This window comes from Glycine max, chromosome 18, assembly GCF_000004515.6.
Source record: "Glycine max cultivar Williams 82 chromosome 18, Glycine_max_v4.0, whole genome shotgun sequence".
Taxonomy (NCBI): domain Eukaryota; kingdom Viridiplantae; phylum Streptophyta; class Magnoliopsida; order Fabales; family Fabaceae; genus Glycine; species Glycine max.
In genome coordinates, this window is record NC_038254.2 from 52,005,169 (window position 1) to 52,076,835 (window position 71,667).

At 30.9% G+C, this 71,667-nt stretch overlaps 7 protein-coding genes across 12 annotated transcripts; 6 read left to right on the plus strand and 1 right to left on the minus strand.

Moving 5' to 3' along the window:
* The first annotated feature begins 286 nt into the window (after nt 1-286).
* Nucleotides 287-3,953, plus strand: LOC100791781 (UDP-galactose/UDP-glucose transporter 2). Its single transcript, XM_003552317.5, has 7 exons — nt 287-926; nt 1,376-1,404; nt 1,507-1,708; nt 2,026-2,268; nt 2,558-2,659; nt 2,756-2,863; nt 3,522-3,953. Exons 1-7 carry the CDS (start codon nt 801-803, stop codon nt 3,786-3,788), a joined length of 1,077 nt encoding a protein of 358 aa, XP_003552365.1. The 5' UTR covers nt 287-800; the 3' UTR covers nt 3,789-3,953.
* Nucleotides 3,954-8,842: 4,889 nt separating this feature from the next.
* Nucleotides 8,843-11,631, plus strand: LOC100776858 (vacuolar iron transporter 1). Its single transcript, XM_003551608.5, has 3 exons — nt 8,843-9,124; nt 10,314-10,525; nt 11,093-11,631. The coding sequence occupies exons 1-3, from the start codon at nt 8,920-8,922 to the stop codon at nt 11,474-11,476; spliced, it is 801 nt and encodes a 266-aa protein (XP_003551656.1). The 5' UTR covers nt 8,843-8,919; the 3' UTR covers nt 11,477-11,631.
* A 1,904-nt stretch (nt 11,632-13,535) lies between these two features.
* Nucleotides 13,536-20,596, minus strand: LOC100777394 (uncharacterized). The gene is made up of 16 exons (XM_006602710.4): nt 20,469-20,596; nt 20,261-20,351; nt 19,775-19,949; nt 19,580-19,685; nt 18,965-19,047; nt 18,464-18,490; nt 18,270-18,382; nt 18,014-18,127; nt 17,219-17,299; nt 16,956-17,020; nt 16,441-16,497; nt 15,936-16,007; nt 15,549-15,797; nt 14,720-14,835; nt 14,356-14,469; nt 13,536-13,851 (listed from the first exon to the last, which is right to left on the minus strand). The coding sequence occupies exons 1-16, from the start codon at nt 20,517-20,519 to the stop codon at nt 13,686-13,688; spliced, it is 1,680 nt and encodes a 559-aa protein (XP_006602773.1). The 5' UTR covers nt 20,520-20,596; the 3' UTR covers nt 13,536-13,685.
* A 3,472-nt stretch (nt 20,597-24,068) lies between these two features.
* On the plus strand, nt 24,069-31,484 carry LOC100793175 (SPX and EXS domain-containing protein 1). Its single transcript, XM_003552320.4, has 13 exons — nt 24,069-24,454; nt 25,823-25,929; nt 26,589-26,627; nt 26,829-26,921; nt 27,021-27,137; nt 27,986-28,081; nt 28,421-28,534; nt 28,806-28,859; nt 29,080-29,127; nt 29,714-29,864; nt 30,067-30,232; nt 30,590-30,659; nt 30,738-31,484. The coding sequence occupies exons 2-13, from the start codon at nt 25,864-25,866 to the stop codon at nt 30,984-30,986; spliced, it is 1,263 nt and encodes a 420-aa protein (XP_003552368.1). The 5' UTR covers nt 24,069-24,454; nt 25,823-25,863; the 3' UTR covers nt 30,987-31,484.
* A 135-nt stretch (nt 31,485-31,619) lies between these two features.
* LOC100777919 (pentatricopeptide repeat-containing protein At1g62910) lies at nt 31,620-38,173 on the plus strand. Of its 2 annotated transcripts, XM_006602711.4 has the most exons (3): nt 31,620-33,989; nt 36,388-36,471; nt 37,911-38,173. In XM_006602711.4, exon 1 carries the CDS (start codon nt 32,333-32,335, stop codon nt 33,908-33,910), a length of 1,578 nt encoding a protein of 525 aa, XP_006602774.1. In that variant the 5' UTR covers nt 31,620-32,332; the 3' UTR covers nt 33,911-33,989; nt 36,388-36,471; nt 37,911-38,173. The 2 variants fall into 2 exon arrangements, with proteins under 2 accessions (XP_006602774.1, XP_003551657.1); XM_003551609.5 differs by lacking the exons at nt 36,388-36,471; nt 37,911-38,173 and adding an exon at nt 34,494-34,630.
* Nucleotides 38,174-42,428: 4,255 nt separating this feature from the next.
* On the plus strand, nt 42,429-43,092 carry LOC100306578 (uncharacterized). The gene has a single exon (NM_001250080.3). The coding sequence runs from the start codon at nt 42,514-42,516 to the stop codon at nt 42,844-42,846; it is 333 nt and encodes a 110-aa protein (NP_001237009.2). The 5' UTR covers nt 42,429-42,513; the 3' UTR covers nt 42,847-43,092.
* A 7,619-nt stretch (nt 43,093-50,711) lies between these two features.
* LOC100793709 (SPX domain-containing membrane protein At4g22990) lies at nt 50,712-64,943 on the plus strand. Of its 5 annotated transcripts, XM_041012126.1 has the most exons (14): nt 50,721-50,819; nt 50,941-51,047; nt 56,222-56,330; nt 56,908-56,984; nt 58,016-58,136; nt 58,457-58,768; nt 58,940-59,053; nt 59,332-59,608; nt 59,711-59,786; nt 60,853-61,154; nt 62,244-62,416; nt 63,222-63,412; nt 63,876-64,009; nt 64,462-64,943. In XM_041012126.1, exons 4-14 carry the CDS (start codon nt 56,932-56,934, stop codon nt 64,698-64,700), a joined length of 1,992 nt encoding a protein of 663 aa, XP_040868060.1. In that variant the 5' UTR covers nt 50,721-50,819; nt 50,941-51,047; nt 56,222-56,330; nt 56,908-56,931; the 3' UTR covers nt 64,701-64,943. The 5 variants fall into 5 exon arrangements, with proteins under 5 accessions (XP_006602776.1, XP_040868060.1, XP_006602777.1 ...); XM_006602713.3 differs by having other exon boundaries at nt 50,712-50,819; nt 56,214-56,330; nt 59,332-59,786; XM_006602714.3 differs by having other exon boundaries at nt 59,332-59,786.
* Nucleotides 64,944-71,667: the final 6,724 nt, after the last annotated feature.

The following is a 71,667-nucleotide window of genomic DNA, read 5'->3' on the forward strand; positions in this document are numbered from 1 at the left end:
TTAAATCTTCTAGTAAAAAATTATCATCATTCCTAATTTGGTGTATCTGAGTGGAACACCCCAAAATGAACAATAACTAGGAGTTAGTACATTGGTAATGGAGCACTGCACTTTTGACGTTAAAGCAAAACTGAAATAAAAGGTTCCACCAAAAATCATTCCAATATAGGTCCCTACTCCCTATAGTCTTATATGTTACAATAAAAACAATAGTATAGTATTATAATAAAACGAGGAGCATGAAGAAAGGGATATATGCATGTAGCCCACATGACATAACTGCCCTTTAGCCATAGCTTGGTCTTCTCCTTGTGCCACAGTTTAATACACCACCTTAGTCCTTTCCCATAAGAGCGTCCATGAAAAAATGAAAATATTTTTAATCTCTTTTTCTCTCTCCTTATTTATTGAATTCAATTCCGCACCTTTGCGTAGAATCAACATTACATTAACTCATATACATAAGAGACAGTTGAGAATGAGACTGTGTGAATGAATGAACACAACACAAGTACTTACAGACATACATACTCTCTCAATTTCTCTCTCTTCTTACTTTTTCTCTCCAAACCTTACATGCACAAAGTTGTGTACCCATGGAATTTGCTTGCTTAGACTAATCAACCAAGTTTTGCATTTTGTGTAACCAAAACTCTATCTCTTTATTTTTTTTCTTCTGGGGTTGGCAAAGTCAGCATGCAAGAGCAAGATTTCTAGGCTGGTTGATGGTTTGAGTTCCAAAAAATTGAACTTTTTGTTGAATTGAAATTTGGGTTGGTGAAAGGGGTGTTGATGAACAGATGAAGAACGAAGAGCAGGCTCGTAGTTTGTTTGGAATTTCACTCTCTGACAGACCCAGATGGCAGCAATTCCTCATTTGTTCATCAGGGTTCTTCTTTGGATATCTTGTTAACGGCATCTGTGAGGTATGTATGCTTTGTTCTCTCTTGATTTTCTTGAATTCTTGAATTCTTGAGTTTAATGTTTGTGGTTTCACAGTTTCTGCAAATGGGTTGCAGAAATAAGGGCTATGCTTGAGGAGAAATAAAAAAAAAAACAAATTTGGGTTTTGTTGTTGTTTGTGTTTGTGCGTTAAATGGGTTTTGGTTTGTTTTGTTTGATTTGGTAGATATTTTTTTTAATTTTCTTCTCTTTCATAATCAATAGCCTAAAGTTTTTTTTTTTTTTTTTTGAGGAAAATGGTTTCTCAAAAGTCCCAAGATTTGTCTGCCTTTTGTTATTCTTTCTGGATGTCTTGTTGGGGACTTTTGGCTTCAATCTTTGTTTCTTTTTTCTTTTCTTTTATTTTATTGTTATTGTACTGTGAATAATTTACTATTAATAATAATGTTTTTTCATTGACCTGATTTTGCAGGAATATGTGTATAACAGGCTCCATTTCAGGTGAATTTCATCACCTTGGTACTATTTCATTTATCACCGTTTTGCAGCTTTGAATGGGGGATCTAACAGTGAATTTGGTGGTTTTGTTTTTTCTTGTTTCAGCTATGGTTGGTACTTCACATTTGTTCAAGGGTTTGTGTACCTGTTTCTGATTTACCTCCAAGGCTTCACAAGCAAGCAAATGGTGAATCCATGGAAAACTTATGTGAAACTCTCTGCTGTGCTTATGGGTTCTCATGGCCTAACAAAGGGGTCATTGGCTTTTCTCAACTACCCTGCACAAATCATGTTCAAATCCACAAAGGTAAGTGACAAAAGCACATGGAAAACACAAAAAATAAAGCCATCATATCATTACTTTACCCATTTTTGAAGGAAACATGTTTGTATAAGCTAAAGTTGAAACGCCATGAATGCGTTTTTATCTTATTAAGTTAGTTATAAAGGGAATATCAAATTGTCGTATTTATATGCTTTCATCATTGTTGAATTGATGACGCTTATAGTTCAATGGCTCCAATTCTATCCTGATTTTTTGCCCCTAAAACTGTGTCACCATGTTGAAGCTAACTGATTCATTGAACATTGTAATGTAACTGAACCATTTTTTTTGTGCAATAGGTTCTTCCAGTGATGATAATGGGTGCCTTCATACCGGGTCTGAGAAGGAAGTATCCACTGCATGAATATATATCTGCAATACTTCTTGTAGTTGGCTTGATCCTGTTCACACTAGCAGATGCACAGACATCACCAAATTTCAGTATGATTGGTGTTATTATGATTTCTGGAGCATTGGTCATGGATTCTTTCCTGGGAAATCTTCAAGAAGCAATATTTACCATGAACCCTGAGACCACACAGGTGATTTTCATCTCTTTCTAACCCTCTTTGTGCCTTTTAAGGTGTACTATATCCCTTTTGATATCAAATATGTGATTTAGGCCATTTTTCATAAATTTCTCTTGAGCACTATGAAATGGATTTTATAAAAGTTGAAGAGAAGTTTAACTTGTGAGAGAAGTTTAATTCATTTTATCTTTTTATTTTCTTATAAATAATTAATGAGAAATTTATCTGAAAAGGGCCTTAAACAATTATAGTATATTAGTAGCCATATAAAGTTTCTAATACTTTTTCATGGTTAACACAGATGGAGATGCTCTTTTGCTCTACTGTGGTGGGTTTGCCTTTCTTAATCCCACCCATGCTTTTCACAGGAGAATTATTCAAAGCATGGACTTCATGTTCACAGGTAATGTTGGAATAAACTTAGCCCCTATTCCACGCTCTATTATTATTACTACATTTATGATTTCTTAATAGAATCACCTTTTTCTTGTCCTTGCAGCATCCCTATGTGTATGGCGTGTTGGTCTTTGAGGCAATGGCCACATTTATAGGCCAAGTTTCTGTCCTCTCCCTCATTGCTATCTTTGGTGCTGCCACCACAGCCATGGTAATTTGCTTTCTCATGATTTTAGTACCTGGTCATGTCAGTTTGGACCATTTTACAGCGCCTAACATTAATAAGTCCCATGTGAAAAAACAACCACCATGCGCCATGCCGTCATACTCTTAAATGCCATTGAATGACCAAACGTTTAGTCTTTCTATAGTACTAAAAATTTGAATTGAAAATTGAACAAACATAATGAAAAAAAAAATCAGTAATATATTTTTTGACATGATTGTATATGAAAATAATAGGTGGAGTTCTTGTGAGTCTCACTAAATATCTAAGATCCCAACCAAGGGAGTCTAGCTCAATTAGTTGGTGTGTATGAGTTGTTGTAATTTCTTTGGATAAAAAGAAATATCTAGAATCTAGATATTTAGTGAGACTCACCTATTATTTTTATCTAATCCATCCATTTTGTCACCCCTGATCTAGATCCCACTACCAGAGTAAGATTAATAAGAGTTACATGAATTTCAACTAATTAAGTGTTAGAGAGTACATTGTTATCAACATGTTGAGATGCAATGGAAATCAAAACTCATAACAATATTTTCACTCACCCTAATATTCAAGTTAATAATTCATTGGTGACATGAATATAAAAAATAACCTGCATATATGTGATCCTAAATTACCTCATTGAATTTTGTCACAGATAACAACGGCAAGAAAGGCAGTGACATTGCTATTGTCATACTTGATATTTACAAAACCATTAACAGAACAGCATGGGAGTGGACTACTCCTCATAGCTATGGGGATCACATTGAAGATGCTGCCTGATAGCAAATTCACTAGCACCAAGACCAAGAGGGTCTTAACCTCTTCTGCAAGGAACATTGGTGCAAAATCTACTAATGATGAAGAGTTGGGGACTCTGCCAAATTCTGGAGAAAATGATGAAAGGAGGCCTTTGGTCTAGCTTATTAATAATGTGTTCTCAATGCAATTTTTATTTTTGAAGTCATTATTTTATAAAATTCATGCTTTCTTTGTCGTTTTCGTATCACGTTAAAGGAAAAAGGAAATAATTTGATGTTCAATTAGCATTTTATATTATTTTTTAATGGAAGGCCATAGATTTAAATTTGTTTACTGTAAAAGCGCATTTTGTAGTTTCTTTCTTCTCTTTTATTTTTTTCTTCCACTCAAGCGATTCAACTAAAACTTAATGACACAATACAAGGCTTTTTTTCAACACATTTATTTTTCCTTAAATGCTTCAACTCATTTCATCCAAACTAAACTTAAAATTAAGACAATTAATTATACGCCTTAAAGAACGGTACAACTAAACATAAAATTAATATTTTAAAAACTGTGTTTTGTTTGTTAGTTTGCATAAGAGATGTGTTGTTGAAGGTCAAACGGTGGCCATGTGGTGATGAATAATCATGGAAGCGTGTCAATCAATACCTTCAAACAGTGAGAGAATTGTAATCATTGGCTACGTGTTTGTGCAATCGCATGCATAGTAAAACACACCAATTTCAAGTTTTCTAAGCTGAATGAGTCACTATCAAAACTGAAAAAGTGAAAAGAACAGTAATTAAAACAAGTTAACACTATGCACCAAATGGTTCCAAAAATAAAAATAATAAATAAATAAAACTGAAGATAGGTGAGAGAGGTGGCACAACCACAAGGCTCCTCCAGACAGTGGTGGAGGACGGTGGACTAAGGAAGAGTAAGAGAGCAGGACATTTCAGCAAGACCTATGTTCTTGGATAGGAGAATGGATGACCACCATATTTCAGTTAGTGTTTATATTTGAGTTAGTTTTTAAATATTTTTACTGGTTGAAAAATTTATTTGATTATTTAATAAATAATTTTTTTTATAATTTCTGAATAATTTTTTATGTTTTTGAGAATTATTGAAGTAATGTTTTATAAAATGTCAGTCTCTAATTTTTAATTTTTATTTTTAATATATTTATCTATTTATTTTTTTTAAATAAATTATAATTTTATTATTTTTATGTTATGTTATATTTTTTAATTATTTCAACAACTACTTTTATAAAATACTTATAATTTAATAAGTTAATTTTTAAACTTGTATTCATTAGTTAATTTTTTTATTTCTAGTTAACTTTTTTTTTAATCTAATTTTGCTGAATAAAACCATAATTTTTATATTGCTTGATATCATCATCATCGGATTTTTTTGTCTTTTCCTCCACCTTTTCTACTGATAGCACTAACTCCTCATGTAAGTATATGAGTCAAATTGTTTTTATTTGTGCAGTGTAATTAGGAATAATTGAGCATAAAAGACCTCTATGTTGAAGTTCTGGAGGAAAAAGGGATTTATAGTTCTATATATGATTTTGCATGTACTTGCAACTTTTTCCCTTTTCACCACTAATTTGTAGGGATTTGTAGTGCTACTAAGATTGTGTGTGTATATATATATATATATGATAGGTACTTGTAGCTTCTCCTTTTCGCAACAGATTACATTATGTGGTTTGAATTTTAAGACTTCCATGTTACAAGGAACATTTGTTGTGTGGCTAAGGTTCTTATCACTATCACTATATTTGTATTTGTCAATCATGTTTGCCTCAAGAAATACTGATACTGATTGTCAAGCCTAGTGGCAGATGTAATATCATTGGAGTTTGTTGGGGAGTTTGTATCTGAGCAGGATGTGATCATTGAGAAAACAGAGTTAGTCAAACACTATCAAGCTCTTGGGATGGACTACAATTAATGATGCAACCATGGTATGTACAAGAAAAAACATTACATTCGGAATATGATTAGAGTTTAACATACATTATTTTTCTTCTCAGCTAGAGTTTTTTAACATACATGTACTGTGGGAAAACAGTCACTTTAGTTTGGTAGGCACAATCACATTGGTTTTTGAAACTAAAAGAAATGTGGAATAAGTCTTTTGAGATATCAAATAAGTTTTTAAATTTAATTATTTATTATTATTTTAATCACTAAATATGTTAATATTATTACTTTAATCACATTTTTTTTTAATATTGGAAGAATGTAATTGTCGATTTACACTTTTAGAGACTTTTTTTTTCGATTCAAGAACTAATATGATGATACCTATCAATTTAGGAACCAAATTATCATTTATTTCATATACACTAAATGTGAACTTTTATACTATCTGCCAATAAAAAATTATGGTTAATATAACTTTTAACATGCATATTATAAAAGTAAATTTATCATACGTGGGATAAAGACTCTTAGTATTATCAGCACATTTATTATTTATTAATACAATTAGTGGGAGAAGTTTGGAGCAAAACTTTATTAGACTTAAGAGTTTTTATTTAAATATTCATTTATTTAGCCAAATTGCTTCTAAGTTTTAAACTTGACTGAATTTTGTTACTTGGAGCAAGGTTGTGAACATTTTCACAAAGTACGATGACATCTAGGTGAATCAGAGAATGGTAGCAGACAAGGGAATGCTGCCAGCAGACCAAGAACAGACCTTTGAATCCTTCATGTTCTTTGGCTCAACTACTTTGCTCTCTTTCATCATCTTCATACCATTCACTGACAATGACTCTGTCAAGTTTCTCAGTGCTTGCCTTCTTTCTGCACCTTACCTTGCTCTTCTTGGGCTGCCAAAGGCAAGAATTGATGGCCAAAGCATCATCTTCTCTGTGGCTGTGATCACACTTTTCAGTGGCTGGCCAAAACAATCTTATTGAAAAATAGTAGCAGCACATTTCTTAACATGATTTTATATTAAAATAATCGGTGAAATTCATGTGAATCTCACTAAATACCTAAATCTCAAAGCTCGGTTGGCTGAATCATGTGCACGTGCTATTGTGAACTTCATGATATCTCAGTTTGATTTTTAGGATAAAAAGAAATATCTAGATCCCACTACCTGATTAGTAAGATTTACATGAATTTTAACTAATTAAGTGGTGTTAGAGAATGAATTATCATCAACATGTTGTTGAGATGAAATGAAAATCAAAACTCTCAACAATGTTTCCACTCAACCCTATAATCTAAGTCAATAATTCATTGGTGACATGAATGTAAAAAATAACCCGCATATATAATGGACGATGGAAAATTCAATTTTTTAATCATATAATTTTTTTATCATTAAATATTAATTTTTTATTTTAATCGCATAATAATGTGGTGCTAACTTACCTTATTGAATTTGTCACAGTCAACAACGGGAAAAAAGGTAGTGGCATTGCTATTGTCATACGTGATATTTACAAAATTAACAGAAGTTGCAGAACAGCATGTGATAAGTGGAGCACTACTCATAGCTATCGGGAATACATTGAAGATGTTGCTTGATAACATATTCACTAGCACCAAGACCAAGAGGGTCTTAGCCTCTTCTACCACCAGGGGCAATGGTGCAAAATCTACTGTGTGATGAAGAGTTGGGGACTCTGCCAAGTTATGCAGAAAATTATGAAAGGAGGCCTTTGGTCTAGTTTAATATGTGTTCACAATGTATTTATTTTATTTTATTTTATATTATATAGACCACAGGTCTTCGAGTATTTTTTAAGTTAATATTAATAAAAAGTATAAATGCTTAAAGTATTTGATAAACATAAGATTTAATTGTATTTATCTTTAATTTTAAATTTTTGGTAAATTTTATCACTAACTATCTTTTATCATTTATTAATTAATAAGAGTAAAAGTTAGGAGTAAAAATAATAAAATTAGGAATAAAATTTATCAAAAAATAAGTTCAATAAATAATTATAAAAAATAAGTAAGTTGGGGAGGAAGGGTTAAAATGGACAATCATATTTGAAGTAAAATAATGGAAGATAAAATTCATAAGTTTTTTAAAAAGTAACGAATAAAATTGGTCAAATTAATTTATTAAAATTAAATTTCTCAAAAAATAAAAAATTGGTTGTAAAATATGCAATTAAACTTATAGATAAATGATGGAAAAAATTAGATGCTTCGTAGAGATTAAAAAATTGAAAAAAAATTATAAAAAGAACTGTTAATTTTTTTAGATGGTGTCTTATATTAAGGAGTAATAACTGTTTCATATATTTATAATCAGATGATAGTAAAAAAAAATATTATCAATTTAATAAAATTGAATTGTTATGTATTTTGTAAGAATTTACTCATTTCCATGTAAATGTATTATATTTATTTCTTCATTCTATGAATATGAATCGGCAAAAATATTTCAAAATGAACGTCAGAAATTAATTTTTAGATACATTTTTCAAACTTAAAATGAACATAAAAAATATTATTTATTCATTTTAAAATTCTCGAGACTCCCTTAATCAAATTATACACGGCTAATAACATATACATTTTTAAAAAAATTAAGTGAAAAATTTTATGGTGCTCTTTAACCTCAAAAATTAATATGTAATTGTGTGAAAAACATATTAAGATCAATAAAAATGGTTTGATAATTTTTTTTCTATTTTACCTTCATGTAACTTACAATACATTTTGGTAAATAACTAAATATATTTATGTTTTTTTTTAAACTTGAAATTGTAGACTTTAATTTGTAATTTAGAATTAATTTTAATTGGTAATGAAAATTAGTATTGTGAACAAATTTTCAATATGTATTATCTGTATATAAATTTTATTTAATAAGATTTGTCTCCTAAATAAAAAAAATTAATTATTAAGAAAATTATGCATTAATTTGAGATTCTATTCTTATTCAAGTCAAACTTTTACAATCATAAGTTTATACTTATAACCAAATAACAAGTTTGTGTTTAATTTGTTAGTTTGTATAAGAAGAGAAATGTTGTTGAAGGTCAAACGGTGGCCATGTGGTGATGAATCATCATGAAAACGTGTCAATCAATGCTCCTATTACAGTGAAAAAAGAACTGCACTCATTGGCTACGTGTTTGTGAAATTGCATGCACAGTGACACACCAATTTGAAGTTTCCTTAGCTGAATGAGTCACTGTTGTCAAAACTGAAAAGGGAAAAGAACAGTAATTAAAACAATTTAATTACCACTATAACACCACCCAAGTTCCAAAAATAATAAACAATAAAAATAAGTGTTAAGTGTAAATGGGTGAGAGAGGTGGCAGCAGTGGTGGCACCACCACAAGGCTCCTCCAGACAGCTGCGGAGGACGGTGGAGAGAGGAAGAGTGAGAGACCAAAGGAGCCTTGGAAAGGAGAGTATGTGAAGAGCATGGTTTTTGCAGGGCTTGATGCCATTATCACTTGCTTTTCTCTCATTTCCTCCATCTCTGCTAGCACTAGTTCCTCTGGTATGTATATGTGCCATTCTGTTTCTTTTTTTATTTTATTTAATCAAATATAATTAGGATTTTTTATATTGTGGCAAATGAATATTTTGCAATTTTTTTCTATTGTATCATTGTAACTAATAAGACTTCTGGTTTTTATATTGTGGAGACTGAATATCATTGTAACCATGGGCCTAGTCCGGAATTTAGTTACAATCATGTTTTTAACTCGCACTTAAAATTCTTTACCCCCTCTTTGAAAGTGTGTTTTGCATGAATCAAATTCAAATCTTACTTCACAAGTTGTTTTTTTCTTTCTTCCTGTGTATTGTCAACTGATATTTACTTTCCTCACTCACAAGTTTAGAAGGCATTGTCAATTGAATCACACTCATTACAATGTTTGTCATTCCCTTTTTTTAACTCTATATATCCTCTCTTAAAGTTATAAATAGTCGAAGTATTTTTTCTTGAATAAAAACATGCATGTTTGTGTTAACTTATAAGTATTAATTCATAGTGGTCCTGTGATTTTTAATGTGTCATTACAATAACAAATATTTTTAATGTTTTTTTTTCTATTTTTGACTGCTTAAAATTAATCTTTAAGGGTTGATATTTAATGAAATCAATGAATTTGTTTGCTTTTTAAATATCTCGAATCTAAATTTGTTCATAATCAATTTGTTTGGTTTTTGCTTGAAAATTCATCACATTCTAATGTAATTAGTACACCATACAGTCATAAATGCTCTAAATTCTTGATTACCCCTTCTTCGTTCTCTCTCTAAATTTCATTTTCACGAAGTTCTTTTATACAAATGTCAGCTGTGTTCCCTTGTTAGATAGTTGAGCATAAAAGACCTCTATGTTTAAGTTCTCGAGGAAATTGCATGTACTTGCACCTTTTGCCTTTTTCACCACTAATTTGTAGTGCTAAGATTGTATGATAGGTACTTGTAGCTTGTCCTTTTCGCAACAAATTACATTATGTGATTTGAATTTTTAAGACTTTAGGCTTTCCAATTATATGGAGCATATGTTATGTGGCTAAGGTTCTTATCACTATCACTATGTTTGTATTTGTCAAACCATGTTTGTCTGAAATAGTGATACTGATTGTCATGCCATTGATACAAACATAGAATACTTTTATATGGAGGTGTAAATGTTATTTTAACTTACATGCTACACTTTGAATTAATGTTAGTGCATGTGCTGGTTCTTGGGGTCTCAAACCTAGTGGCAGATGCAATATCAATGGGGTTTGGGGACTTTGTGTCTGCTAGCTCTGAGCAGGATGTGATCATTGAGGAAAGGAGAGTGACAGAATGGGATGTCATTAACCAAAGGGACAAAGAGCAAACAGAGTTGGTCAAACACTATCAAAATCTAGGGATGGACTACAATGATGCAACCATGGTTTGTATGAGAAAAGCATACCATTTGGTTTGGAATAAAATTAGAGTTTAACATAGATGAACTATGAGTAAAAAGTCACTTTAGTAGAATCTCAAAGTGGTAGGCTGTCACATTAGTTTAAGGAAAATGCTAAATAAGTGCTTGGGATATCAAATAAGTCTCTTATTTTAACTGCTTAATGTCATTTTAGTCTTTTTTTTTATAAAAAAAAAATTGGATTAATGTGATTGTTGATTTACACTTTGAGGGATTTTTTTTCTTTTTTAAATTTCAGGAACTAATGTATAAATTTGGGAACCAAATTACCATCTACTGTAAATGTAAACTTTATCAGAAATTGTGACTATTAATGTACTCAATATACTTATCATAATGATAAAAGACTTTTACACTATCAGTATATTTATTATTTATATTCATATAATTAAATGATTAGTGAGAGAAATTTGTAGCAAAACTTTACTAGACTCAAAAGTTATTTTTTTTATCTAACTATAAATTTATTTGGCCTATAGCTAAACTGATTCTAAGTTCCAAACTTAACTGAAATTTGTTACTTGGTGCAAGGTTGTGAACATATTCACAAAGTACAATGACATTCTAGTGGATCAAAGAATGGTAGCAGACAAGGGAATGCTGCCAGCAGACCAAGAAGTGAAGCCCTGGAGGAATGGCCTTGTGACCTTTGCATCCTTCATGCTCTTTGGCTCAACTCCTTTGCTCTCTTTCATCATCCTCATACCATTCACTGACAATGACTCTGTCAAGTTTCTCAGTGCTTGCATTGTTTCTGCACTTGCCCTTGCTCTTCTTGGGGTGGCAAAGGCAAGGATTGCTGGCCAAAACATCATGCTCTCTGCGGCTGTCACACTTCTCTGTGGTGCCATAGCTGCAGCTTCGGCTTATTTAGTGGGATGGTTGCTTAAGCTTATGGCAGGACTAGAGAGTTGATAAAGCTAGAGTTGAATTTAATGGATCTCAGAACACTTTTTGGATAAATGTAGCTGATTTAAACCATTACCAGCCTAATATACTGATTAAAAAAACCAGCCTAATATTTATATTTTTGGTAGCTTATGAATGCACTTAAACTTGGTATTTGTTCATAGCTGTTGCTAATTTTTCTGAATATCCTACCTTGCTTAGGCAATATTTTTAGTTGAATTTTATGTTTTATTTTATCGAAAATGTTAGTTTTGTTAACAAAATTATTTTATGTATGTGTCCATAATTCCATATACGATTCTATATCTAGCAAACCAGATAATGTTTTATTCGATTCTCTTTTAAGATATATAAATTTAATACAATATATTTTTTTTACCTATTAATTATGTTCAAAATTTTGTATGTTAATTATTTTAATTTTCAATTTCTTATATTTTGAAATAGTTATTTGTTTCTTTTAATTTTACACTCATAATCAATTATTTTAAAATTAAATTCATATATTAAATTAAGTCATATCCTTTTTAAAAGCAACTTAATCCTTTTATTATATTTTTTCTGTTAGTTTAAGATTTTGAACTTATTTTTTCAATTAATTATAAAATTTTCATAGTTTTAAATATTTTAAAAATTTTACATGACTTAATTATAAATAGTCTTCTCAAATATATTTTTTATTAACTTACTTTTAAAACTCAACTCAAATTTCAAAATATGCATGATTGTACATTTGTACGGCACAAACCTTATTTCATTTATCATAAGATACCTTTCATAATTTCATTATCGAAGTGCCAAAAAATACTTGTTAGCTAAAAAAATATTGTACCAAAAAATACCTTTCATTATCAATTTAATGGCAAACACCCACCCGTCAGATACATTGAAGGCTTAATTAAGTACAGATGTCTTTTGGGTTTGGGACAAGACAGAGAAAACCAGAGTCGTGCATCACACAATGAGAACTTACAAACTTCTATATTCATTTGGTTTTTATCTTTGCTCATTTTTACGTTTTAGGCTTTTTATTTAAAAATTAGATGTTTTAGTTTTTATACATGCATTTTTAATTTCAGTCTTTATATTTAAAATTATACGTTTTAGTCTCTATATGAGTCTCTAAATGTATTTTAAATTTTGCTTTGATTTTTTTTCATTAAAGTATGTTTTGATTTTGTTAACACTACCATAAAATAAAAATCGGTACCATAAAGTATAAAGCCACTAAGAAAATATTCTAGCAAGCTATTAAATTATCAGAAAATGTCTCTTTAGCATCAAATTTCTGGCAATTTTTACTTAACGTAGTTGTGACACGATTGACAGCAAACAAAATTAAAACTACATGTGTAGAGATTAAAACGTTAGTTTTTTAGGTATAGGAATCGAAATAAAAAAAATGTTACAAATATAAAGAATGAATAATTAAACTTTCTTTATCAAGATCATCAAAGTATAAATTTTTTATATAAGAACTTTTTTATATACAATTAAATCCTGATGAGTATGGTTTAAAAAAATTAATTACTGTCAAATTACGTAGATAACTTAGTAATATGTTTCTTTTAGCTGATTACATTTTTTTATTGCTCAAGCAGTGAGGGTCCGCAGTTACGCATTTCTAAATTTATTACTTTTAAATCGAGTTAAAAAAATGAAGAAATAATTAACAAAATTCAAATAAATTACGTTTCCTAGCTTGGTGTAAAGCATATCATATTTCATAAAAATAAAACCCCACTTCTAATTTTTAAGGACATACCGTGATACCTAACCAAATATAGGATGTAAGAATAACACGTCCCATAATGTTTTCAGCCTCTTCTTTCCACATGAAGAATTGGAGCTATACAACACGTCCAATAATTATGTAAGTTGATGAAAATTACTAAGGTGTAGAACAAAAATGAAAGCAATTCTTGAATGAAATTATGAAAAGTGTTTACAATAGGCATAATTAATGAATACAGTGTTTGCCATTATTTTAATGTATCTAAGTTTTTAATTAATTGTTCTCATAAGGCACTTAGCTTATGCAAGAACTGCTCAAAATGAAGACGAGTGAACTTATAGGCACTTGGATTTTAAGTGCACAAATGAAAGAGATATGACTTAAAGATCTCTAGTAAGAAATAACTACGACTCAAACCAATACCAAAATACTAATGGTTAAAGATCAAGGAACAAGAAGAGGACTAAACAATGTGATTAGTTAACAAGGAAAAGTGAACTCTTCTTCATTCAGAGATAACTGCAAAGCATGTTCTGCTTCTTTCAAGAATAAACGAGTTAGCTGCTTCTGGCCACGCCTATATACTATAGCAGACCACTTGTTTCTAGTCATCAACTTTGGCTCCTCTGAGTCATTTTCCTTTGGGCTGAAGTTTTTGGGAAAAGAACAAAATCTATTAGAACATAGAAGCAATATTTCCACACTTAAAATGAAAATGTGGTAGTACAATGTTAGAGGATGAAAAGGTGTTAGTACAATGTTGGAGATTGAAAATTACGAATCACCTTAGTTTAGAATCATTATTATCAGATTTCTAATTATTATGTTGTGAAGAGCAAAATACAAGGGAGAAAATGAATTGTAGATAAACAGTCACTTCATACTCAACAAAACCAGGTTTGTATGTAACCGCAAGTGTTAAACATATAATTTCAATGGAAGAATACATGCAACTCGTCAAATATTTGTTGGTTGATAGTTTTAGATTTTAGTATGATCTTTGAAAATCCATTAAACATAATTAACAAGAAATAAATGATGGACTTCTCAGTCCAGGTAATTGTACCCTTGAAAAAATATAGGTATCAGAGTAATCCCTAATAATTTAAGGTATATGAATAACACTATAGTAAAGTAAGCTAGTTTCTACCTTAAATTGCTCAGGCATTGTTTGCTATCTTCATGGCTATCAATAATAAGGGCTTTCTTGAGCAAATCAAGGTCATTTTCCTCTGTTCCAGAACTCTCTTCAAGATCCATCATCCTTGAATGCAGTGAAATCAGTTAGGCATTGCACGTAAGATATATCAATGTTGGTGTTCTAGTATCCGCATGTCCTTATTCACTCAAAAAATGAAATGATGAATTGAATATAAAAAAGAGATTCAAAAATCATTTGCAGAAATCAAGTTGCAATCACACGCATGTAGATTAGGAGTCAGGAAAATAATATTTCAGATTATAGTTAACATGATCCTATCAACAGTTGTGGTTATGTAATTCCTGGCACTCACTTCACACGAAGAAGATCGACAAGCAATTGTAAAGCTCCAGAATCACCACAGACCTCCCACACTGCTGATTGGACATCTGTATCTGATAGTTGTCTCTCCCTTTCAGGTCCAGCAAGCTTCATACAAACATGAACATAAACAATGCAAATGAATATAATGCTTATCACTTACCTTCAGGATTCTAAACTTCTGGCTAAATGTAATAAATTCACCTCATTTTATCACAGCTTAAAATCAGCCAACAATCAAAGGAAAATGGTAGGAAGGACTTGTAATTGACCTTTAATTCACTAGTACTAACTATGGTTATATAAGTAAATGGTTTCCAAAATAAATAAAAGCAAAAAATGAAAGTTATTAATGCATTAATGACGTTTTGTTGAAAATTATAAAATAATTAATAAAACATGTAAATTGTATTTGATCTTGAAAATGCATTGCATTACAATGGATTGGTTCAGTATTTGATAATTGTCATCAATAACACAGTTATATTGACACGTGTTCAACATTGACTTATACAGTCAGTTGTTTTCATTTATTATTCTGTCTGAATATTACCTAGTTGTAAGCAAATTAACTGTAGGTAAAGCAAGTTTTGTTTTGTCTTTCAAAGTTAAGAGGTTGTCGTTGTTCCCACGATGGAAAGCACGGAATCACATGTCAGATAGATTAATTCACCTTTAATAGTTAACTAATAGAAGGGGTAGGAAATGTGGAAAATTTGACAGAAAAACGAACCAAAGAAAGAGAAAATACTGTTTCGGTGACAAAGGCAGGAGCTAATAGTCTATCATTCCAAGGGAAATATGAAAAGTAAAAACTGAACCTCTTCCAGCATTGAGGAAACCTTGAAAAGCTCATCTTCTTGCATGGCTATGGTTCTCAAAGTAGTCATAAATTTCTCAGGAAACACCAGCTTGTTTACATAAGATGGCATCTTGCGCTGACCACTCCAACTATAGTTGCAAACTTGGTCAGCTTTGGACTTGTTATTTTCTTCACCGTTTTGGGTGTTTAACGGAAAAAATCCATTATCCAGTGAAGTTTTGGGTAAAAGACATCTCAATTCAGCCTTCTGCAAACATAACACAGAAACAGAAAGTGTAATTACAGAAGGTGGAAATTTTAGAACAATAAGGTGTAAGGTTAGCCAAAAAAATCATATTCTACTAGTTCTAAAAATGGCAAAGATGTAGATAAATTACTAGCTTACCTGCACTTCAAGAAGCTGGTTTTTGGACTCAGAGAAGGAAATTGTATTAATTGCTTCTGCTGGATAGTGGACCTGGAGGACTCAACAACAATGATAAGTTAGTAAGCCATGTCTATATCTGTAACAACTGTGATCACGTGAATCACACGGACCATGATAGAGAATATAAATGAAAAGGCAGAAGCCATAGACAAAATTAAGTAGGTGTTGTCACGGTATGAAATGAGATTATAATTGCAAAACTATCAGGGCAATTATCGCAAGAAATTAATAAACAGCAGGTAGATATTACTAAATATTTTTAGTAAACTCTCCCACAAATTCAAGCTGCCACACAGCAACAAATAAGGTGGGTGGTAGCCATAATTATAAAGATGAACACAATAAAGCTTCTTGAAAGTAGAAACTGAATTATGCTAAGAAGAAAAATTAAGATGGGGAATAACATGTTGAAGAATAAAGAGAAATTTTACTCGGTGCACAAGGTCCAAGTATAAGCCTTTACCATGAGATAGTCATCAGTGTTATCATCAATAACAAAACCATACAGATACAGAAGTTCCTGCACCAAGTGAAAAAATAAGGAAAGAATTATTAGTACTTGAAATAAGCTTCAAAGTAACTTATACATCCACCTTCAACTGAATAGTGGATCCACTCTGTCTCATGTATTTTGTAAAATTTATATGCATCTATATATTCATAAGCACAAGCGAACTCAAATAAGTTAAAGGGCCAAATCTACAGTGCAATGCATTGTTGCAGTTTATTGACAAGACAATTATGTATCTGGTTCAATTAAACCTTTTGCAGTTAAATTGAATAAACTGCTAACGAGACATTGCACCAGTGTTGGCCACATGAAAAATCTCCCCCTTGCAGGCCTCTCTGCTTGCAGCTTAAAAGATTGATGCTTAAAATGAAAGGTAAAAATAAAACAGAAAAGTAAACTAGAATAAAAAATAAATAAACTAAGAAAATGGTTTCATTTATTTTAAACAATGGAAAAATATAAAGTACCTCATTTCCCTTGTTTCCATAACTAATGTAGATTTCTTGATCAATCTGCAAGGGACTTTGAGCAGCTTTGCAATCAAGAAAACAATAGAATTAATGGGAAACAGTTTCATGACATATCACATTATGAAACTATTTAGATGGAGAGAAAAAAAAAATACATTAGAAATTTGAAAGAAACTACTACAACTGCAGAGGTAGATATGAGAAAAACACTTTTTTGAATGTTAACAAAGACACTGAAGAGTCACAAAAAAGAATGTTACCAGAGATAAGATACATGGAGAAAGGAACTCCTGATGCTAAACCAGTTCCATCAACTTCCCATGTTGCTATTGGCTTCAGATCTGATTGGCCATGTAATCAAGGAAAATCACATTAGACATTTGATAAATCTAGCATATAAGACATGAAGATAACTCATCCTGGCACAAAGCTAGGAATACATGTTTATGGATACAAATAGTTCATTTATCTTTATATTTATCAAAACAATAATAGATATTTGCTATCTTCCCATTAGCAAACTTTCCATCAGGATCCATTACTTACTGTATATAACTATATATGATACCCTTATCACTACAAAAAGAAGAGGAACACCAATTATTTAGAAACCATTTGCTTAATGCTTAAATTACATGCAAAGGAAAATAGCCTTTTAAAGTATACAAAAATCAAGACAAACAGCAAGGCTCTGTATTCTAACTGACATATATATAAAGGTAATATATGTCCTATCAACAAACTATGCAGAAATTTATCAATATCTATTATGCTTTTTTCACGCATAAGTGTTGAGAAAGCATGTGGCCATAATCAAGGATTGATTATGTCAACAAGGATTGATATTTAAGCAGTTTGATCATAGAGAATTTCATTTTTTTATATCATGTCAAGAAATTAATTGAATAAAATTTATAAGCTGCTAGGTGAAGGTCTAAGAATGGGTTTCATATCAGTTTTTTTTTTAAAGGGGATCAATCAAAATACAATCAATGAAGAAATGAAAAGGAAAGTACAGGGGAAGTGAAATATCAAGGGTTAAAGCAACAATTTACCATGGTTACAAAAGTCAATGCCAGGGACAAGACCTTCAACCCAAACAGTGTCTCCTGTCATTGGGTTACATGTCCCTTCTTTGGTCAGATTGTCAGATTGCTCAATCTGGCTTCCTGCAATAAACTTCCCTATTTTAATACCATTTTAACCTCTTAAATTCAGAGAGAAAGTAAATGATGACCTCTTGATTGGACACACAACAAAAGAGAGAGTTTTATAGGAAATTAATGAGAGAAAAATAAAAGATGGACCCACTTTTTTCATCAGCTTCTGGATCGCAAATGTCTTGAGCATCTTGCATTTCTGGAAATACATAAGAATGAGGCATTGGAATGTTCAAAGCACGACTCCAAAATACTGAATTTGCCCTAGCAAGAAGGCAAGACTACTATCAACCTCCAAGGATTTTAGTTGAACCAATAAAAATTTACCAGAGGTAAACTACATACCAAAGGAAATCTTCAAAGCACACCTCACTGAAAAAACAGATCAGACAGAAGAGAAGCAATATAAATATATATTTTAAATTTAGCTAACAAGTAAAAATGGCTGTTTGAAGATAGTTGAGAAGGTAACTCAGAAGAGAAGCAATGCAAATATGTATTTTAAACAGATGGTTTACATCTAAATGAAATGTCTTGAATGGAACTTATTAGGAAAAGCAGATGCACATTTAACATGGTATAAATATCCACATTTAATTCTTAATGCCATAATGGTTTTCATATGAGGTGAAGTAGTGAACTAGTAACTAGTAAATTATAATTTCACTAGTGTGGGATAGGACTCAATCCCAAAATCAAAATAACGTTATTGATGTATATCCTGCATTAATTAGCCCAAAATATAAGACATCCAAATTTCAACAGGAGTCAAACTACGTCAATTATGAATTGACCACTTCAAAACATAAACTAATCCATAAAAATACAATTTTACCCAACACATACATCTCTGAATTTCCATCAAGAGTCAAAAGTTTCTTCACTATATCCTTCACTTTAGATTCATACAAAGAAAGCAGGCTTTTCTTCTGCAAGATAAGACAGTTATAAAATATACTGTTAAATAAGGAGGCCAGAAGTTAATACCAGATTTGACATTTGACATCTGGTTCTATCTCAAACACTATAAAACAAACTAAACATGTTCACCTGGAAGGTCAAATCACACAAAAAGAAAATCTAGATATCTGTTATATCACGGAATATGGAGATCACATTAGAAAATTAGGTTTGACTTCTAGGCAATTTTCATATGGATCTAGTGCATGCTCCCTCAATGCCATTCAAGTATTTAGTATTTAGCGAGAAAATATACTGCAAACAACTAATTCAAGTTGACCATTACTACTAAAAAAACATAGATGAGAACTTCAGAACAGAGCAGTCACGTGAACAAATGAACTACTTTTTGAAATTCTGGGAAACAAATACACACAAGCCAACATAGGGATAACCAGTATTTTTTTTCCATCATGCTATGTCTTTAAATTAGCAAGAAAAGCACAATTGTAATTAAACTGGTAAATGGTATAAGAAAAAATAGTCACATAACAAAATAACCTGCAATTCAGTTGCACGATATAATGTTGTTCCTCTTAGCTCTTGAAGTTCATCATCACTAAACCAAAGTGGATTTCCAAAAGTGGTTGGTAGCATATCAAGGTACCTGATTTATTTTTAACCACTCCATAATTGGAACTCACAACACAATCTGAAATCTGAATCCCAAAGTAAAACACAATCAACCATACATACGGCTTCCATAGAGAATTTTTACGCAAACGCTCCACAGTCAGTAACAGCATCATTAATAACCTGTCGTCTACATCTCCTTCTTCAAACATTGCTCTACATGCTGGTCCTAGAAGAGGATCTTGCAACACCCTCATTGGAGTAATTGCTAAATCTAGTGGAACAACCAACATAACCCCTGTTTTACAAAGAAAACAAAATTACTTTCTCTCGTTTCAGTGGTCAAGGCACACAACTATTATAACCATTCACATAACAACACTTAGCATCTCAAAAAAATTATGTTTCTGAAGATGCCCATCTTTTTAAGCTTCAAAAGCAAGACCAGTATTTTCAATTTCAATATTCTAAGGTATTAACAAAAGGGCATTAGCAAAAACTCACACACTTTCCAATAGCAAACAATAAGAATGTCAGTTATAGTGTGATACTCTAACAAATAACAAGCAATAACACCAACTCCTACAACTCTATCCATATTGATATTACCATCACAAACATCTTTATCAGAAAAGATGCCAAACCCTCGTTTGGAACCACACCACTTGATCTTGCAACCTCGTAGCTCCACCCCATTTGCCTGAATTCAAGACCAAATCAAAATTCAAAACTTGGCAAAAGACGCCATTGAATATTCACCATAAAAGCCTAATATATGTTGCCCTTTGGCTTCAAATTATTAAGCATGTTAACGAACCTGTAGCCACTGCATGAAAGTTTCGAGCTTTGCTTCTTCTGGGCTCGCCATAGCTACTACTACCAACTCAGCTTTTGGTTTGCGCCTACTATGATACGAGTGGGAGTGAAGGTTGAAACTTGCAAGGCTTTAATTAATTATTGATTAATTTTTTAGTTTTTGAACATATCTAATTATCTATGAGATCAAAATTGGTTTATGAAAAATTTTAATTGTAATTTAAAAAAAAATGAAAATTCACCTTAGCTATATATTTTCATTTAATAATATATTATGAAAAAATTATACATTAAATAGTAGTTATGATTATGGATTTTATTTTAGTAAAAATATTTATTGTTATTTAAAAAAAACATATTGGCTTAATTTTACTTTTGAACAATTGCATTGGTTGGATCTATATATATATATGTGGAAAGGATGTAATTCTATTTTTATTTTGATCTTCTCATTTTCAATTGCACTAGTTGAATCCATTTTTTTTTCTTGTGAGTTGAATCCTTTCGCTCATCTAAAATTTAATATAAGAATAACATTGGTGAGTTATACTCACTTAACCTGAGTTAGAGACACTTTTTAATGTTCAAATTTATTTAAATTGATCAATTATTTAATTTTATTAAGTCATAAATTTATCATAAGAAAAAAAATTAAAATTTTCACCTCAAAATTTTGGTAATGATTATTGTATTGATAAATTTAATATTTTTTACATTAAATTAAATATATTGCAATTCTTAAAAATGAACTTTTATACCGGGAGTAGACATAACTTTCTTTCTTATGTCTTCTTCCTTGGGGTTTTCTTTCTTTGTGATTCACTATTGGAAGTTCAAAGGGTGGGATACTTGCAAAGATACTATAATATTCAAGTAAGGTCTTAGTTGAGAACAATAAATAAGAGTATTAAATGAGCATGAACATTTGTCTTACCTTAAGATTCTCATAATTGTTTATATATACTTTAGTGGGCCCCAGATTCATGGGCCCTAGTATTTTGTTATCTCAGGCAATGTGCTCTTAATCATTATTAGTGGTTTAAGGCAACCTCTAATGATTGTTGTAGGACAATCTTGGTAATTTGTTAGATAAGTGATGAGAACTACTCAAGTGTTCGATTAGACTGAATACCTAAGTACTTATAAATTTTACCTTTTGTGACAAAGTAATTAGAGTACTTGAGCATGTAGATAGGCCCAATATTTGAGTACTTATAAAGGTCACCTTTGTAAGAAAAAATTATTATAAGAGTGCTCGAGTATTCAACTAGGCCAAATACCTAAATACTTATAAAGGTCACCTTTTGTGCTAAGATGATGAGAGCACTCAGTGTTTGGTTAGGGCAAATACTTAAGTACTTGTAAGGGTCACCTTTTGTTATAAGGTGGTGAGAGTACTTAAGTATTTGATTAAGCCAAATTAATACCAAATACTTATAGGAAGAGCACCATTAGTGATAATGTGGTGATAGTACTAAGTATTTGCCTATAGGAAAACCACCTTGGGTGGTAAGATGGTGATAGTACTTAGGTACTTGGACAGGTTAAGTATTCGAGCACTATTAGAAAGATCTCTTCTAATGATAAAGTAGTGACAAATGCTTCTAATGATAAAGGGTAAGGATATTCTTAGGTATTGGATTTGATCGGACACTCATACGATATCACTTCTATTTGTTGCTTTAGTCATGATCTTCTCTAACTTAATCATGATCTCTCAAATCCCTACTAGGAAAAATCAATAAACAAGATAGGAAAAAGATTTGACTTGACTTCCACTCTTTAACATGCATAGAAAATAAAATAAAATATGAAATAAGGAGTGAAATACTATTTATATGAAAACATAGAAAAGTTAGAATTATAATTTAAACAAAGTCATAAATTTAATTTTAAACAAAATTAAGAATATAATACCTAAGAATATAAAATATAATTTAAACCAAGTCAAAAAGATAATTTAATCGAAGCCAATTAAGGTACTAAACACAATAATAAAGGTAACAAGTGAAATAGTTAATGTCTTAATAATAATTTAGTTATAATTTATCCTTCTAATCCTATATGAGTTTAATTGAATTATAAATTATTAATTATAATCCATATTTAATAAATATTAAGCATATGCATTTCTTAATAATGCAAGTTAACTTTTTTTTTTTAAAGAAATAATGCAAGTTAACTTGTGGCAACAATTTATGAGTACGCAAGTCAACTTAAAATATTATGCATATTTAAAGTCAATGCAAGTTAACTTGGAGCAACATTTGATGTGCTGAGAGAATTTATTGGTGAACAATATTAAGTATTTTTTTTAAAGGTGGAACCATAACCATATTGGGAGTGAATCTTACAGTAATGTATTAATCATATAGTATTGTGATGTATTGGTTCACTTAAGTTTTCTTTTAGTGGTTCAATTTATAATCAGTCATGTTTAATTTCCTTCTAACCAATTTACTAATGTACTGAGTTATTGTTCTCAAATAGATCCATATAGCCATATCATTTCATGATATAACCCTATCCAAACCCTTAAAAACATAAATTTGATATGTTATTAACAACTATTTGTCATAATTAACTCGCAAATTTGACAATTGTTTTATTAAAATGGTTTAACAAAATGTAACAACAACACAACCATTATATTTGTGTTATTAGATCCTCATGCAACCATTATATATACTTTTTACATAGAAAGGACACGGGAGAAAATGAGGCTAAGCACAAAATGCTTTAAACACAACCATTACAAGTGTGACATGACCAATAACTACGTTTATAGGAAAATACATTGATCAATGATCACTAAAATGAATTTAACAAAATAGGCACAATTGATGGAAGTTAACAATAGGTACTACATTATACTACCACTTAATTTTATAACACTTAAACTAAATTTTCTTAAGCAATCAACAAACCTAAATAGAAGTATATGACATCTCACTTTTACCTCCAATATAATGTTTGGAGAAAAAGCTTTAAAATGGGAGAAAGAAGAAGTTGTTAGGGTTTGAAAAATAAGCTCTCAAGTGAGAGGAAGAATAAGCCCAATGAAAACTCCATCCCCAATCCCATATTTAATAACCTCAATTTGAAACATTGCACAAAAGAAAATTAGTAAAGAATAAATTTACATGTCATATACACTTTAGTGCTACTTGCCATCCTACATAAATGTCACGTAGATTGCAAGTGAGGGAGAAAAAAACACGTCTTCCTATTTTGATAAATTTTAGCGGATAAATTGATAAAAAATCTAATTATCACAAAAAATAATAATTAAAACTCGATTAACACAATGAAAAAATGAGAGATTAAAATTATATCATCTTAACATTTGAAAAATAAAAATAATTAAAAAAACATTAATTATTAGAACCAACTCTTTGTTTTTATGATAATATGATAAGAACAAGAATAATGTAAGATGGTGTATATTTTGTCTACATGCCGCAACAAATACATTGAAAAGTAGAAGACAATTAGGCTGAATTAGTACATTATGTGGACTTTTCTTTTTGAATTTTCCAATGTCATAACAACCCATAAAAGTGTTAATTTTCATTTTCAAAAATAATAATTATCAAATCAATAGGCTAATTTGTCCAAATCTATATGCATCTTTTTCTTTGTATTCCATTTTCACCCAAAGAGAAGAGTGATAATAATATGATCACATGACAGTAATCATTCTTCCAAATGAATCTACCGCGAACCAATTGCTCTCTTTTTCTGCCGTGGAAACCATAATAATTCAGAAATTGCGTTGGATTTCGTAGCAGCGAGACAGAGTGGCGGGTAAAACAACAACACTGCCACTGCAACGGTTTTTTTTTATTTCCACCAAATCTCCTTGCCAACAATGCAAGTAAGCCAGGTGCTTTGAGATTGACGCAACATCATCATCATCATTCTCTTCTGTTATGTTTCCCATAATTCTGCTCTCAGATCTGAGTCACTCGCTGACCGCAACAACTGGTAATTTAATTGATCTGATTCAGTTTCGGTTTTTTGTTTTTTTGCTTCGCCTCAGATGCTGATTGTTGGAATTTCCGGGGATGTTGGGCTCTTTGAATGATGGGTATTGGGTATTTCTCAAGTTTTGATTTTGATGGCTTCTGTTATGTGGGGTTTTGGCCTTGACTCTGTTTTTGTTGTTTTTAAACTTTGTGATGTGATGTGGTTTGTTAAAGCTGTGTTTGTTTGGGTTTGAAATTTGTTGGGGAATTGGAATTGAAAATGGATTTGGTCCTGTTGCCGTGCATGTCAATTGCGTGACCTTTTATTGTTATAATTTTGATGTGAGGAAGGTTGAGATTTATTGAAGGATTGGATATGCTTGTCCTGTGGTGCACGCCGAATTTATTAGCTTTTTATGTGGGGGCGTTGGATTTAGCATTTATAATGCGGGGGTGGTAGCTGAATACCCTTATTTCTGTATGTTCCAGCATATGAAAACCTCAGCTTAACTGTCCAAAATTGATAACAATTAGGAGTTTCTGGTTGGATAGAAGTATTAATGATATAAATTTTATGATTTCTGTTAATCATTAGAATGTTAAGGACCCTAGAGCCCATGCTTTATGCAGAAAAGTTAAGCTTACCACCTTTGCAAATTGTGACAGACAAAGGCCATTGCTATGTTTTTGAACATAATTTAGCAGTAGAAGTTTATGTACAGTAAATTGTTATATGATTATGATATAAATGGAGATTTCATGCCTGCCATGTGTTAATGTGTGCCAGGATTTACAGTGGAGTAGGTTACATTTTGACAATGACATGCGTTGGTGCTAATGATCTATAAGCAAGAAGTTATTGAACTTTTGAAGAAAATATTAAGCAATTTAGACTGAAATCTGAAAACAATATAGATGAAGAACTTTAGCAATGATTATTCATTATCAAGTTCAATAGAGCTTTGAAAGCTAGATGCATGTGGTGGACTATGGTGTGAAATTCACTTGTATTGTGGAAGATGATAAGTTCTAGCCCATGTTTTTTCTTTTTTTATTTGCTTAATAATGTAATCTGTGGGAGCTTTGGTGCCATGGTTGGAGTTGTCATCATGTGACATGAAGGGGTCACAGGTTTGATTTGTGCCAAGACCTTTATTCCTGATAAAAAAAAAGGACCCATGCAGTGGGTCTGATCCTTCCTTAGAACCCAGTAATGGTGGGAGCTTTATAGCACTAAGCTGTGCTTTAATAATGTTCTTTACAATATCATAGAGAAAAGGAAAAATTATTTGTGTTTAGCTACCCCTTTCATTGTCCCCAAGATGTTGTGCTTTTGTTTTATTCTCACACACTCATTTTGGCTAATTATTTTCATTTTGTTCTGCAGAATCACACTGATAGGTCCTATAATACAATAATACTAATACAATGAAGAATATAATTTCACCTGTGCAAAGTGCTATGCCATCTCCAACATTTCTGTGGAGGTTCAAGGTCTGTATATCTTACACAATTTGCATACATTTGGTTCTAGATACCACTCTCTTTGGGGGGATTTCTTTTTCTGATTTGCAGAGGGCCTGGAAGGTCTTTTTATCTGGAGTGTTTTTTTTTAATGCTTCTTAGGTTTGAAAGGAAGCTGATAAAATGTTATGTTGATACTGTTCACGGAAGCTCACAAGAAAATTAAAATAAGAATGAAGTGGGAAAAAAACGAAACACACCCCTTTATGATAGCTATGACATTGCTAGCAACTTTCTATATATTTATTTGGTTTCTGTTAATATTATACCTGCTTGGATATCTCAAAGTTCTGCCCTATATGCTTTCTCCTCTTCACTCTGCAATTTATTTATTATGCTTGTACTCATAGATATATACAAGCTTTCATTATGATTTCTGAATGTGGAAACCTTGCTGCAGTATGTTTTGTCTGTAAACTTGTACCTTATTGCAATGTTTGTGTTATTCTAATGTTCCTTGGTAATGTTAGACGAATTCAATTTTAAAAATATATAAAGAAATTCTCTTCTGCGGACTGGAATTTTATATTTGTGGAAGTCTCTGTCAATCTAATTGTATTCCTACTATAATTGGATATCTTTCTTTAATTTCTGTTTTTACACTATATATGTATGTTTTTTTTTCCCAGGTGACACTCTTTCTTATATGGGGCCTTACTTGCTGCAAGGTCAGAACCTGTCTTTTTATGATATATATATATATATATATATATATATATATATATATATATATATATATATATATATATATATATATATATATATATATACTCGTTCACTGATGCCAATGAGCATCTCTGGTGAACATCTCTTATAATTTCCTTACCTATTCCACTCCTAATATTTGCTTTTTCCCGGTCTTACATCAGATTGGTTGGGATTCTGTCATGAGAATGGATGCAAATTTGCGAGATCTGTTTTTATACGAGGTGTTTTTGTATTACAACCCTCTCCTTCTTGTGGTGAGTTGGGGTTTAATTCTTCCATATATGTTGTACATTGAGCACAATTTTTATGGAACTTTACTTGATGGTTTTTGTTGTTACTTTATTGTTATACAGACTATGATGGTTTGGCTTTGGGGAGCAAATTTGTGGGTATTTCTACAATCAACTGTAAGCTATGCCAAGGTTTTTGATCTTGATCAAAACCACCTTAGTCACAAAGAGACATGGAAGGTAGTCAGGTTTTTTGCTTTGCCTTCTTTTTTGAGAAAACATTATTCAATGCAAAGTGGAAAGCTGTTTGACTTTTTTTTTCTTGATTCTTGATTTTGAAAATCAATATTTCAACCATGGATTTGCCTGTATCTGGTGCTTTGAAAATATTGGTAATCAAAGTAATAAATGCTTAGGCACTCAAAAACAAATTATGCCTTTGTATGGGTCGTAACAGTTTAGAAAATATAAAATAGAGAATTTGTGGAGGGACAGTAGAAGGCTAGTCAAAGGCAGAGAGGGGAAGAGAAAGAGACTGTAGGTAGAAAGTTTAAACACAATTTGCTCCTAGCCTACAATTGAATTCATACTAAGTGGCAAGTGATTGTCTCCATTCCAAATCAATAATATTCCATTAACATTGTAGACACTCTAGAATCAGCTGTCAACTAGCCTAACACATCAGCAATCAGCAAACCCCAACAAGATGGTGCACCGGCATCTCATGCCAACCTTACTAATATTTAAATGAAAAATACTGCTGCCTAGACCTTTTAGTAAAGACAACTGCAAGTTAATCTTCAGAGTTTACATAGGGTTTGCAAAGTATTCCTTTATTCAGTTTCTCTTATAAATACCTGTTAATCTCTATCTGCTTTGTTATATTTTATTGTACTGATTATAGAAGCCTTGTCACAATAAAGATAGACATATAGTTCAACCTCCAGTCTTTGTTTTTGCATCAACTTTAAATTTTTGTTACAGTAAAGGATTTGGAAGATGTGTCAATAGCATGGATTGATGCTGCTGCTACTATATAGACCCATTATGAATGTTTATATTAACTTCAACTCTAATGTTATTTTCAGTGTAGCACTTGGATGACAATCATTGTCCCTACTAGCATGACTGCTTACCTCTATCTCTATTCTCATGGGGAAGTATCTTTGGCTGCATCTCAACCAGTTTAGTATCTGCTCTATTCTTTCCTTGTAGCTTTCTCTCTCCTCTCCTCCAGTTGAATGTAACTGCTTTGAGTATGATAGTTATTGGCTTGCGTTGATATACATTGTTTTTCATTATATTAAATTAAACATACATGGATTTGTCATTTTTTGTGTTGGTGTGGAGGGGCCTCTTGGTTATGATTTCATGTGGAAGCTGATGTCTTATTTTTTTTTAAGAAGTCTAGAAGTTACTCTTCCTGTATGCCAGGAAATGGATTGCTTCCTCTTATCCTTTTTTATGAGAATCATTTGTCTGCCATTTGTGCCTGATTATCTGACATTCGTATGATATTGCAGGTGCTTCTCTACATTCTTGTTGCAGTAATTTTGATCTTTCCCTTTGATATTTTCTATTTGTCCTCTCGGTACTTCTTTTTGAGGACATTATTTCGGATAGCTTTCCCTTTTCAGGTAAGATTCTTCATTCTCATGCCTGATATGGAATTTTGAGTGTTCATTTGCATTGGTTCCTTTTAGAAAGCACCCGAAACATCCAATATTTTTTGTTTTTAGTTTATTGATGTGAATTTACAAATCTGATAGCAACTAGTTTGATTCAGCGGTTTTGATGTTTTTGGTTGTTAATTTTAATAGTTTCTATAAGTTAGTTGATTTTCTCATTCATGAAATTTATAAAGCTTATAATTTTGTCTTACAAATAATGGTTCTTTTCTTTGTACAGCCAATTACATTTCCCGACTTTTTCTTGGCTGATATTTTAACCTCCATGGCAAAGGTAAAATAATAGCCTAATATAACATATTTCTTGGTGCAATCTTCTATTTTCATGATAAACATCAATTCCTGAGTGCTTAGCTATATCTCAATTACCACAATACCAATTTGATTATTTACTGGAAAAATAAGCCTTGTTGCTGTGATCTTTACAATGTTTTTTAACGTTAATAATCAATTCCTTTTTCTAGTTGTGGCTCCTAATTGTGCATTGCATACAGGTGTTTTCAGATTTGGAACGTTCAGTTTGCAGAATGGTAAACAGACAGGTATAGTTTGCAAAATTTTATTTTTCTTTATATAGCTTGTAAATTGTCAATCTCTATTTTGGTTCATCTATATTTTAGAGTTTAATCTGTCTTCTGAGTTGAAATAATAACCTTATTGTAATTTTGTGACATTTATACATACAAAATAAGCATATGAAAGTTTCTATATTCATGAACATAACTCATCAAATCTTTTTTATTCAACTAAAAACTTCACACCTGTTTTGCATGTGAACTTTTCTTTTATCATTGATCTTACTTTATGTTTATAATCTTCTCAGTTGCATTTAGATCTTTTTAATACAATTGGTACCAAGCTTAGTTTTTTTTTAATCAGCAAATGTTAGTTGTTAGTTTTTGTCAGCGGGGGGATTTGAACCCACAACCTCTCCCCCCTTTCCTCCTCCCTTCACCACCAAGTCAACCTTGTATCTCTTGGTACTAAGCTTTAGTGATATTTGGTAGATTCATCCAAACTAATTGTTCCATTCTCTCTCATCTTTTGCTGGTGCAAATTTACATGTTTCCTTTCATATTTTTGGTATAGGGACTTTGAACACTATTTTTTATTTTTCATAATATGCAGGTCGCGACAATTGCTTGGCTTGAAGCTGATTCAGTTTGTGGTAGCCACTCAGTTGCAATACCAATAGCCCTTGTTCTTCCTTATGTATGGCGTTTATTCCAATGTCTTCGCCAGTACAGAGATACCAAAGAAAAAAATTGTCTCTTCAATGGTAATTGCTCTTGGTAACTTTATCCCTTGCTCTCCTGAAAGTGTAAGATGTCTGGGTTGAGTGGTTGTCCTGAAAGTGCAAATGCTCGTTATCTTCTAAGGCACAGAAATGAATCTTCGTCGTGCTTATTTCAAATAATGGCTGTGATGATTGCATTTGCTCCATATCTTAGTGTTCTAACACCATTTGCTTTTGTTTCCAGCTTTAAAATATTCAACGGCAGTCCCAGTAATTTTTCTTTCTGCCCTCAAGTACCATGTCCTCCACGAGAAATGGACAACTCTTTATCGGCCACTGTGGCTTCTCTCAAGTGTCATTAATTCCCTCTATTCGTTTTACTGGGATATAACCAGAGATTGGGATTTAAGGTACCAAATCTATCGTCTTTCCCTTTCATATTGATAATATCAGACCTCACAATTTCCATAGATACAAGTATTACATATACAAAAATTTAAAATTTAAATTTTATGAAAGAAAAATAATATTGAAGAAAGTTTGAATCAAGCTTTGATTCCTCCCTGAGAGAGGTGCCCGTGTTTAGTGCTCAATTGTACCTCGAACATGGTTTTCCTTTGAAGGATGATATCTATGGGAAATAAAAAAAAATTGCACCGGGTGTCTAGATGTTAGTTTTATGCTGCACGCTAATTTTTATGAGTTATGACAAGTAATCACACTGATTTCACTTTATATTGAATTTTTTTTTGTCCTTTGTCTTACAGTGGTTTTTCCCGCATATTCAAGTTCAACAAACCAAATCTAATCTCCAACCTTTTATATGGTCGACAATGGGTAAGAAGCTGAAGCATCTTAGTACAAAGATGTAACACATGTTCATCTGATTTGACAAATCTAATTCCTGAGCCGCAGGTATACTTTTGGGTGATTGGAAGCAACTTTGTTCTGCGCTGCTCTTGGACATACAAATTATCTGCCCATCTCCGCCATAACTACCTGACAGTGTTTACTATCACTCTTTTGGAGATGTTTCGACGCTTCCAGTGGGTATTTTTTAGAGTTGAAAATGAGTGGAATAAGATCACGCGGTCTGGTGTTCAACTCACAGAAATTCCAAGAGAAGAGGAGAAATTGCTAGGTTCCAACATTCATGATGTATAGAGAATCTCAAGCCAACCAAATTTTGCCAATATCTTCATATCAGCAACAGGTCTAATTCAATTTTTAAGCTAATATTAGTTCTAATCCCAAAAGCATTTTTCTGCATGTGTTCCTGGCCAACCAACATGAGGGAGTTTTCATGCACGCGCATGGATGGATGTCTGAGACTAAGACATAGTTGATTCCATTGCTGAAGCTATCTCGGCTCAGTCGTTCCTTTCTTAAGTTATTGCTTCATGCATATATGCTTTCTTCTGGAATAGGAGAGGTTCTGTCAATCTCAGCAGTTCAATGAAAATGAGGAAGCAAGCCTACAATTGCACGCAAATGTTCACTTATACATGAAGAGCTGCAAGAAGTAGTACTTAAGAACAATGGTGGCCATAATGGATGTTGCATTCTTTTTTCAAACTTTTTGTTTCCGGTTCTTTAAATTAGATCAGCAGTTGTAGCAAGAGAACGGACACAAAGGCTTTGTTTGTTTGCTACACAGTCAAATCAGGATACACTTCTAATAAAAGGAAAAAGGTCATAAATCAGTTACTTATACATGTCAGAAGTTTGATGTGTAGATTGTACTAGGCTCAGGAAAGAAATACCAATCTGTAAAGGGGCCTTATGGAAACAGAAATAACTGGAGTAATTAATAGTAAAAGCGTCAAAATAAGCAAACATGAAACAAATGAATAATATGAACATTCCTATAAAGTTTAATATGCGATGAAAAACTGTCAAATTTTTTTTCAAGGAAATGAATTTCATTCTTCGTTCTCCCTAAGGAGACGATGAATCAAATTTTGTTTTTGTACGTTTCTCCTTACATTGTGTGTTTGGTAGGGGAGAATGGAAATTAAAGTTTAAGAAAAAGAAAAAAAAACACTAATGAATTCCTATTTTAGCCCAAGTAAACAAAAAAATTATATCATTTTTTTCTATGAAATTTTTTTCTACGACTTTCACCTCACTTTTGCGATGAAAGTTTCGCTAGTGTGTCTCATCAATTTTTTGAAACTTTCATATGTATTTTAGCATTAAATTAAACCAATAATAAAATGTGAGTTGAAAAATGTACTGATAATGTTTCCCTTAACATTAAATAAAAAAAAAAGTAAAAATAGAAACCTAATTTATCCCCATTTTATTTAAGCAATTTATTTACAGATATTTATATCTTAAAGAATAAAAAACTCGTAACTATCCCATTTATCGGGAAGATCTTTTACTAGCAATTTATAGACTCTAACTGATATAATACAGACCCTGCTCTGTTCTGTTTTGTTCTGTTTCGGACTTTTCCTTACAACACACACTCCCATTTCCATGAGTCTCGTGTCTCCTTCTCCACCATGATGCTGAATCCCACCACCCTTTTCCCCTCCCTTCTTTTTCTCCTCCTCTTCACCCGCTTCTACTCTCACTCCCCGCGCAAAACCCTCCCCAAAACCCCCACCTTCGACGACGCCGTTTCCACCTTCCACCGCATGCTCCATCTCCACCCTCCGCCCTCCATCGTTTCCCTCAACAAGCTTCTCTCATCAATCATGAAGACAAAGCACTACCCCACCGTGGTTTCCCTCTGTTCCCATTTAGACTCAAAGGGCACCCCAAAACCCTCCCTCGTCACTCTAAGCATCTTCATCAACTCCCTCACCCACTTGGGCCAAATGGGCCTTGCCTTCTCCGTCATGGCCAAAATCGTCAAAAGGGGTTTTGGGGTTGACCCTTTTACCCTCACTACCCTCATGAAGGGTTTGTGCCTCAAAGGTCGAACCTTTGAGGCACTCAACTTGTATGACCATGCTGTGTCCAAAGGGTTCTCCTTTGATGAGGTTTGTTATGGGACTTTGATAAATGGGTTGTGCAAAATGGGCAAAACAAGGGATGCTATTGAGTTGTTGAGGAAAATGGAGAAGGGTGGAGTTAGGCCTAATTTGATAATGTACAATATGGTTGTTGATGGTTTGTGCAAGGAGGGACTTGTGACTGAGGCTTGTGGTTTGTGTTCTGAGATGGTTGGCAAAGGAATTTGTATTGATGTTTTCACTTACAATTCTTTGATTCATGGTTTTTGTGGGGCTGGCCAGTTTCAGGGAGCAGTTAGGTTGTTGAATGAGATGGTAATGAAAGAGGATGTTCGGCCGGATGTTTATACGTTCAATATATTGGTTGATGCGTTGTGTAAGTTGGGGATGGTGGCGGAGGCAAGGAATGTGTTTGGTTTGATGATTAAGAGAGGATTGGAGCCTGATGTTGTTAGTTGCAATGCTTTGATGAATGGTTGGTGTTTGAGGGGTTGTATGAGTGAAGCCAAAGAGGTGTTTGATAGAATGGTTGAAAGAGGAAAGTTGCCGAATGTTATTAGCTATAGTACATTGATTAATGGGTATTGTAAGGTTAAAATGGTGGATGAGGCCTTGAGGCTGTTGACAGAAATGCATCAGAGGAATTTGGTTCCAGATACTGTGACTTATAATTGTCTTCTGGATGGTTTGTCGAAATCTGGGAGAGTTTTGTATGAGTGGGACCTGGTTGAGGCAATGCGTGCAAGTGGTCAAGCACCGGATTTGATAACTTACAACGTGTTGTTAGATGATTATCTCAAACGTGAGTGTCTTGACAAGGCACTTGCGTTGTTTCAGCACATTGTTGACACGGGGATTTCTCCAAACATACGCACATACAACATACTTATAGATGGTCTTTGTAAAGGTGGAAGAATGAAGGCTGCAAAAGAGATTTTTCAACTTCTTTCTGTGAAAGGCTGTCGTCCAAATATCCGGACTTATAACATTATGATCAATGGGCTCCGTAGAGAGGGATTGTTAGATGAAGCAGAGGCCTTACTTTTGGAAATGGTGGATGATGGTTTCCCTCCTAATGCTGTAACTTTTGATCCCTTGGTTCGTGCTCTACTAGAAAAATAATAGGAATTGTTAGGACCATGGAGTTTCTTCATGAAACAGTTGATGGGAAGCTTTGACTCTGGGAAAATGATCTGACAAGGTTAGATACTATAGTGCGAACTTAATTTATTCTTCGTTTTGTTCTTGATTTGTTTGAAACTATTGGTTAACAGATGCTTGCTTCTGGTGCAAAAAAAAAATGGAGTCCACAGTGGCTTGATTGATCTTGAAGAAGTTTTGATTAATTTATATATCGTCTAATTTATTTCGACCTTATGTTTTTGCCATTGGTTAACCATTGGAGTCTTGACTCTTGACATGTCTATTATCCTTCTTCCCTCCTATGTGATTTTAATTTGCTTATTTGGCCTTATGTTCTTAGTTATTGACCATGAATTAGTGTTTTTGATTAAATTGTATATTATGATGCAAAAGTAGATATTGGTGCTAATCCTAGAAGATGTCAGATGTGGGAACCTTTAATCAATAAGTGTGAGAGAAAACTGGCAGGATGGAAACAGAGACACTTGTCTTTTGGGGGGAGAGTGATTCTCATAAATTCAGTGCTAACATCTATTCCAATTTATTTTCTATCTTTTTTCAGGGTCCCTAGGCAGGTGATTAGCAAGATAACCAGATTACAAAGGAACTTCTTATGGGGTGGTGCAGCTGATCAAAATAAGATCCCTTGGATCAAGTGGGAAAAGGTGTGTTTGCCAAAGGAACAAGGTGGGTTGGGAGTCAAGGATATCATCTCGTTCAACACATCATTATTAGGAAAATGGAAATCGGAGATGTTTCAGAATCAGGAGGAGACTTGGGCTAGAGTCCTTGAATCGAAGTATGGAGGATGGAGGAGTCTTGATGGAGCTTCGAGGGCTAGTACTGAATCATCATGGTGGAGGGATCTAAAGATAGTAAATCAAAGCATGAATCAAGGTCAACAGCTGAATAGGTTGATATTGTGGAGGGTCGGATGTGGGGACAAGTTTAAGTTTTGGGAGGATAGGTGGATAGGCGGAGACAACTGCTTGGCTGATAAATATCCTAGATTGTATACCGTATCAGCTCAAAAACATCATTTCATCCATCAAATAGGTGCTGCGAAAGAAGGTGGGTGGGAATGGAGTCTTAAGTGGAGGAGACCTTTGTTTGATAGCGAGATAGATATGGCGGTAGCTTTTCTCCAACAGCTGGAAGGGTTCACAATCAGGCCGGAATTAAGTGACCAATGGAAATGGGCAGCAGAGCCTAGTGGCTGTTATTCGACTAAGAGTGCATATAAGGCATTACATCATGTCACAGTGGGAGAAGAGCAGGATGGAAAGTTCAAGGAATTATGGAAGCTTAGGGTCCCATTGAAAGTGGCTATCTTCGCGTGGATGTTGATTCAAGACAAACTGCCAACTAAAGCCAATTTGAGAAAGAAGCGGGTTGAGTTACAAGAGTACTTGTGCCCCTTATGCAGATCTGTGGAAGAGACTGCAAGTCACTTATTTTTCCACTGCAGTAAAGTTAGTCCTCTATGGTGGGAATCACAGTCTTGGGTAAATATGATGGGTGTTTTCCCTTATCAGCCGGATCAGCATTTTAGTCAGCATATCTTTGGAGCTTCCGTAGGGTTGCAGGGAAAAAGATGGCAGTGGTGGTGGTTCGCTCTCACTTACTCGATTTGGAAGCATAGGAACAGCATCATTTTCTCCAATGCTAATTTTGACGCTCATAAATTAATGGATGATGCAGTGTTTATTTTATGGACATGGCTCAGATGTTTTGAAAAAGATTTCTCTCTACATTTCAATCAATGGTCTTCAAATCTCAAAGATGCTTTTCTTAGGACAGCATCATAGGTTTAGAGTATAGCTCCAAGTCTTATTTGAGTAGTTTTTGGGATATTTCAGCTACTGTATCATTGTCTGTCCAAAACTACTTGTAATATGGCTCTAAATCTGTATATTTTAGTACCTCTGGTACTCATCTATAATATATTTAATTTTGCTGAGCAAAAAAAAATGATGCAAAAGTAGAAATTAACACGGTTGTCCTGCCTTCCTTTTGTACCAGAAGTTTTTTTTCTCTTATCTGGTTCCTATATCTTTTACAATATTTTTGCAGTATTTTTACTACCTGAAAAAGTTGCAATTGCCACATCTTGGTTGTACCGTGTCTAATCAGATGATTATCAGCATGAGGAGATCTTTGCTCAATCCAGTAGAGCTTATGAAAAAGCTATTTTTTATTTTATTTTAGTAGCAATGATTCTTCCAAAAATCCGCTTTTGAATGATTTTATCTAATTTAAATCCTTTTGGAAAATTATACCAAGAGAAGTAAATAAAGTTTGGGTACAACGGAAGATTTGGTTCTGCTGGACTAAAATCTTCACAGAAATTTGAACCAGGCTCTGGTGGCAACATCAATTGGTAGCTAGTATTTCTCCCTCTAAGGGAACTTATATTTTATCTATTGTAATAATTTTTTTGTTTTCTTCTGTTCCAGACAATCAGGATTAAATGGCATGTGTTTGTTGTCATCCCAAGATCCAAGGGTACTCCACATATTTCCCTTGACTGCATAAGTCAGGTATATATTACCACTTAATTACAAATCATTCAATGCCCTCCTATTTTCATGATTTTGATTTATTAGTCAAATCTTTGCTTCAATTTGTCAAGATCTGTATTTTTTCTCTTGGGGCATTCATATTTTAGTGTTATATATTGAACTGGTTTTTGGTTCATTCTGCCATGGTTATGTAGTTGCTAGGCTTGGATAACCATAAATATTATGAATATCTCCATCCTAATATCATATTCATGAAAATAAATTCAAAATTCTCATTTTTAAGTGTTTCTGTTGATTAAACTTGAATAGACTATTTCAACAGCTGATACATTATAGTTTAAATGTGTGAAAACATATGCATGCAATGTATGCTTCAAATAAATTTTGTTGATATTAAAATGGTTTATTTGGATTTTAGTACACGGAAAAGTTTCAAAGGAGTAGTGTACTAAGAGTTAGTTATATTATTTGACAACCATAGATGAACTATAACCTAAGAATTATTTGCTTAATATATTCTGTATATTTCTATAAAAATAAATATATTATGCATATCTAACTGTTTTATTTAGTTCCTCATTGTTTTCAATGGATTTCATGTTGAGGATATTCATTTCATGCAGCATTGACTGTGTTGCTTCTTTGAGTTTAACAAAGTTAAACAGGCAATGGTAACGTTAAAATATAGGATCATTTGGGAGTTAATTAGTGCGGTGCTTCATTTATATATTTGTTGTAATGTTCCTTTTCATCTTTTGTTTTTCCTCCCTCTCGTTTCATGCCGGATTTGGCATTATTTCACAGCTTGTGCTGATTAGTTGGGCCGACAGGTGTTCTCGCAAAGGGATTTCTTCCTGCAATTTCCTCATACACCTAGCGGTGAGAGGGAAAAACTGAAAACATCTTTAAGTATAGTTTATACGAATTGACAATCTATAAGACTTATATGGATGATCTATATGGATTAACAATTTATATAGATTTTACGTAAAGATAATATTGAAATTAAAGAAAAATTAAATTATGTATATGAGATTTGCTTGGTGCAGGAAGAAAATCTCCTCTCGCAGACTCTCAAAAGACTTGTTAGTCATGATTGTTTGTATTCAGCACCTTATCTAGATTATTCTGCTACACTTTCCCTCCCAATTTACGTGTCAATTTAGAATACTAAGAAAATATTAGTTAGTTTTTTTTTTTCTTTCAATAATACACTCAAGAAATAAACGCACTAGTAGATGTCTAGGTGCAACTTTACAGTGCAATTAATCACTTATGGAATAAGGATATAGATCAACAAACTAAACTTGTAACAATTTTCTTCCGGTTTCACATTGTAATTCTAATGTTTTTTCCCCTTTATTGTAAATCTTTCTTTTGGGTTGCTACACATGTTGAAACTTTATATGGGTTATACTTTATCATGAGGTCCTCTAATATAGTATTAAATCTTTCAGGAATTGAGTTTCTGCAGCATTTTGATATCCAGCTATTGAAACCTGCTAAATAATTGATCGTCTGAAGGCAGCAGATGTGTGTTGTTCTTGTGTAATTCACAATCTGATTTGTAGTTCACTTCACTGTCCTCAAAGTTAGGTTCCAAATCAGGTGTTATTTGTGTTGTCAGAAGGTGTTGCAAAAATCAATCACTATGGACCTTTTAGTTGGACAATTGTTAAATGTATTCTTTTTATTGTTAATAAATACCCTTTCTTTTTCATTTGTTAATAATTTTACTTAAATATCTTTATTTTTTTCTTTTTTTTCCTTTTTTTTCACTCGTTCAAATAAAATACTCCTCTCTTCTATCTTCTTTTCACTTCTCATTATTACATCTTATTTCCTTTTCTATTATCATGCTTTTCAGTTTTTTCTCCTTCCTTTATTTGTATGCTTTTTTCTCAAGCGAGGTTGTTCTTCTACGTCTCTCTTCCTTAATTTATGTACACAATTCAACGTGAAATTTATTATATGCTAGACGAAACTAGCTGAAAAATTAATTTATTAAATTATAAATATTTAATAAAATTAATTGTTAAAATATCTAAAAAATGTAAAATGTCATAAAAATAATAAAATTATGATTTATTTAAAAAAATAATGAAGAAACTGAATAAATGTATTGAGAATAAAAATGAAAGAAAATATAAAAAGTTATAAGTTAACATTTTAAAAAACTTTGCAAGTTAGTAAGGAATGACTAAAAAGAATTTATTTATCAAACAATTAAACAAACTTTTTAATTAATAAAAAAATTAGAAGTTAACTGAAATATTATGTTGAACATAACCTTAATATTTACTAAATATAACTAGAATTAATAATTTTTATTTTCATTATAATTAATACTTTGGATTTGTTTTTCTTCTAGATGTATGTCTATCAAAGAAAAAAAATGGTACTCAATTTCCTCTTAGAAACTTCATCATGAAAAATATGGCCGATATCAAGATTGTGCTGCTCCAATAACATTGCCCAGGACATAGATCAATTGGGGCCCAAATTCAAACACTAAAACAAGGCAATTGTTAGACGTATCTCTCAATTGCCAAGTGGAGGAAAAGACGTTACAGAAAATAAAAAAGAGTCAAATGTTCAAGAAAGATGAAAATAAAAGTGTCATTAAAGAGTAAGAAAGATAAAAAGAGGTAACAACTAGAGGAAGAGGGTAGGAAGAGGTATTTAAACAGATGAAAAAAAAAGAGGAAAGTAATATTTAAGTTATTAAAAAAAGAAATATATATATATATATAACAATAAGGAAAATGCATTTAACAATTGCCATTGTCTTATTTGTGGAACTTAGAAACAAAAATTGGCTTATATCACTGAATTCAATTGAAACGTGAATGATTTGCTAATTGTGGGAGTGGCACCGCTCCACTTCAAGTCTTTCACACACAAACATTAAACATATAGAGACAAACATTGGTTGGTGGGCCAACTATAGTGGGATCATGTCACAATCATAAGCACTTCAAATATCCTTTTTTATATGTGCAAAATTAACAGAGGCAATTTGGCCACTGAATCATTTATGTAAAAATGTTAAGGGAATAGGCTTTTTCAATTTTTTTTTTTGGATAGTGTTTGTTTAACTTGTATATTACACAGTGTTTGTATTAAGAATTTAAGAAGTATTTAACTGACTTAAATAGATTTTTAATTCCTGAAATGATCTAAAATCATATATATGTTTTGTTCTCTAGAAGGATTAAACCCACATCATTTTTTTAATTAAGTATAGGGACTAAAGATTAATACAAAAAATTATATGGATTAAAATTAAAAAATGTAATAATTTTAGAATCCAAAAACATATATAAATCTGATCGCTTTATTATATTTTAAATTAATTTCACTTAAATTTATTTGGTTTTAAGTAATTGAGTGAAAAAATATACTAATTTAACCATATTTTTATAATTTTTTAAAAATTTCATAATAATTTCCTATTGTACAATTTCTTTATGCAAAGTATTTTATTTCAAAATAAAATTAATAATTTCTAATGTACCTAATAGTAAGTGATAAGTGTTTGTGTGATCGTTTGGTATTCGTCTTCATATTTAAGTTTAAAAATAACATTTATATTTGATCCTATACCAACATGAAATTCTTGTAACTCTTGAGCATCTATATACTTGTATACATATCTCCGACCCACACTTTATTTATATATAAGATTAATAATAATAATTCAATAATTAAAATTATTACTACAATTATAATAAAAAATTAATTCTTAAATAATTCCAATATAACTTTAAAAACATACATACATAATATTACAAATAAATAAACAACCATAACATTGGTTCGTTGAAATCCAAGTCATAAATAAATAAAATTATAAAATTTATCATTCAACATAATGATATTATTAAAAATTATAGACTTAAAATATTTATCATAAAAAATATAATTATTTTTCACAACAAATTATATGGCCGGGATAAACCAGATACTATAATATTTATATCAGCATAAATTTGCATGGATAAACCAGATACTATAATATTTATATCAGCATAAATTTGCATGACATATCCACCACATATCCAACTTTAATATTACAGGCAGATTATCCATTGTGCTTGAGAATATTTTTATCAGTACCAATAGATTCTGCATACATTTTAGCAGGGTTTGTCCTGATCATTTTCTATCAAATTAAAAACTATGCATGCATCTCAAATTTCTCAACCAAAATCGAAAGCACTCAAATGGTGACAACCACATTTGCAGGTCAACACACTCCACCATTTACAGCGCAAGTTCTAATATATAATATCTTTCATCAAGCATGCGTTAGATTTGAGTAATCATTAAGTGTTGTACGAAACTCTTGTAATATTATTTTTTTACATCTATTTTATCTACATCAATTATCTTATTTTATATTTGCTTCCCCTTTTCATTCTATCGCTCTCTTTATTATACAAAAATATTACATAAATACAATTTCTTTTGTCAAAATACTAATAGACTCCTAGTCACCCTCCATTATGTTTTCAAGATAATAAGCAATGCAATGTTTGTTCCTCTGTCCTTATAATGATTTTGGATTAGTGATCTTGTGGTTCCACTAATTAACACAAACTTATTTAACCGAAAGTTGTGGAGAAATGATTTATAAATTATAACTTAGTTCCTCTTTCTTAATTCCTTTATTTGATCATATTTGTTGACAGTTTTCTTTTACGTTGAAATATTATATATTAATTCTTATTTTTCTCAAGTTTAATTAATGCTAACGGTGAGATATTATTCTACTATAAGATTTTAAATTCCTACAATGCACGGGTTTTATAAATTATATTATATTATATATATATATATATATATATATAATATGCTAATATTATGAATTTTTTTAAATATTTAGTACTACATTAAATATAATTATATTAAAGTTAAGAAAGATAATTACTCTTTTTATCTGTGAAAAATGTTGTAATGTAACTAATTAAAAAAAGTAAATAAAGTTGAGAGTAAGTATAATATATACTCAACAAAAATAAAATTATAATACATTTTTTAGAAAAATAATTATTGGTAAGAAAAATTAAAATCACCTTATTATTATTATTATTATTATTATTATAGTATACAGAATAAAATTTAATTAAAATCATAGTATACTAAATTGTAAGTATCTATAATAGTAATTTCTTATGGTGAGATTCAGCGAAGGGTCAGATTTATTATGGAACGTATTGTATTATTTTCCATTAGTAAGAGATTGATTTCACGACTCAAATGTGACGTCTTCATCACACAATAGCTATTCTAATCTCATCATATTCAAATACATTAATTATACCCCAAAGAAAATTAATTTAAATATGCGGTGTTAATAAACATTGGCCATACAAAAATCTAAACAATTTGTGGACACCCCGTTGGACAGTACGTTCAAGTATTTCATTGGAAATTTGGTCACACCTATTTTAATTCCATTGGCTTTCGAAACCCAGGGTCGAAAACCACAAATCCAAAAGACTAATCACAAAAGTACTAGACAGGAAAAAAAAAATCTAAAAATAAGAAAAAAGTATTAGAATAAATAATTTATACAATTATATGTGATAATTTTTATATCATTATTCAATCACAAATTATCATACAATTATAGTTATTGACTTTTATAATAATTATTTTAAAAAATATACAACAATATAACTTCTAATTAATTGACAATGTTAATTATTTGCATTGAAATAAAAAGTATTAAAGTAAATTATACATGTACTTTTAGTTTGAAAAGTTTTCTATTACATGTTTTCCGACCATAAATTATCACATATAATAAATTTATTAATTTTTAAATAATTATTTTAAAAAAAATTATCAATAATATTTTATTAGTTGACTGTATAATTATTTTTTTTACCTTAACAATACATAAAAATTAAAGAAGTATAGTAAGAAGAAAATTTGGCTTATAAAAGGTGTTAAACTCATATAGCACCACTTTGTGTCTTTTATACGACCTCAACTCACTCTCCCTCACTCCATATCCAAATCTTCCTCTCCCACACGTACTCTCTCAAAGTGATGGCTTTCAATTCCAAAAGGGCACCAATATCAAGTTCAAAAGCCCTAGCTGATGCAGCTTCATGGTGCTGTGCATGTCTTCTTGTGTCTCTTCTATTGCTATGCATATTCAGAGACAGTTCTGCCCTTCATGATGATCAAGGGAACTTGATGATCAGAAGCAGCCATGTCTTGTCCAAGCCATGTGATGAAATATATGTGGTTGGAGAAGGAGAGACACTTCACACAATCAGTGACAAGTGCGGTGACCCCTTTATTGTGGAAAAGAACCCTCACATCCATGACCCTGATGATGTCTTCCCGGGCCTTGTTATCAAGATTACACCCTCATAAACAACATAGCTAGAATAATATTTGAAAGTTAATTCCTATACTTGTATGTATCTTTCTTCAATATAGAACAAGGAAAAAAAGATTTCCTTATGGGCACCCCTAAAGTTTTTAGTAGTTTTGGTTTGCTTGCTGTATTTACTACACTTGCTTAACAAGGAAAAAGAAGTCCCTTGTACTCTTTTGGATTGTGTTGTACATCTTATAAATCAATGTGAAATTAGTCTACTATAATGTTAGGAGTTCTTTTTTATTGTCTGAAGAAGTTTTGTTTTTAGGTGATAAATTGTAGCAGGGTTGGTTCTTATCTCAAGTCAAAGCAAAGAAGTTAAGATTATTCACACCCAGAAAAAAGAAAGGAGAATTTGACTGGTCTAAGATGTATTTTAGAAGGGAAAAAAGGCAGAATAATAATTGTTCATTAAAATGTAATAATTTATTTTACTAATATATACATATTTTCTTATAACTTTAACAACTAATTTCATAATTAATTATCATTTTTTTTCTTAAAATGGATTTTTGACTTTAGAGGAGAAAATTTGAATGTACCTAGGTAATTTAATTAAAGTACAAGAATGATCCATCAATTCTGTTATTTCTGAACCTAAAATCTCATATCAGATTGAATGAAACCTCATGTTTCATTAACATGAGATCAGATATATACACAATTCTCAGCCAAACACACGCACATAAAATTAGATTTGTAGTTAATACGTTTTGTTGGTAAACTAATTTTGATAAATATAGATAAATCTTTTAGATTTGATATTTCTTTATTTTCTTTGGATTGGGTATCCTTAGGCGGAAAGTTAAGAACTATTTTCTCCAAATATTAAGATCAATTTAAGAGATTAATCTCTTTTTTTTTTTCATACACACGATCAAAGATTGAACTCTCATTGATACATGCTTAAAGAACAAAATTATATACTAATCAAATTATACTATATCAGTGAAGTGTCATTATTATCTGATATTAAGATTAGTTTCATCAATTTGTTTGTTGGAGTAACTACACACTAAATGTTTTTATGAAAATTTTAGGTAACATAATTTATTTTACTAGTTTATAAATTTATTTGACTAAAATAAAAATATTTGGCCCTCAAAATAACTTGAAATACCAGTATCAGTATCACAGACCAAAAACTCCCAAAAGAAACTTCCAAGAGTTTTATTTTCAAGGAATAATTCTAATAGCTATGGTCAAGGAAGTTTTGAACACTCATCTATTTAAGACTTTTCCCTTAGCTAAGGATAACAAGATTTTGTTTTCTCTCAAATTAAACTTCTCTGTTTTACTACCAAACTATGGAAGGATTTTTACGTTGGTAAAGTGGAAGGAAAAAATTAACTTCGTAAAAATGTTTTGATATACATTTCTAAAGCATCTTCCGAATTATTTTTTTGAATAAACAGTATTTATGTTTAATATTTTAAAATTTAAAATATTCAATATTTTTCATATAATACTTAAGGGAATTATTAAAAGGATTAAGTGAGAAAATTTCAGGATTATCCACCCTTTATATAATAAAATCCAGCTTTCTACTCTTAAGAAATAAATAATCTCTTGTTATATAATAAAAGCTCGATTTTGACTAAAATACATTTAAGTAATAAATAATATTGAATTTTTTTTTTATGAAAGCTGTTGAAGACCTGCACCCCTAATGCTTCTCTTTCTATGTTCAAAGAGTCTTTGGAATCCATCCAAGCTTTTGAAGTTTATGCCTCTTGAAAATTTATCATATTCTAGAATTTAGTTTCTAGAAGTATTATCAGAATTAAATTTCATCATGTCATGGAAATCTAGTTTCTGCAAAAATGAAACAAGCACATGTATAAATATATTATTAAAATAGCAAATGGAAAAATAAAAACAGAGGGAGGAGGCTTTAATTTAGAAAAGGGAATGCAAAGAAAGGCCATATTCTTTATTATTCTTTAACGGGCTACATAAAGGGATAGACCCATCCCCAATTGGGCCATTTGAAGTAACTTTATAGTACGGATGTTGCTTCCTCTATTTCTGTTTTGCTTCCTGCACCCCATAGAGACCCGAACATACAAAAATATCCCTCACCCTCTTAAACACACCAAGCACCCCACAACCATAGTCTCCTTTAAGTTTTCTAATTATGCACTGCCCAAGCTATTCTCCTTTTCTTCTTCCACCTTCCCTTTTTCTTGTTCTCTTCTTGCACCATTTGCTGGAACGTATTCTGGAACAAATATTTCATAAGGGAAAAAATATTTTTGGTGTTATGGAAAAGCCTATCATAAGCCAATTAAAAATATATCCTGGAACAATCATTTCGCAAAGGAAAACTTATGTTTTGTGTTATGGGTGTAATTCAAAATTATGTTAACATAATTATGGAAAAACTTATTTTTTGTGTTATGGAAAAGCCTATCCATAAGGGCTTTGAAGCATGATGTGTTATGGAAAAGCCTATGTAAAAGGTTTTGAAACATGATGTGTTATGGAAAAGTCTATCCATAAGTCAAGTGAAATCATCTATATTAGCCATCTACATGAGGGCAAGTATGGGATTTTTAAAATTATGGTGGTGTAGGAAGCAATAGGCTGATTATACTGGCTTTAAAAACTCCTCCACCTGACACTTGGACCATGCACATTGTAGATGAATTTTGTTATTCTCATATACCTCATCTTTTTCTTTATTGCTTTGACAAAAATATTTTTAACAGAAATATGTTTTCATTTTGAATTATAAATATCTCCTAATAATATAATGAAAATACATTTTTATTATATAGATTCACAAGATTTGTTGAAATGTGCATCAGACATCCATTGTGTATCTTGATAAATCTTGTTGAAATATACTATTTCTGTCAATAATATTTTTGTTAAAAAAGAAATTAAAAAAATAAGGGTGTGAAGTTAGAAAAAAATTGTGAGAATAGTAAAGCACATGGAAGATTATATGTGCTTGATGTTGAAAAAAAGACCCAATTATGTATGCATGATCAATGCCCAAAGTTTGGATTTTCCGTTCCAAAAATTGGATTGTGATGGAAAATATATTTAAGCTGGGTTCATTATCCAATTACAAAGATGTGAAGGGATATCATATAATGATCAAGATTCTTTCCTTTGCAGGAGTATTATTAAATTTAACCCTTGTGTTTGTCTAGACTATAAAGAAAAAAACAAAAATGATAAAAATAAAACAAAAATATCACTGTGTGTAAAATCATTTAAAGAATATTTTTTTAACTCAATCATTCATTTTAAATTCAAGACTTTAATATACAATTACAATAAATATATATTTGACAAAAGACTTTATTATTCATATTGGTCAAACCTAATTCAATCAAATGTCTATTTTATTATGGGAATATGGTGAATTAACTCTAAGATTAATCTACATGTCTTGTTTAATGACATGTAGACTAGGGCACTTCATTGGATCCATTAGTGCACCTATTTTCTTTAACTAATATTTATATAAAATAATTGATATAAAAAGAATCTCCTTTAATGACATGTAGAATTGGACACTTCATTAGCTAGCACATTATGCTTGGGTGCACCTAACCTTTTTAACTAATATTTAAATAAAATAACTGACATGAAAATAATTTTTAGTTAAACATGTGATTTTATCTCTATCATTTTAAAAAAAATATTTTAAATTTTATATCACTCTTTTTATTATATTTTACAATTAATTATTTCATTTTGATATATTAAATTTTAAAATTTTTATTATGATCCTTTATGATTTTAAAATGTATCATCTTTTTTTTTTTAATTTTTCGTTAAAAATATTAGTCTTTTGCTAACGTTTAAAATTTAAAATAATTAATTTAACACCCTAACCATTAAAACTGGTCATTATCTTTATTTTATTTCAAAAATTATAATTCACTAAAAAATACAAAAAAATATCGTGGGCGTGTAAACGTGAAATAACGTGTATAGATACAGGGAATATTTGGATTTGGTTTGCTTTCACCGGCGGCGAAGGTAAGGTTCTCTAATTCTCCAAAATCAGATCGGAGGAAGGTTCTCTAGTTCTCTAATTTTTAATCATCATTATGATAAATTGATTATTTTAAATTTTAAAAGTTAATAAAAGACTAATATTTTTAATAACAAATTGAAATAAAAATTAAAATGATGTATTCTGAAAAAAAATTTAAAATAAAAGACACAAAATAATATTAACAAATGTTTTAGATTATATGTTTATTCAAGAGATTTAAGGTCTATATTAGTTTCAATAGCCTTTTTGGGAAAGGAGTATAAAAAACTATTTTCTTAAACCTTTTTTGAAATAAATAATAAGATTAATATTTAAATGATTTACTACAACACCTATATAAATATCTTTACATTCATAGTCTTACTAATGAAAATAATGACATAAAAATTGTATCATAATAAGTTTTATTCCTTGATACAACGATAATTTTTTAAAGAAAATTATGAATAGTTTTTGAGACCTTAAATAATTTGGATTTTAATACAATTATCTTATTATTAAGTTGGCCATGACCTTGCTCTTATAAGAAGGAACCCTGTTCTTGATATTGTTTATATTCATTGATTCATTCAATTAATAAAACTTCCTATTCATTAAGAAAATTCTAACAATTATGTAGAATTTTTCTAATGCTGACTCAGTAGTAGAAAATAAATTTAAAATAACTCCAAATTGATCCTTAGTTTCTAAAATCACACCAACTGGGACACCTTTTTTGGACCATCAGTGCATATATTGGCATTTTTAAATTACTACATTACTCCTAAAAGTGCAATCCAGAAGCAGAATAAAGGTAGGGTTACACACATGTGTAAAAAATGCCAAATTCCAACATCTTCATTCTTGACAATCCTTACCATTAGCAAACTCACAATTAGCATGTTGAAGTTTAATTAACAGATGAAGATTACAAAAAACTAGCTGAAGATTTTTTCTAGTGCGTACCACTATCAACGATATGAATCTGGACATTAAAATAGTATCAGACCTACTCACAAAATATTTGCCTAACACTTATCTATAAAGAAGGCCTCCCACTAACGTATACTAGAGTGACTATTAGCCAAGGCTCGTTAATTATTTTGTGAATGAAAAAGATTAACAGCACCCATAACTTTTAGACGAAAAGTTACAAATTGACTGTGACTTGTGTCATCATGTTTTAGTTAATTTATTTTTGTTTTGTTTTATATCTTCTCTTTTGCAAGTGCAATTGTAGTGCAACTTGCGAGTTCATACAAAGTTATTAGGTAATCTTGAAATAATTTCTGTTTAATTTAAGGAGGATAATCTATTTTTTTCTTCAATCATGACATGATAATAGAAAATTAATTAATAGCACTACTACTTTATTTGGTTGAGGTAGAGAGGAGGAAAAAAAATAATGTGAATTTCATGTAAGTCCCACACTTTCTACATTTTTTTAATTCAAATATCTCTATTCAATTTCTATTTTCATTCTCTCAATAAACACAACACATATACATTTGGAATATCAAGTTACCTTTACAATGAAAATATCTTTCTCTTTGCATAATATATATTACATTCTCCGCTTGATTTTGAACTATTTTAAGTGTATGCTTAGATGTGTGTGTGTTTTAGTTTAATTATTGATTTTATTTTTACATTTTTTTAAATAGAAGTACTTCTGTTATACCAAGCAACAAGAGTTGGGAGTATATGATATAGAGAAAAAACCAAAAATTCAATAGTGTTTAAATTGTCGTTTGAAGCACCTAAAATGAATATTTTCACTTTTTTCTTCTTCTTTTCAACGTTAAAAAAAGAAAACATTTTCAATTTGAAAGAGGACACGTAAAAAAGAAAAAAAAAACTACTGTCTACAGTGTCATTGGATATGACCTCCATTAAGGAAACTGATTGCTAAGCTCTCTCTAAATCATGGATATGATGAACGAAATAATGCTCTGGCAATTAGTCTCATAATAATTAATATACACTACTATATTATAATTTAGTTTGATTTCTTTTTTTCAAGTTCAAACACTGAAAATACAAACTTGTTTTTTTTCCTCTAGCCATACATACCATGAGATTTTCTTTACCCTTTTCAAAGAAGGAATTTCTAAGATCTCCCACTAAAATCCAAGTTAATTATATGATAAAACATATATATATTTCCTACCACATATATACAAAGTTAGGTCCACACTTTTTCGCCTTTATATATCTTGCAGATTATAGGCCCTTTAGGTTCAAGGTGGTCTTTGATCTTAGAAAAGTCACAATTTGCAAACCCAAAGTCTTTCACTTTCTCACCTAATCTAGGAAAAGGAAAAACAAAAGGCAAACAAAATCCACATCCCATTATATTGAGAACTCAGAACCAACATTTCCTTAATTTAAATATAACTAAACTCATTTTTTTAAGTAAGATGATAAATTTAAATTTTGTGAATAAAAAAATATAATAAAAAAACACATTATAAATGATCAATCAAAATTTTAATAAAAACTAATTGTTAATAAAATTAATAAATATTTCGTACAATGTGACGATGATAAAAAAATAAATATAAACTCAGACCTTTTACATGGTTTACATTAATACTTTCTTTACTACCACATCCGGGGTTTGTCACTTACTTTTGTGACAAAATTTCATTCACGAATAACTTCTAGACAACGCATAAGCTTGCACGCTCTTATCTATGACTATATATGTCTGAGTGACCCACATTTATAGTGCAAAAAATACTTAAACAAAGAAATTGTGGGAAAAAGTGACACCATGTATATTATTCATCGTCATGCCTGATATGGATAGAAGAAGAATATTCTTGGTGGACCATACAAATGAATGAATTGTGTGCTTTAAAAATAAATGGCATGTGAAACGGTATTATACATTGGAAAAGGGACACCCGTTACTGCCACAAAATGGATTCAAATTAACGAGATTTTATTGTATCCTTGTAGTAAATATTTTACTTTAGCAAAATACCCAAACACATGTTCACATCTGAAACATATAGTTAGGAAAATTTGGAGCATTTCTTTTACATTTCTGTGGACATCTATAAAATTATATTATACATAGTTTTTGGATAGACATTATTTTATGTTTTATTTTGATATATTATTAGCGTAAAATATTTAAATTTTATTAAAATGTAATAACAACATAAATGGTTTTTTATATTGTAATTTAATTATGAATTCTCATGTATAGTAAGTATTGTGTCATATTTATATGGTCTTGTCAAATCTTATTTTACAGTTTTTAGAATTTTTTTTCTTAGATAAATTTATTTTAAATTAACTTAATTAATTAACGTTAAATTGAAAATTCTTATATATTTTTAATTTTTTTATTAGTTAATATTTTGTTTGGTACTTTGTCTATATATAATTAATAGGATAAAATGTTTAATATATATGAAAATAAATTTTTTAATTATTATATCCTAATAGTTACTCAATTTTTATAAGATTTGATACAATAATTATGATAATAGGAAATTATGATTGAATAGTTGAATTGTTAAACATCATGTCACATATAAAGTTATTGAAAAGTATGTGTAAGTCTTATATTAATAGAGCAATCCCTATAGTTTCTGATAAACTCTAGAAGTCTTTTTATGTTTTTGGGTATACTAGTGCTTGTATTCAAAAAGGTACTCTAGTTTGTTCATAAGTTGGGTTAAAAAAATAGTCCGGAGATACAACACTGTTAATTATCAACAATTGTGGACAAAATAATTAACTGAACTGCATAAAGACACTTTTGGACTCAGGACAAAACACGTGTCCACTACTGATAGAAAAGTTTGGCAATATATGATTTATAAGATCATCATGGTGATTCTTACCATGCTATAAATTTTATAGAGGGGTTTTGGTTAACATGTGAATGTGTGCCCTTTTGATTTTCTAAAAGCCAAGAGAGTGTGTCTCACAGTTTCAGTTCTGTATACAGTGGTGAGTTTGGCTTCTAAACTTGGATTTGTTGGTTGTCAAGTCACTCATCACTTTGTTACATGTATATCCAGGAGCTTCTGTTTAAAGATAGTAAAATTTCTATATTTGTTTTCATTTTCAGGTAAATTTTGCTCCATGCTTTTCTCAAAGTCAAGCGTGTCTAAAGCATTGAAGCAGAAGTGTTACACTCATGGATTAATAATGTCTTTAATCTTCATCTCAGCTATGGTAAGTCAACGCATACCCTTTATTTGAATACGTGCATATGTTATTTTTACCTTTTCATTGGCAAATTAAAAGTACACACATCATGTATTTTGAATCCTATGATACTTTTACATATAGCAGCTATATATATAACTCTTCTTTACAAAGAATCTCCATCGCGTGATCGATTTGGAGGATGTATTTTTCAATTTTCAAGTGGTATTGCATTAATCGTTCATGAGTGTTATCTTATTATATATATATATATATATAAAATCCTAGTTCATTAGTGTCATGATATTGTTCGAGACTTCAAGTGCCTCCCTGTGATACTAATATCAGAAATATATAACTTCTTTAAATTAAAAGGATCTGCCTCTGATTGTGCATGTGGTCGATTTGGAGAATGTATTTTTAAATTAAAGTGTTATGTTATTATATAACTGAGTGTTATATCATAGTTCAAGTGACACTTGGAGGAGTCTCTTGGAAACTCATGTTTCACTCATCATGTCAACATGAATGCCTTTTGGTTCTTATATCAACAAGTGGGCATGACTTTAACATAATTGATGAGAAAATTAACAGTTGATATCAATTGTACGTGTATGCATTTGTTAGAATATCGGCCATTACTTACTTTATCGAGACAAATATGAAAAAGTAGATCATATATCCGTAACAGGAAAAAAAATTGTTGTGCCATGCATTTCTGTATGTGTGAATGGAGTTGCTAAAAATTATTAATTCTTTAGGAATTAGAAGAGTAATTGGGCGATTTAGTCATCATAAATTAATATTTTAGTTTTTTTTATGAAAATAAAATTAACATTTTAGTTAGTGTAAGAGTATCTCTAATATTTAAGAACTCAATTTGAATTCTTAACTCTCTTTTAGTGGATCTCTTATTGTCACACGAAATTTAAAAATTAATACCCACAATTCTTAACTTCAATAGTTAAACCTAAGTTGAGCTTTTATATCTTATTTTAAGTGGGTTTCATTTTATCTCTTCACTCACACAAAAAAAAACCCATTTTAACTTGGAAAATTAGTTTTTAATAATCAGAGACAACCTTGATTGTGGTAAGTAACTTCTATAAGAACTTTACAAGCAACAACTGCTTGCTCTCTCAAGCCAAATAAAAAAAAAAACTACTTGCTCTCACACAACAGTAATACTTATTATTTGTTTGACCACAATTGTATTTTGAGTACATATTGCATGATTTTTCAAGACTTAGCTATACATAATCCCCGAAAATTAAACGGATAAGTGCCTAGTGACAACAAGCCTAATGGCACAAATTTTGAAAGCATAATTTTGTATATATGTGTGTCCTTAAGATTCCCTCTATCCACCTACATGGTGCAGTAGTAAGGTTTGTTTTTCTCTCTCCTGCTGCACATGCCCCTAATGGAAAGGATCCTAAACTCGTTTGTGACTTTGTGTGTTGTATAATTGATAACGAACTTTTGTACTAATGTTTATAGCCGCAAATATTTCCTCTAAGTCAATATAGTTTTGCTTGGTTGTCATTTTCTCTTAGAGATTCCTTAGCAATAATATATCAGGACAGGACCACCGGTGACTCGTGTGAAAAGATTCTTTGGCTGAGTATCCTAAAAGCAAAATATTCTAATTTGATTTCTGTATATCATTTGAAATCTCAAAAATCTCATATAAGAAAGGTTAAATTTTGTTTGTGATTTTTAATAAATATTTAATTTTTTTTTGTTTTCTAATAATTTTTTTTGTTTTTTATGAAACAAAAATTTTATTTTTTGTTCTTGGTATTTTCTAGTCCCAATAAATTAGTAATTTCATATTTGTTTTCTATGAAATTTCTTTTCATTTGTTATTAGTCTCTTTGAAAAAATTACTAATAAATGAAAATTTTTATTAGGAAATAAACACAAAATTTATTAATTTAATAGAAAATATTAAAGAAAAAAAATAAAATTATTATTTTATTAAGAAGTTAATAAAAAAAATTATTAGGAAGTAAATATAAAATTTGGGTATTTATTAGGGATCAAAATCATATTTTAGTCTTGTATGAAAAATGTAATTAAGCTATTCTTATTATTTATTTTTGAAAAATTAAAATACGTAATTGTATAATTTGTTTTATTTTTTGTGACCACATATAGTTCTTAGATTTGACAAACGAGTCTCAGGAGATAACAAAAGCCAGTTTAATAATTTTTTTATTGCTACAAATACTACCCATCACTATTAAATTGCTATATACTATATTATAGATCAATAATACAAAAATAGAGTCATGCAATTTTATGTATTTCTTTACTTTTTCTTCTTTTTAGAGTCTTGCCTTACTGGCCGACTTTAGATGCTATAATCTTTATTCGTTAGCGGAGATATGTGGTTAGTTATGTAATTAAGAATGATATATGGGAAGGAAAGAAAAGTCCCAGATTCGATTTCTTTTTGTTAACGAAAATTAATAAAATAATTATTAACATTTGGTGATAAAAAATTTTATTTGTTAGTTTGTTATGGACGAATTTTGGCTCCTTTTAGTCATCAAAAATCCACGAAAAAGATAGTTTATTCTAATAATATAATTACCATTAATTCATAATGACACATAAAAGAGAACAAATGGCAGACTTCGGTGGAGAGCTTAATTTTGATACATTTATGATCATGATAGATTATCTTTAGTAAGTCATTTTAGTTAGTTTTTAATATTTTTTATTAATGAATTTTTTATTAAATTTTTTAAAGTAATTTTTAATATTTTTTAATAACTTTTAGTATTTTTTTAAAGTTATGTTTGACAAAATTAATCGAAAAAATTAGATGGAAGCTAATAAGGTAGCTGACAGTGAAAGTTAACAAATTATTTTATTAAATTATAAGTATTTAGATAAAATTAAATATTAAAGTAACTAAAAAAATATAGAATGACAAAAAAATAATAAAATTATGATTTATTTAAAAAGAATAACTAGAGAATTGAATAAATATATTAAAGAAAAAAATAAGAAAAAGTACAAAAAATTAGAAATTAAAATTAAAAAAAACTTATTTATTGAACTATAAAACAAACTTTTTAGCTATTAAAAAAAAGTTAAAAACTAATGATAATATCTTTCTGAACATAACTATTAATCGCTTCTAGTAACTTTTTTATATTTTATTTCTTTTTTATTTTTAAAATATTTATTCAATTTATTTATTATCTTTGTTAAAATATTGTTGATGCATGTATTATTTATTTAACAAATTATCTATTCTCAATGTAAAAATAATACATGCATGTATTAGTTATCTATTAAATTCATTAAAATATTATTGATGCATCTATTATTTATCTATTAAACTCATTAAAATCAGTAGTTTCTTTAATTATTTTAAAAGTCATATTTAACATTATTTTTAATTAAAAGTCAGTTAGAAATTGAATGTATTTAGAAATAATTTTAAATATGACTTTTAAAATAATTAAAGAAATTACTAATTTTTAATGAGTTAACTAATACATGCATCAACAATGATACATGTAATCATTAATTATCTATTCTCAATGTAATCATTTTTATATTGTCAAATAACTAATCAGAAATTTTAAAGTAATTATAGTAAAGTCATATAATCTAATTGTATATGATAATTTGTTATTATATCACTGAAAAAAAATTAGTATTGTTGATGCATGTATTATTTATTTATTTTTAATTACATAACAATTAATGATTGAAAGATAATTAAGTTTAATTTTTGTATAATGAGTTTTTATACTATTAATAAAGAAAAGAAGATAGAATAGTATATTTTTGTTCCTTGAATATAATTTTGAATGTTAAACACATGTGCACACGCTTCCACGGAGAAAAGGAAGAACCACCCGTATATAGTTATTATTAAATTGATTTTCAACATTACAATTTAATAATAAAATTATCTTATAAATTTAATAATATGATTAATTTATCATATTTTTCACATTTAAAATATTTTTTTAAAGATTAATTTATCATCTATTTACATATTCTAAAAAATAAAATAAATGTTTAGCATTATTCGACAGCAGTCCTCATTAAAAAAATTCTCTCTCCATATGTTAGACAGTCTCTACTCCTGCTCATCAGGATGGTTAACGTCAATCCTTGAATTGTCACGTGCCCCTTTTCTCGTACTTTCATCATATATATATATATATATATATATATATATATATATATATATATATATATATATATATATATATATATATATATATATTGGATATTTTAATTATATTATTATAAATGAAATATTTAATATTTTAAATATATTTTACTATTTCCTTAAAAACAAAAAAGTCTGAAACCGACAAATAATTTATGAAAAAAGAAGTTATGCACTAAAAATATTATAAAATAATTTTATATTATAATTCAATTAGAATTTATTTTACATAATCAATCATCACAGTCAAACTCTTAATTTGATCTAAACCCTTTTAAAATGATTTATATAATGTTTAAATTTCAAATTAAATTGATTAGATGTTAAATTAAAGAAAATTAATATAACTTGGTGCAATGATTTTTTCTCTTCAATGTCAATCCAATCCAATATGCCAACACCCTACTTTCACTTCCCCTGTGCCAAAAATTCGTGATTCTCAATTACACCCTTTTCACTCAGAAGCAATTACCATTTAACCACATTTTCTTGGCTTGTCTTTGTCATGGGAACTTGAGTTTCTGAATTGTTTATGTATATTGTTGTTGCTGCTGACGAAACTAGAACACACAAGAAGATATTACAGCCATGTATGTCCCTGACAATGACAAGGACAAAGGTGTTTCACTATATATTTTGAACTTGGTATTGTTTTTTTTTTTTGTTAACCTTCTGACTTTCACTCTCCTCATTTCCTGGCGATCATTTAGTTTTGGTAATCATCTTTGGTGTTTTTTCTTCTGCACAGAACCACTATTGCTGTTTTGGATTTTGAATTTAGTGCTGATTTTTTTTTTTGTGTCTGGCATTTCAAAATGTGAGTTTTGTGTTTACTGAGTTATGATATGATATCAATAGTGCATGGAGAAGATCATAAGTTTTCACTGAATATGCTCTTCTCATTTGTGTTGTGTTATTTCTTTCTATGTTGTGCTTCTCTTATTCATAACTAAAGTGTTCCTGATTGAGCTTAACAAGTGTGGTTTCAGTGTTTCAGCTACCAAAGTCCATGATGTTGTACCCTTACAAGTATTCCTTTTCTTCGGGGTCTGCCAATAGAAGTATTGATCTCTGAGAGGAAAGAGAGTTGCTGCTATTATCATCAGGTTTATGTTTCTATTTACACAGTTTTGTAAAGCTTTAAATTAGGGGTGCTCAAATTAACTAGTTATAAAACCAGTTACTCATAACTGTATATAACTAGTTGCATAATAACTGGTTAGTTAAAACTAGTTATAAAATAATAACTGTTTTGTTAGTTATTTAAAATTTGGTTATTTAGTTTTTATAACTGGTTATTATAACTAGTTATAACTTCTAACAGATTACAATAACCTGTACAATTTAAAATGTTAATTTTGTTTTTTTTTCTCACTCTTTTTATCCTCTCTTCTAAGTTATAGATATAATTGCTTATATAACTAGCTATGAATATAACTGGTTATATAATTAATCATATATTCATAACCGGTTATATAACTGATTTTTAAAATTAATAACTAGTTATACCAAATTATAACCGGTTATGCAAAATTGATTATTGTTATGGTTATAATAATTATTTATAATCTAGTTATTAGTTAGTTATGGTTATTAGAATAACTAAACTATGAGCACCCCTACTTGAAATTGTTATGTAGCATTGTAGGTGTCTTAACTCTTCTTGTTCCTGGTTTGCTGCAGTTCACTGATATTTCTTTCTTCAGTATGGTTGGCTACTGTAAAAAGTTGAGAGAATTACAAATTCAAGAATGGAAAGGGTACGTTTATTTAACTGAGATCAGCTACTATCAAATTCTTGAAGGATTTTTATTTATTTATTTATTTATTTATTTATATTAGACAGAATATACCATGCCTTCCCAATTTTACGCCATCTCTTGACTGTGCTCAATATCACATTTAGTTCATTTTCTTTTTGTTTATTTCTTTGCTTTAGTTTGGATTTACTTGACTTACTATCAGACCTATGCCTTCTTAACAGTTAACACTCTGGTTTTATATATACTATGCATGTTTCTGAGTGATAATGTAGCTCAGCTTCACTTGACCAAGTTTTGAAGATATTTTTTTAAGGTTTAATTACTCATTTGATTCCTATGCATACACAATCTTTACATTTTAATCCCTACACGGCTACACCTAAAAATTACCATTTTAGTCCCTATGCATTGCATACACTTTTTAATCAGCTTTAATCCCTTTCATCCAGAATTATAAGGAATAAGACAGATTAAAAAGTGTATGTACAAGGACTATTGAGTTAAAAAGTATTTACTTTTTGGAGACTAAAATGAGTAGTTTCTAGTTGTAGGGACTATATTGTAAAGATTGTGCTGATATAGGAATCAAATGAGTAATTAAACCTCTTCATAAAAAGTCTTGTCTATGCAATTCCTGGCACTGGCACACACACGCACAGAGAGGGAGAGTTGTTACTCTGAGGTAGCTCTGGCCGTCAGAATTATTATTGATAAGAAGCATCTAAATAGAAGGATTTTAAGGAACAAAGACAATACAAACTTCTACACACTTTCCTTGAACAAAGGCAATAAAAGCATCAACTCTAAATAATAAGTATGAGGAAAAGAAATAAAGATGATTTCATAATATTATTTCTTATTCGTTTTTTCTCTGACATGGTTAATGAACTTTAATATTGTTCAATTCATTCTTTTCTATTTTGTAATAATATTTTCAACCCTTTTGTTTTATTGGTGGTAATAATACTTGCACTAAAGCAAGAAATGATTGTTTAACTTAAGGTTATACATGTTTAAACTTTTTTCAGATATTACATCAACTATAAGTTAATGAAGAAGAAAGTCAAGAGATATGTAGAACAAATGGAGGTTGGAGCTCAAAATCGCCATAATGTTCTAAGAGACTTCTCAATGCTGCTAGACAATCAGGTATCTGACGAGACATGTTTATCATTTTTATATAATAGGAAAAAAAATCATCTACCTAAATATATTCTTTTTATAATTGAAATTTATAATTTAACCTTGAAGTTTAGAAAGCAACCACATGAAGAAAACCAAACAAAAACTTGTACTTCAGGGTAATCGTTTTACAAGAATGGGAGAGAAGAGCCAGAGAGCTTTTGTGTTATCAATATGTCACTTAAAATTCAAAAAACAAATTGAGGATAAAGAGTCTTATTAATCATATATTGCCCATATAACAACCAATAAATTCTAAGTAATCTTTCCGTAACCTTGAATTTCAGATAGAAAAAATTGTTTTATTTCTGCTTGAACAACAAGGAGTACTTGCACATAGGCTGTCAAATATTGGACAAGATCACCATACTCTTTTCCAGCAGTCAAATAGTATAAACATCTCTGAACTTCAAGAAGCATATAGAGACGTTGGACGAGATCTTTTAAGGCTTCTTAATTTTGTGGAAATGAATGCTATTGGTTTGAGAAAGATCTTGAAGAAGTTTGATAAACGGTTCGGCTATAAATTCACAGACTATTATGTCAAGACACGTGCAAATCATCCTTATTCCCAATTAAGGCAGGTTTTCAGGCATGTGGTAATGTTTCTGACCTTGAATACAATATATTTCAAATTTTACTTTAAGTTGTTTGAAGCTGATCAACCATTCTGTTTAATGTTAAACACTAATGTTACAAAATATAAGATAGCTTTTTCTTGTCTGCTCTTTGTTTGTTTTAGGTAGTATAATGTAATAGCTTCTTTGCAGGGCATTGGGGCTGTTGTTGGAGTCTTATCTCATGGTCTGGCTGACCTTCAGGATTTACAACAATCTCTAGGAAGCTACATTTCTATATATGACCAGCCTTCTTATACTCATCAGGTTAGTTCTTGATCAATTATATGCATGATACTGCTAAGCTCTACCACCTCTTGTGTTTGCTCTGATACCAATTTGGGGGAGAGAAAAGATAGGCATAGGGATATTGAAATTGTGGGTATCAACCACACCACAGGCTTTTAAAATCCATCCATTATAATCAGGGAAATTAAGAGCCATCTGTTATTATATCAACATATATTAAATCTGAAGATAATTACTCACATTTTAAGGTATTCATGCAACACTCGATGACAGTTATCATCTGACTTCTTTTGAAGGATCCTATTCTTGATTCCATCAAAGAAGCTGTAGCCAGATTGTCAAACTCAACAAACTTCCTTCAGTTTTTGGGAAGACATGCTTTTATCATGAAAGAGGAGCTGCCATTTCCAAGTGAAGATCATATTGTTGATGAAAGATATCATTTCATGTCGCTTCTTTTGAACTTGGCAAATACATTTTTGTATATGGTGAACACCTACATTATTGTACCTACGGCAGACAACTATACCTTGAGCCTTGGAGCTGCAGCAAGTGTGTGTGGTGTGGTCATTGGTATGATGGCTGTTGCACAGGTGTTTTCTTCAGTTTATTTCAGTGCATGGTCGAACCGTTCATATCTACGACCACTCATCTTCAGTAGCATTGTTCTTGTAGTTGGGAACACCTTGTATGCATTGGCTTTTGATATGAATTCAATAGTAGTTCTACTGATGGGACGTCTTTTCTGTGGGTAAGTTATCCCTGTCACTCAATATTTCATACCTTCCATATTGGTAACTTCTATGCTATTCTCTTGCTAGCAAAAAACTGTTACATATTATACTTACAGCCAGTTGATCATTTCAAAAAATTTGCGAGATACCTTTCTGTAAATTTGACTTATCTTATCAGATTATGGTATATTTTATCATAAGTTTGTAGAGTAACTTAGACTTAAAGAATCAACTGTGCCTGATTTACCCAAGATATACTCACCTACAATATCATAACTTAGTGTAGCATAACTTCAGAATCCGGTATTCCTATGCTACCTTTGTTATATTGCAAATGTATTATTTGCATACCATACTGAAATTTAGGTAGTACATGAAATAGTATGGATTAGTAAAAGAAGTACAAATAAGGTCATATTCAGGTATTCCTATGCTGCCTTTGTAGCTATATATCCTATATTTCAAACACAGTGCAATTTACATACTCTCTTGATTAATTGGTAATCAAATGCAACATTTTATGAAGTACATAATGCTTTAGATGAAATTTTACATAGGTAACTTAGCTATATTCTGGTGGTTGATCTTTTTAATCTAAACATATTTATTTTACTGAAATATATAGAAAAATACCATCTTTCTTGACTGACTATCTGAAATGTGAGACTATGTATGTTATGACTCATCGGAGTGCTTCTTACAGTCAGATTAGTTATGAGTATAACACCCCCCCTCCACAGATACCTGCTAGAATAGGCGAGCCTACCAGAATAGGCGATTGACCAAGATGAGCTATAGCTGACCGGAATAGGCGATTGATCAAGATGAGCTATAGACTCTGATAGCATGTTAGATTTCAACTTGAAATCAACCAATTTGCATTAAGTGTAGTTGTTCAATAGATATATAAGTTGCACCCCGAGAATTAAGACATGAGATGTGGGATTTCCTAACATATACCAAAAACATTGTTAAAAAGAAAAAAAATATTGAGGCATATACTATGCCATCGTTGTTTTGAAAACTAGTTGCTGTTTTTTATTGACATGACACTATTGATGTGTTCAATATCATGATATTCAGGTTAGGCTCTGCTAGGGCTGTTAATAGGCGTTATATCAGTGACTGTGTACCATTGAAACTTCGGATGCAGGCCTCAGCAGGTTTTGTTAGTGCAAGTGCTCTGGGAATGGCTTGTGGTCCAGCTCTTGCTTGTTTGTTACAGACAAATTTTAGGATTTACAGGTTCACCATGAACCAAGACACTCTGCCTGGCTGGATAATGGCTCTTGCTTGGCTTGTCTATCTACTGTGGTTGTGGATTTGTTTCAAGGAACCCGCACATGAGAATCAAGGAAATCTTGTGCTATATCATGCAGATACAGGTATGTCAGCAAGACCACTAGTTTCTTTTAGTTATATGGAAGTCACTTATTTATTGTTCTTTCCTCCTCCAGATGATAGAAGGAGAGGGAGTGGGGATTTAAAAGTGATTTATATCAGTTTTCCTATTTGCTTTCTTCCTCTTGCATTAGTAGTGATATTGAAGATTATTATGTTTTTTGAGATTTGACACATTGATCTTGCTAGTATCCAACAACAGTTACATACATTAATTCTGAAAAGTATATGTTTTAACTTCCTTCATCAATATCAGACCTTTCTGTTTGGCTTGGTGTAGGCCTATGCCCCAAGGATAATTTTGGTTACTGTTTTTTATTAACAAGATCAAATTTATTTTTGTCTTTTTTTGCCTATTAATGTTCAATAAATGATCCTATAAGACCAGCTTTTCTTATCACGATTGTATCTTCCATTTCTTGACATAAATCTCCATCCCTTCCAAGCTTGAGAGATGGATAAGAAAAACTGAATTTTGCTTAAGTGTTAGGTAACATTCAGAATTTTACCTTTCCCATTCCTGTAAGTATATCCACATCTGTATCCTTGGCCTTCAAGGATTTTATTATCAAAAGGTTGCTGCACTTTCACTAATTATTGAACTGTAGAAATTGAGATAATTCAAAATATTTGTTTACTTTCGTTGATTTTCTTCCCATTTCCTTGTTTGATCCTCACGTTTTACCGTCTACTTGATCTCCCCTGGCACAAGATTCGAATATTTGTCTCTATCACATTGAAAAAGAAAATGAAAATAAAATAAATCCAACATGTTGGCTCAAAGTAGATGTTTATTGTGATTCAATTATTCCTTTAGATAAATCAGGTTAACTTGTTGCGTGTCATACAAATTTCTCCTGTAAAGCAATCAATCTCAGTGTTACTACTCTATGTCAATGTTTTCTGCCATATCCTATGCCACAAACTTAAGTTTTTAGATTCCATGTTAGTAAATCCATTTTCCAATCTTGCTAAACTTACCAAAACACCAAGTTGATATGAAGTGATATTTAGTTATTTATTTTATGCTTCATCCTTAATTAGATATTTTTGCATTTTGTCAAAATGCATAGAACCAGTAGTACAAGTTGCAGTAGGGAACGAGCGTACACAACCATTACTAATGAACTCAGAAGAAAAGGAGCTGGATGAAGATGGAGAAGAAGAAAATGACAATACTGAAGAAACTAAGAAACCTGTGACTTCTATTGTGGTGGCATATAAGTTACTTACTCCATCAGTAAAGGTAAGAAAAAGAAACCAATCAATATGACTTTTGCTTCATGTATATAATTTTATATTTGTATTTGTTGAAATTATATGGATTTAGGAAGGGAAAGGAAAGGAAAAGAGACATTAAGCAATTGAATAATCTAAAATGAATAATGATTTGATGTGATGGAAAATACAAAGTACTAACCCCCATTATACTAACACTGGATTCCTATTCTTACTCAATTAAAACAAGGAAACATGATATCTAGAAGCCACTCCTTTTAGGTTTTCCGCCATGGAAATAGAGAAAAGAGAAGCATGATTTTATTTCTTGATTTAAAGTGAACAGAACAGGAGAAATATATCTTATTCTATTGGTTTCCCCTTTTCACTAACCACTGCTCTGTTTTCCCAAACTATTGTAAATCTGAATGCCTCTACCTTATGAATTCAGGAAAAATTAATTACTCTGGTTCTCTGCTTCATAATTGACGCTTCAAAAATCCCTGATTTTCCAAGTTACTTTACATGCATTAACTACATGTTTAAATATAGTAACTCGAATTACAGACTTTGCACTTACCAGGTATAATTGTAGGTTCTTTTAGAAAATGAGATACTAATATGACTCAGAAAATTTATACTTCAATTCAGGGAGAAGCCTGTGTAAGATTGGTGAAAATATATGCTTAGACTTTAATAGATCAAATTTAAACATTTCCCATATTCCTTCCTTTTTGAACCTTCTTTAATATGAATATGAATCAATCATCTCAACTATGATAGTATGAACTCAGATTCAAGCTTTTTGCACTGACAATAAATATATTTATCAGGTTCAATTATTTGTGTATTTTATGCTTAAGTATGCAATGGAGATCATTCTTGCTGAATCAAGCCTTATCACAGAATACTATTTTATTTGGACAACCAGCAATGTATCCATTTTTCTCGCATGCCTTGGTCTTACTGTGCTTCCAGTAAATATTGTTGTTGGAAACTACATCAGCAATATGTTTGAAGAAAGGTAAAGATTCAAGTACTATACTACTATTAAAAACATCTCGTCTTATTAATCATCATCATCAACATCAAAGTTCAATTCATTCTACTCATTATTTCTTGTTAGTGACTAGACAGTGTATTAAGAATGAATCATATTCCATTATAGAACATCAGTCCTATTCATTATAATCTTAAGGAATTGTTAATTATATTGGACCACTTAGACTCTAGTTAACATCGCAGAATGTGTATCTTTAGATCCTTAAAATTCCCATTTTGAACAGTTTTGTTTCTGATCCTCGAAAAGCTCCAGGATTTGATTTGTAATAAGAAATCTATCAACTTGTTCATGGGTTAATGTGCATTTTAAATGGAGTTTGTGCCACAATTATCATCTTCTATCTCGAAACGATGAGTCTTACCTCTTTTTTCTTTTGTTTGCTCACATATTTTATCTTTCCTTTCTGGTTGGCTTCTGCTTGCAGGCAAGTTCTACTGACATCAGAAATCATGGTTTGCATTGGACTACTCCTAAGCTTCCATATAATGATTCCTTACTCAGTGACTCAATATGTTGGATCAGCCCTTATCACATTTGTGTCTGCTGAAGTTCTTGAAGGTATTTTTTCTCATTAAGTAATGCTCGAAATTTATTTAGTAATAAACAGAACTGGCATGAATAGAAAGGTTTGCTGACAACTTTGCATTATCAGATGAAAATGGCAATACTTCAACTATTCTGATGACTATGAATAGGTACATAGTTAGTTTGTACCCATCATGTAATAAGGTCTGATTATGATATCATGTAACCCATCAATTGTTAAACAGGTTGATTATTTCTGTTATTGGCATTAACCTGGTAATTTACTTTATGTGACAATCTTAAATTTCATAATGGTGCTTTTTCTTCTCATCTGAAAATATTTTAGATAGATTTGTTTGCCTCATTCATTTCTATATAATGACTTGGTCAAAGATTTAAGTTGGTTCACATCTTATGCTAAACTCTGAAGCTGAAATTTGCTCCTTGAATGTGCCAACGTTTTTTTGTTTGCTCAATTAATCCAGGAGTGAACCTTTCACTTCTATCAAAAATGATGTCATCAAGGCTTTCACGTGGAACCTTCAATGGGGGATTGCTGTCAACAGAAGCTGGAACTCTAGCCCGAGTAATTGCAGATGGAACAATAACAATCTCTGGGTATTTCAGTGAAAGTAAACTCCTGAATACCACCTTACTCCCTGCACTCCTCATCTGCATCTCATCCATTATTGCTACCTGCTACAGCTACAACTCTCTTTATTAGAGTAAAAGTAATTAGCCTTTCAATAAAAATCTGAAGTGTATATAGTGGATTTTGTGAACTACTCACTTATCGGTGAGTAGTGGTTAAAAAATGCTGTATTAGCCAGTGTCGGAAGATACCTGATTCAGGTTGACAGCATAACGTTTTTGAAATCTAGTACTATTATGTTTCTATGAATAATGCAGGAGCAAATCTCCCTTGTGGAAGATTGTTCTTTTCCAAGATAGACCTTTTTTCTCCTAATATTGAGCATTTTAATCAAAAAGTTGAACTAAATATTGTTAAACAAGTAATCGAATTTGACAAGGAGAATACACCTAGCCAATGTAGTATATTGAAAATCGATTTGGCACTGAAATCAAACTTGGTTTGTAACTATCAAGCCTAAAATTCCTTGTTTGAGTTAGTAAATGCATAATTACAAGAAAACAGTTGAATATGTTATGAACTGTAAACAGTAGAATTGGTGGCAAAAACGGGCACAGTAAACCTGTGAAAAGTGAAGTATAGATATATCATTTTATTGAATATGTTACACTGCATCCTTTGGACATTGAGAACGACAAGAAAACAGTTGTAAACATGCTAATTACAACAAAATTGTGTTCTTCAGTTGGATATTTGTCAAATATGGTATCTCCTTGATCAATATCCTTAAGACATCCGATAGCAAGACCAATATTAAATTTAAGTGTTTAAGACACATTGGTTAAAATTGACCACCATTGTATTAGACCAATATCCATTATACATTAAAAGAGAAAAAAAAGTTATGTACTAACAGTGTAAAAAGTTTTATATACTGATTTTATCACAATCTATCATGTATAATAAGTTTGTTAATTTTTAAAATTATCTTAAAGTAATTCAAATAGTGAATTACGATTGAATGACAGTGTAAAACCACTGTTTTATATTATTAGTGCATATGCGTTAAACTCTTATGAGAAAATATGGTTACCTCCTATTTTTTAGGAAAGGGTTGGTATGTACCCAAATCACACAATGACCAACTCATTATAAAGTCACTTCAGTAATGTCAGGCCACATTCCAAAACCTGTAGTAACTGAATCTAAGGAATTGGTGCAGAAATGACAAATTAATCATATTGGGTTTCATTTACAAATTATTTCTCAATAAGGGTTTATTTTGAAACATATTGCACAGAGTCTGTTTTGGTAAGTATTTCGCCAGTACAATCAGTGAATCCGTCAACGTGACAGCTTGGAGTGCATTTTGCCATTGGGGTTGGCGAAACAGTCAGCATTTCGTCATTGGGATTGGCGAAACAGTCTTGGCAGAGTGGATTTCGCCATCCTCATTGGTGAAATAGGTGCAGAGAGTGAATTTCGTCATCCTCATTGACGAAATTGGTGCTGAAATTGTATTTATTAGTAGAGATTTGATTAAAAATCATTTTCAATTATAAAAAAATATTAATTGATGCTAAAAAAAGTAAATGCATTTATTAACATCAATTAAGAGATTTGATCAAACAATTTTAACATCAATTATGCTATAAAATAAGTACATTTATTAGCATCAATTATCTTATAATTATAAACAATTTTTAATCTTTCCAAATTTGTTATCATAATTGAATTTTTTTTTAGCATCAATTAAGAGATTTGATTAAAAATTATTTTCAATTATAAAATAAAATATTAATTGATGCTAAAAAAAAATAAATGCATTTATTAGTATCAATTAAGAGATTTGATTAAACGATTTTAGCATCAATTATGCTATAAAATAAATACATTTACTAGCATCAATTATCTTATAATTATAAACGATTTTTTAATCTTTCCAAAATTGTTTCGTTAACACCACCAGCGAAACATGCCCAGGGGTGAACGCACTCCAAGTAGGGGTGGAAATGAGCCGAGCAGCTTGTCGAGGGCCTTCGGCTCGACCTATGTAAGGCTCAGCTTGGCTTGTTTACTATAAAGGTCAAACTCAAGCTTTTTAAAAAGTCTTTTTAGATAAAAAGGCCAAGTTCAAACCATAAGAAAAGTTTGTTAAGCTTGACAAGCCGACTTGTTTAACTAATAATAATAATAATAATAATAATAATAATTTTATTTTATTAAATCTTATATTATCCAGATTTTATTCTATCTAGATTTTATTTTATTCAGATTTTATTCTATCTAGATTTTATTTCGTCCAAATTTTATTTCATCTCATCTTATCTTATCTTGTCTAGATTTTATTTTATTTCGTTTATGGGCTTGGACTTAAAATAGATTTGTAAACTTTGGGGCTGAGGACCTATATAACACACCAAGGTTTTAGTTTAGGAAGTTTTTTTCGGAGAAGAGAATAATTCTAGGATTTTAAAATTTCAGTTTTTATTACTGTTCATGCACACTGTTCACGTAGAATAAAATTCATTTTCTGCAAATCATCTCTAATCCATACATTTTTTAATATTATGCTCTTTTTATTTTCTTTTGATATACTTTGTGCTTTAACGATTTGAATTCAATATGATTTTGTTTATCAATTATTTTTGGATTTGTACATTACTTATACGAAATTTTATAAGTTTCTTTTTTTAGTTAGTATTTCACTAGGTTTTAAAATAATTAATTAATCAAAGACGTCTTTAAGCAGACTTTTAAATAGGCTCGTGGACTAAGCCAGACTTTTATATAAGCCGACCCGAGCCTTAAAAAAAAAAGAAAGCCTATGACAGGTAATGAGCCAAGCTCAAGTCTTACGTATTCAACTCAGGCCGAGCTCAAGCCTAGTAAAGCTTGGCTTGGCTTGGCTCATTTCCACTCCTAACTCCAAGCCTATTTCACAAATCCCGATGACGAAAATACTGCTGACGAAATGCTTACCAAAACAGACCCCACACAATATGTTTTAAGATGGACCCTTAATGGAAAATAGTTTATAAATGAAACTGAATGTGGTCAATTTGCCTGCGGAAACTAATAGACTAAGAATTAAATAAATTGAAGGGACTAGAATTATAGTAGACCGACCAAAGGGAAGGTTGCAAGAGTAATTTGATCTGACTAGCTAGTGCACAACCTAAAAGGGTGTATGAAGTTTGTCTACCAAATTAAAACATTGGTACGTTGGCGAAGTAGATTGGGGATTTTCTGGTGGCGTGGATGCAATAAGGAAAGAATTGATGTGTGTCATGACTATGGTAAGCAGAATCCATGCTTTTAAAAAATGGTCCACGACCGCAATATTGGCCAGATCGAACGTCAAGGTTTCTTGCCTCGCCACAACCACAATTGCGGCTGCATCGTCCACATTTGCTTGCAATATCCGCAATGTCAAGGATCATAACAAAACCGCAACTGCGGCCGTAATTTAAAACCTTGACAAAACCTACAAGTTGTATCACTCCAGCATGCCATGAAATTTGAGATGAACTCAAGGATGTTGTGGTGAATGTTATGCAACTACATGTGCTCAAGGCTTTAAATTGCGGTCGTGGTTGCAGTTTCATCATGCTTATAGCTGAGTCATAGTAGACCTATGGGTATTGTTAGACACTACCCATTAATCTTTGAACCATAGTTGCAATCTCCTTATTACAGTAATAACAATGTTATTGAAGCTTTTCTGAATTACTTTCAATAAATTGTAATACTTTTTAAAAAGAAAAATAAATAACTATTTACTTCTTAAACATTGTGATCTTTGTTAAAACATTCCCATCCACTTAAAAAAGAGAGGATAGTTTTGGTCCCATTGGATTTATACCAAAAACTATCTATCTATAAATATAATATTTCAGGCTTTGTTACGTGTCAGGTGTAGATGTCTCTTCCAATACTACTAAGAAACTTTTCTGTTTTTGATTGAGTCTTTGTTACATGTGTGTCGATTTCTTTTCCAATACTACCAAGGCATTTTTCTGTTTTTGATTGAGGCTTTGTTACATGTCAGGTGTCGATTTCTCTTCCAATACTACTAAGACACTTTTCTGTTTTAGATTGAGTCATTGAAGTACTGTTTTTTTTTAATGTAATGGCTATAATTTCATTTTGGTTAAAGAATGAATATGAAGCATCCAATGAAACCCACAACCTCCAAACATCCAAAATAACTTTCATTTTTACCATTTTCCCTCTCTCTTCTTTCACACGATTTCAGAATTCAGAAACCTCTCCCCCTTCTGATCTTTGAAATGAACACCATTTTCAGCAAAATACACTGATAAGCGGCAATTTAGAAAATACACCAACTATAATGCTTTTCATATTATTTCTAATTTTCCCCTTAATTAATCTCAAGAAAAAACCCATTTTGACCAACACCTAGCTCACAGCTCTGCCATCATTGCTACTTGTAATGGCGACAACATGAAACGTTCTTCTTCCTTCTTCATATTCTGCTCTGGCTTTAATTTCCTTCTTCTTTTTCCACATTTAAACTCCTCCAACTCTTAACATTCACACTTCGCAGTCCGTTTAGCAATGAATAGTTACAATCCAACGTGTGTAAATTGGTTGCTTGTCGAGGATTAATAGTAGTACAAGATGTCAACCAATTTAAATGTTACACCAAGTCATTATCTAGCAATCATTGATGAGGCAAACAAAGGATCTAAAATATATGCATGTGAGAAGAAAAAGCACCATCCTGAAATTTAAGATTGTCACGTAAAGTAAACAATCAGGTTATTACCAATGCTAATGCCAATGATGAGAATGCAACTATTCTTTTGTTTCCTATTATAATCCTTAATAACTGAGAAATAACCAACCTGTGTAACGATAAATGGGCTTTGTACACACAACACTTCTGTTTTTAAATTATATTTTAAGCCAATTTCATGATATCATCAACCTGTGTAACGATAAATGGGCTTTGTACACACAACACTTCTGTTTTTAAATTATATTTTAAGCCAATTTCATGATATCATCAACCTGTGTAACGATAAATGGGCTTTGTACACACAACACTTCTGTTTTTAAATTATATTTTAAGCCAATTTCATGATATCATCAACCTGTTTTTTTTTTTTTTCTAAGCAAAATCCATATTACAAAAAGGCAAAATCAAGATAATGCACAAGAGGTGCACATGAGTGGCAGCTATGCAACTACAAAAGCAATTGTCTCCAATACATTCGTGAAGCAAAATACAACCATGTGACATTATAACAAAATCCCTACATATATAATTTTCTCAACTATCCACCTCCCCTTTAACAATTCCAACCCCTGCATAGTTTGTAACAGGCAAATATTCATCACCATAAAACATAACCTTTATCCTCATCAACCAAAGATTTACTTTTGGATTTTGATGATATGCTAGAATATGAGGATTTCTTTATTTTTTCTGCAGGCACCTCCAACAACTTCTCTGAAGCTTTCCGCATTATTTTACTCTGCATTATTCCCCAGCTACAGTGGTAGAGAAAAATTGAAGACTGTTAGCGAAGCCAAAAAATCCTGACACTTAGATCCACACCCTTGAAAACATCCACCAAATCGAGAACAATTTGCAAGCTGGTATAAAATTAAATTTTCCACTTTGTGAACAAAATCACTCGACCAATTGAGTCATCCAAAAAGGAATCATTATATTCATGGAAGTCCAAAGCAAACCGTGATTTCTGATTTTAGAAGCTTACTAATTTGTTCAATCACATCCTTTTACGATCTCAAGCTTATAAATTTGGAGAAGAATTCATGAGGAACCATGATACAAATCTATTTGTATTAACTGTAACATCCAGATGGAAAAATGTTACATCAAGAATGGAAAGTTATATGATGGGAAGTTGAAATGGGAACAACATATCAATCATTGGATTTTTATTTTTATCATTTTAAATGATATCCTGTTAGATAGATATGCCATCACATGCATGGTTTTAAAAACAATCTGTGACTGTGATTTCGGCCACAACATCAAGGTTTTTGGAGTCTACCGACCACAATGCAACCGCATTTCTAGTTACATTTGTCCACGATTTACTGCAATATAAAAAAATAGGATCTGCCTTTTTTGCTGTCCTTTTTCAAGCTGTTCCCGGACTGTCTCTCTAAGACTACGTCATCTTGACGGTTGTGTTAATATTTAAACAATTAAATATTAACACAACTCTCAAAATGACGTCGTTTTGAAGGAGAGCACATGGGAACAGCAGTTTAAAAAAGGACAACTGAGAAATCAATTTCAAAAAAACACGAGGAAACCACAACTTCCACCGCAATGTAAAATCTTGATCACAGTCATAGAACATTCACCACAACATCCCTGAGTTGTTCATGCATGGCTGCAACTCTTCCTTTAGAAGGCTTCTAGAATGATCTAATTGGTTGTGGAGATAGCGAATTTGAGCTAGAGGTAGGTCTCATATAAAAGTGAATGCAAAGTATGTTCAATGGGGTATGTTGGAGTCAGTTCTCCTAATACATCATTTAGATTTTGCCAAGGTTTTAAATTGAGGTTGTAGCTGCAATTTCTTTGCGATCCTTAATTTTGCAGGAAATTACGGGAAAATGTGTCCGATGTGACCGCAAATACAGTCGTGGTGATGCCAAAAACCTTGATGTTGTGGCCGATATTACAGTCATAGACTGTTTTTTAAAACCACAGATTCTGCTTGCCATAGCCATGACACCAGAAAATCCAAAATCTACTTCCCCTTTCGAATGTTGTTTTGATAGACAAACTTGAGACACCCTTTTAGGTTGTGCGTTAGTCAGATCATGTTTCATCTGAGTTAACCACCATATATATCGAAAAAAGTTAGATCTCTCCTCGGAGGAAAAGCCCCTCCTATTCTTAAGTGCTTTGGACACTTCTTGAACAACAGATCCTTAACCTTCTCCTATGATTTCTAAATAAAAAAAGAAAATTGTATTCAAAACAAAACTAGAGATGAAATCACAACAACAATGACAAAACTGATAAACCTCATCAATGAATAAACACAATCAACGTTAAAACCACTAACAACGAACATACTCAGAA

Bases quoted from the DNA above. Each gene is read 5' to 3' on its own strand.
- LOC100306578 (NM_001250080.3), top strand. From the start codon at position 42,514: ATGGCTTTCAATTCCAAAAGGGCACCAATATCAAGTTCAAAAGCCCTA.
- LOC100793709 (XM_006602713.3), top strand. From the start codon at position 56,932: ATGGTTGGCTACTGTAAAAAGTTGAGAGAATTACAAATTCAAGAATGG. The intron at 59,787-60,852 runs GTAAGTTATCCC...CATGATATTCAG, and splicing joins ATGGGACGTCTTTTCTGTGG to GTTAGGCTCTGCTAGGGCTG. The intron at 63,413-63,875 runs GTAAAGATTCAA...TTCTGCTTGCAG, and splicing joins AGCAATATGTTTGAAGAAAG to GCAAGTTCTACTGACATCAG.
- LOC100791781 (XM_003552317.5), top strand. From the start codon at position 801: ATGAAGAACGAAGAGCAGGCTCGTAGTTTGTTTGGAATTTCACTCTCT. The intron at 1,405-1,506 runs GTGAATTTCATC...TTCTTGTTTCAG, and splicing joins TATAACAGGCTCCATTTCAG to CTATGGTTGGTACTTCACAT. The intron at 2,660-2,755 runs GTAATGTTGGAA...TTGTCCTTGCAG, and splicing joins CATGGACTTCATGTTCACAG to CATCCCTATGTGTATGGCGT.
- LOC100793175 (XM_003552320.4), top strand. From the start codon at position 25,864: ATGAAGAATATAATTTCACCTGTGCAAAGTGCTATGCCATCTCCAACA. The intron at 25,930-26,588 runs GTCTGTATATCT...TTTTTTTCCCAG, and splicing joins CATTTCTGTGGAGGTTCAAG to GTGACACTCTTTCTTATATG. The intron at 26,628-26,828 runs GTCAGAACCTGT...GTCTTACATCAG, and splicing joins GGGGCCTTACTTGCTGCAAG to ATTGGTTGGGATTCTGTCAT.
- LOC100777394 (XM_006602710.4), bottom strand. From the start codon at position 20,519: ATGGCGAGCCCAGAAGAAGCAAAGCTCGAAACTTTCATGCAGTGGCTA. The intron at 18,491-18,964 runs GTATGTGTTGGG...CTGTTTTTTCAG, and splicing joins CTTGATGGAAATTCAGAGAT to TGAGGTGTGCTTTGAAGATT. The intron at 17,300-18,013 runs GTAAATTGTTGC...ATGGCCAATCAG, and splicing joins CATTGACTTTTGTAACCATG to ATCTGAAGCCAATAGCAACA.
- LOC100777919 (XM_006602711.4), top strand. From the start codon at position 32,333: ATGATGCTGAATCCCACCACCCTTTTCCCCTCCCTTCTTTTTCTCCTC.
- LOC100776858 (XM_003551608.5), top strand. From the start codon at position 8,920: ATGGGTGAGAGAGGTGGCAGCAGTGGTGGCACCACCACAAGGCTCCTC. The intron at 9,125-10,313 runs GTATGTATATGT...AATTAATGTTAG, and splicing joins TGCTAGCACTAGTTCCTCTG to TGCATGTGCTGGTTCTTGGG. The intron at 10,526-11,092 runs GTTTGTATGAGA...ACTTGGTGCAAG, and splicing joins ACTACAATGATGCAACCATG to GTTGTGAACATATTCACAAA.